This window comes from Halichoerus grypus, chromosome 5 (genome assembly GCF_964656455.1).
Source record: "Halichoerus grypus chromosome 5, mHalGry1.hap1.1, whole genome shotgun sequence".
In the NCBI taxonomy this organism is placed as follows: Eukaryota; Metazoa; Chordata; class Mammalia; order Carnivora; family Phocidae; genus Halichoerus; species Halichoerus grypus.
In genome coordinates this window covers 180,364,394-180,426,880 of record NC_135716.1, presented here as the reverse complement: position 1 = coordinate 180,426,880, position 62,487 = coordinate 180,364,394, and the positions used below count along the sequence as shown (strand labels likewise).

At 54.3% G+C, this 62,487-nt stretch overlaps 1 protein-coding gene and 1 long non-coding RNA gene across 4 annotated transcripts; one reads left to right on the top strand and one right to left on the bottom strand.

Moving 5' to 3' along the window:
* Positions 1-12,379: 12,379 nt before the first annotated feature.
* Positions 12,380-62,025, bottom strand: CTNNBIP1 (catenin beta interacting protein 1). 3 transcript variants are annotated; one of them, XM_036090531.2, is made up of 6 exons: positions 61,887-62,009; positions 54,068-54,121; positions 38,697-38,781; positions 33,925-34,043; positions 33,263-33,353; positions 12,380-14,825 (listed from the first exon to the last, which is right to left on the bottom strand). In XM_036090531.2, exons 4-6 carry the CDS (start codon positions 34,018-34,020, stop codon positions 14,767-14,769), a joined length of 246 nt encoding a protein of 81 aa, XP_035946424.1. In that variant the 5' UTR covers positions 34,021-34,043; positions 38,697-38,781; positions 54,068-54,121; positions 61,887-62,009; the 3' UTR covers positions 12,380-14,766. The 3 variants fall into 3 exon arrangements, with proteins under 3 accessions (XP_035946424.1, XP_035946425.1, XP_035946426.1); XM_036090532.2 differs by lacking the exon at positions 54,068-54,121 and having other exon boundaries at positions 61,887-62,025; XM_036090533.2 differs by lacking the exons at positions 54,068-54,121; positions 61,887-62,009 and adding an exon at positions 38,932-38,991.
* Positions 44,189-48,871, top strand: LOC118534566 (uncharacterized). Its single transcript, XR_004916756.2, has 4 exons — positions 44,189-44,406; positions 47,001-47,146; positions 47,363-47,611; positions 47,712-48,871. It is a non-coding gene; the product is annotated as an uncharacterized LOC118534566 (long non-coding RNA).
* Positions 62,026-62,487: the final 462 nt, after the last annotated feature.

The following is a 62,487-nucleotide window of genomic DNA, read 5'->3' as shown; positions in this document are numbered from 1 at the left end:
ACAGCAAAGTGGGAGAGTCAGGATTTGAACCTACATCTTTCTGTCTCCAAAGCAGAGGCTCTTACCTACGACATTACTATCTCCCAGAAGCTGCCTGATGGCAAAAGTTTCTGCATGGCCCTGGAAAGTCAGAAGACATCAAGATGGGAGAACTGCTTGGCTGATCCCCACCTGGCTCATGGTATGGTGGGTGGTCAGGAGGGAGCCAAGAAGTTCAGTGGGGCATGAGGGGAAGCAGATGTCCTGACCAAGGACCAGGCCTCCTGCTCCATCCCAAAGGGCAGCCAAGACGTCCCCTCTGTGTAAGGACAGTCCCGTCCTGGTCATCCCACGCTGGCTCCCACCCTCACACACCAGCAGACAGGGCCTTCTCCCCTGCCTGTAGCTCTTTTCAGATTACTCAGCCTTTCTTGGACCTTCTCTCATTTAACCCAAAGTCTGCCACTTCCCAGCTCAGTGGCCTCTCCTCTGGTTTGTCATCTATAAAATGGGGAGCAGAATGACACATGCCTTATAGGGATGCTCTGTGGGTTAAATGTGATAATGCCCGGGAGGACTGAGCACTAAGCCAGCACATGGTCAGTGCTCCATCGATGTTGGTGATCATGCCAGCGAGGACGTTTTTGGTCACACATGGGGGGGGATTAACCCTCTCCTCTCTGCCTCCCCAAATCCTGCTGGTTCTTTAAGAACCCTGAGGCCTGAGCCCTGGCATGTCTGACCGGGGAGGATGAGCTAGGTGGCTTCCTCCCAGAGCCTCCCTTTCCTCAGGTCTGACCCAGGGCCCCAGTCATGCTCAGGGCCTGGGACATCACAGCAAGGCTTGCTGACACATGCCTGGCACTGTCCTTCTGTCTGTTCAGCCTGCAGGAAAAGCAGGGGAAGAGAACCTTACCTAGAGAGGGACTTCTGCTCCTGCCCCTTTTTGCACTCCCAAGGGCCTCCTCTTTCCAGTTCCCCTTGGGCTTAAGGGGCAGCAGGAAAGGGGGAGGGGAGTCCTGCCTCTTCTCCCCTCCCAAGCCAACCTCACTGAGATTGTAGTGCTGGGCTTTGATCCGCTGAGGGCATTGATTTAGGGGATGCAAATGAGGAGGCTGTCTGTTGGAGGAAGAGACTCTTCTCGAAGTGGGCAGATAGGTCTCAGAGAATTCTCAATGAGCCTTGCTGTGGCTGGCTTGGCAGGAGCCAGGGAGGAGGCCGGCACAGCCCGGGAAGGGCAGGGAGGCAAATTGCAGGAGAGGGGCGAGCAAGTAGGGCCGTCACCCTCTGCCCAGGTCCAGGGAGGCAGGACCTAGTGGCCTAGAGGGGAGGGGAAGGGACCAGCTGAGGAGTCTGTTAATCCTACTCCCGCTGGGCCACCTGGCTTCACAGGCCCTGCAAGGTACAGTGATTGGTGGACGAGGAAAGGGTGCTTGACCTGCAGGCTGCAGGCTGAGTCCACAGGGGGAGAGGCACATGGGGAGACCAAGGACAAGGAGCCCCAGACAGGCAGTGGGGGGCCGGGGAGGCTCTGCCCGGTACTCGCTGGGCAGGCAATGGGACGAGTTGAGACTAAAGCTCGTGCCAGCCGCCTCCAGCCGAAGGAGACAAGCATGGGCAGGGCAGGCCCCAGACAGCCCGTCGCCGGGGCCACAGAGACACGGGGCAGTCAGGCCTGCGAGCTGACAGGGCGGAAAGAAGAGAGGCCAAGAGCATCTACTGGCCCTTTCTGAGGGGGTCTGCCCCCTGCCTCTGGACTTGACCGCCACCCCAGGAATGGAGGAGGAGAGGTGTGGCACTTAAGCCTCAAGCCTCCAAATTGACTCAAACCTGCCCCAGGGCCCCAAATAATCGCAGTGTTCTGTGAGTCACTCCACACGCCCCAATCGCAAGAATCCCTGCCATCCCAGGGCCGGGCATCAGCCAAGGCCCAGACAGGTTGTCGTGATGTCAGAACTTGAGGAAAGATCTGGATTCCTCACTCCTTCAAAGCCCTCACTTGCCTCTAGTTCCAAAGGTCAGGCCCGGGTGCTTGGCTCTGGACAGGATCTGTCCAGGGTGCCCCACCATCCGTTCCCCATCCCAAGGTTCCCCCCATAGCTCCCCTCTGAGCAGGGTGAAGGGGAAGCGGATGTTAATTTGCTCATCTCTGCTAATTTGAAAAGGAGCATAAACAGCAGAGCTCAGTTGCACTGCTCTGCCGAGGGGGTAGTTTAGGTCTAATTATGTGCTATTAGTGCATTTGCTCTTTGTTCCCATGGCATATTAATTGCAGATCTAGTATTGTGGGCAATTAACACAATTATGGGCTCTCTCTTCTGGCAGGCCAGAATCCACATGCTTTCAGCCAAGGAACTGGGCTGGTGAGATGGAGAGAAGTGCCCACTGGGAAAATGCCCACTGCTATGGGTTGGATGGTGTCCCCCTCCAGGCCCCCCCAGCAAAAACCAGATGCTGAAGTCCTAACCCCCAGTACTTGGGAATGTGATCTTTGGAGGCAGGGTCTTTACAGACATCATCCGAGTTAAAATGAGGTCACTGGGGTGGACCTAATCCAATATGACCTAATCCAATATGACTGGAGTCCTCACAAAAAGGGGAAATTTAGCTACATAGAGGGAGGATAATATGAAGAGACAAGGGAGAAGCCGAGGAGAGAGGCCTAGAGCACGTTCTCCTGCACGGCCCTTGGAAGGACCCAACCTTGCTCACACCTTGATTTTGGATTTCTGGCCTCCAGGACGTGAGACGGTACCTTTCTGTTGGTTAAGCACCTACAGGGTTTCATTGAGGCAGGCCGAACAAACTCATAGACCCACTCTGTTCCAGGCAGCGCATCCCCCACGGCAGGGGCTGCGGGGGCGGGGGGACAAGGAGAGGGAACACCAGCATTGCTGTCTGCTCAGAAGTCTCAGGAAGGGATCAGCAGGGATAGTCAGTACCTCCCTCCCACCAGAGATACCTGTTCCCAGGGCTTGCCACCCATCAGTGTCACCTCTGTTCTGGCCCCTGGGCCTTCATTCTTCACAGTACTGCTGCTAGAGCTCCTCCCCCCCTCAGAGCCCGTCTCTGAACCAGTCACCAGCTTGGCCAGTCTTGGATGAGTCACTTTCTTTCCCTCTGGCGTCCCCTTACCTTGTAAGGTAAACAGCGTACGTTATTTTCCAGGTTAAGCCAGTTATAATGGTCAGGTAGCCACACAGCACTTTGCAGCTTAGGAGATACTTACCAAAGGCCTGTTCTCCTTCCACACTTACGACAACCCTGCGGGGGTTAGAATTCCCCCTTATTTTACAGGTGGGGAAGCTGAGGCTTGGAGAAGTCAGAGATAACCCGTAACAAACTCAAGTCCCGAGTTCTGATTTTACACCTTGTACTCTTCCTCCACAGGAGCAGTTCTTATGGAATATTCTATGGAATACGTAAGGAACTTAAGAGTTCTGTGGTCAAAAAGATAAGGTAGAAGCTAGATGAAATGGATGTCTTCATTGCAGGACTTCTCAGAACCTTCACTACATTGTGACTCTCCAAACGAATGTGTACAGCATGCATTTTCCAGCCTTCTTTTACTTTTGTGGGACACCTGCCGTTTCAGACAGGGCTGGTGACACCACAGCGGCGCTCTAGGCTGGCAAAGCCAGGTCCGAATGGGGAAGAAGAAAGCTCTGATTTCAAGCTCAATGGGAGGGCCCCCTTCCTCCCCCTGCTCTTCCTCTCCCCCGTGGCAGGCTGGCTGAGCACCAGGGTTGGTGTCACCGTGGGGTTTCCTGACGCAGAGGATCAGCCAGCACCAGAGCCCGAGAGTGGACAGCTTGTCCCTGACCACCCAGCATTCTTCCCTTTAGGGACCACTGCTGCCCCCTGCACGGGGCTCTGGTGGCCTGCTCCCACGAGCTTACCTTCTAGTGGAGCAAGAAAGAAACAAGCAGATGTTTCACATAAAGAAAATAGAGCACATCAAAGTAGAAAGCAAAATAGGGCGGGTCAGTTAAGATGCTCTGAGGGCGCGGGGTGCCTGGGTGGCTCCCTCGGTGAAGCGTCTGCCTCCGGCTCAGGTCATGACCCTGGGGTCCTGGGATGGAGCCCCGAGTCGTCGTCGGGCTCCCTGCTCAGCAGGGAGTCTGCGTCTCCCTCTCCCTCTGCTGTGCACTTTTCTCTGTCAAATAAATAAAATCTTAAAAAAAAAAAAAATCCTCTGAGGGAGGGTGTTATGGTCTGAATATTCGTGTCCCCCCTAATTCACGTGTTGAACACCCCCCAATGTGGTGGTGTTAGGAGGTGGGGCTTGGGGAGGGGATCAGGTCATGGGGGTGGAGCCCCATGCGTGGGGGTGGTGCCCTTGTAGAAGAGAGCCCACAGGGCTCTCTCGGCCCTTCCATCATGGGAGGACACGGAGGGAAGACAGAACCTGGAAGGTGGCTCTCACCAGAACCCGACCACACTGGCACCCTAATCTTGGACTTCCAGCCTCCAGAACTGGGAGGAATGAATTTCTGTTGTTTAGAAGCCACCCAGTGTGTGGGATTTTGTTATAGCAGCCCAAGGAGTCTAAGACAGGGGGTGACATTTAAGCTGACAGCTAAAAATTGAGGATTCAGGGCTGTGGGAAGAACAGTACAGGCAGAGGGAGGACGCGCACGAGCTCTGAGGGACGTAAGGCTGCGAGTCAGGAGGAGGGGACAGCGGTGGGAGCGGAGGTCAGAGGTCACCAGGAGCCAGGGCCCTGAGCCCCCAGGGCCGCCCACAATAGGGAAGGGAGATTTGTATCCTGAGTGCAAAGGGCAGCACTGCCTTATAGAGTCCAGGGCGGGGACCGGGGCCGGAGGCGTTCCTGGTGTTTTCTCAGATGCCAGAAAAGCGAGCGGTGGCTCCTGGACACAGCCTTTCAGGGAAGCCGTGGAGCTGGGAGTGGTCCAGAGTATTCTCAGGTACGACAAGAGTCAGATGCCACCCAGCTTCAGAGGCTCGAGATCCCTGAGGCAACGTAGTGGTGAGGAGAGGCCAGCTGATGGTGCAGACACAGGCAGGCCCAAGACCCCCAGGGAACAAAACCACGCATTTCCTTGCTCACTTGTGGACTGCCTGGGGCTTTGCCAGGACCCAGGTGGATGGGCAGCAGCCTCTGGAACATTCCCAAGTGGTTCTTCAAGCTCTACCTGCACTGACCCATCATTTACACCCATACTTCATTAGCTAAAGCCAGTCAAGGTCACACTTACTCAAAGGGGGACAGGGGGACACAACCTTTCCACATGCCTGGGAGGTAGGGGGCCGGGAGGATCCGAGGAGCAGCACTGAGGCGAGCAGCAACCCTGTTTTACAGCGGGGAAACTGAGGCTCAGACGCATGGAATAGAATCAACCAAGGTCAGGGGACTCATGGTGGTCCCGCGCTCTGTCTGCAGGGCCCCACCCCCTCCTCATCCCCCCAGCTTCCTCTGCTGGCAAATGACCTTGAGGAGCTCAATCTCCTAAGCCTCTCTGCCCTCCACACCCGGGCCTGAGCTCGTCCTCCTGGCTTCTCAGAGTGGGGACAGGGTACTTTTGTCTTTCCTTCCCCCAGGGACAAACGCTTGGGGCCCTGAGATCACACAGCCTGGGGAGGGCGGGGGTGAGAAGAGCAAGCCCATCCAGCACCAGGAGGAAGGCTCCAGGCCAGGCGGGTCACGCTGTGCTGCTGGTTTTCCTACAAGCCCCAGGCTCCAGCCTGAGCTCCAGGACCTGCCCTGACACATCACTGCAAAGGTTTTCTCCATCTGAAGCAGCTTCCGGGGCCTCTCCGGCTGCCCTCTCTCGGTCTGGCTACTGGGGAGGAGCCAGGGACCAGCAGGGCACACACAGGCCTCTGCCACCTCCTTGCCCTGACCCCGGCGTGAGCCGCATGGCACGGCCAGGAGAAGGACGGCCCACGGGCGGTGCAGCAGTTCTCAGGGGCCCTCCTGACCCCCTCAGCTCCCTGCGGACAAGCCTCCTCGGTGACCAGGGTTTTCCTTCCCCGCGGGACACTGCTCTGTTACAGCCTGTTTCCGGGTCAGTCAGGCCCAGCGGCCTCGGAGACCACAGGGCAAGGCCGCATCCTCTCATCCCTGCCTCCTCGGCTCACCCACGGCAGGTCCTCGGCCGGCAGGTCCTGACCGGCTCAGTGGTGCAGCTGGGCCGGGTTAACGCTCCGGGAGTCTGGAGAAGTCTGGGGGTCATCCAGATGGCTCAGGGCTCACCCGCCTCTGGAGCAAGCCGCGTCAGCTGGGAGGATCTGTGAGAGCCACGAGGAAGGAAGGTTCCAGATAGAAACCTTGAGGGACCAGAGTCCAGGCTGCCCCTCCCAGGGAATGGCTTGTCTGTCGCCTAGGCAGCTCCGGATGGGGTGTGGGGGGTGATTCAGCCGGAGGAAAGTCCACAGACCACCTTTCCCTGGGATGCTGGCCCATCACGCCCAGACAGATTCCCAAGGAGCAAGCCAGCGGGAGCGGTGGGCTGACCCGGGTGGGTGGGCTGGGCTGTTGCGGAGGGAGCGGCCCCCGGAGGCCAGAGAGGCCCACGAGGCCGTCTGGAGCACTGTGGCGGGTGGGGGCGTGTGTGGGGACAGCCAAGGGGGAGGCTGGCCCCACCGGGGCCCTGTCCCGCTGTCCCCTCCGCCAGGCCCCTTCTCCGCTCACAGTGGAGCCCCCCAGCACGCCTGGGGCCGGGGTGTGCTGCCCGGGCTCCCCAGGGTGGTCGGTGTTTTTCTTTCACACAAACACAGGGACACATGAGGATGTGCAGCCTACGGTAAACAAAGAGCTATTTTTACCGCCTCATTGTTTCCTCGTGCCCTGTCCTAGCTCCCAGGCCAAGGGCCACCTCAGTCCCCTGTCCTCACAGCCCCCCCGGCTCCGGGGCCTGCCTGACCACCACGGACTCTGCCCTGCCAGGCACCCGCAGGGCAGCCACCAGCTCCCCCTCGGGGGCAGCCTCGGGCCCAGTCTGCAGGAGGGGGGCCTGAGGCCGGGAAGGGGCCCGGAGGGGAGCCTACCCCGTGACCGCGGTGGGCCTCGCAGCCTGTCTTCCCCCAACACATGGCTCTTTCCACCCACGGCCTGTTCAGAAGAAACCCCTGGAGCAGCCCAGCCCCTGCCTCGGGGGAGGTTGAAATTGGGGCCACCCCCCCCCCCCCGCCCTGCAGCCCCCAGGGTTTGAGCTGCTGGGTCCTGGAGACAAAAAGGAGGAGCCTGGCCTTCAGTCAGTCTCGTGGTTGTGAAATCCTCCCCAGCCGGTACACCCCCTATTGCCTGTCGGGGTGTGTGTCGGGAGGCAGGGGGGGACAGGCCACTGCGGCTTCTCACACGCTGACTCCCGGCAGCACCCGAGAGCTCGTGCCATTACTACTCCCATGTTCCAGATTGGGAAGCAGGCTTGACAATGTTCAGTGGTGCGTCCCCATCCAACAGCTTGTAACTAGGGGCGCCTGGGTGGCTCTGGGGGTTAAGCGTCCGACTCTCGGTCTCAGCTCGGGTCTTGATCTCGAGGTCGTGAGAGGGAGCCTGGAGTCGGGCTCCACGCGGGAGAGAAACCTTGAGGTTTGTGAAGGGGAAGGGCATTCATTGGAGCAGTCCCTCGAGGGGGTCCCCCAGATGGACCTTGTTGCAAAAAAAAAAAAAAAGCCTGTAACTGTCAGAGGCTGAATCGGATCCCAGGTGTGTGCAGCTGAGCCCAGAGCCCAGGAGGGCCTCCCCTGACAGCAGCCTCCGCCTGAGGCCTAGAGGGGCTTCATCCCACTCCTCGGGGTTCAGTGTGAGAAGGGTAACGTTAGGCCCTGGGGGCTGAGATCTGTGACCTGGGAGGGCCCGAAGGAGGGCAGCCAGGGCGGGCTGCTGGGGGCTCAGGGCTCAGGGCTCAGCAGCCCCCCTGTCCTCCTCCGCCTGTCTGCTCGGAAGCAGAGCCGGCTGCAGGAGGAAGGAGCCGCTGGCTGTGATGAGTTTTTTTTTAACCACTTGATCATGATCAAGGATTTAATTTTATCCCCTTCTCTGGCTGGCTCTGATTCTATTTGGAGTTTAAGCACGAGCTAGTGAGCAGGAGGGTCCCTGGAAGACAGGACTCCCGCCCCAGGCTCGACAAGGCCCCTCCTTGCCTGTCCAGATAAGACAAGGTCCATCTGGGGGACCCCCTCAGCCCCGCAGGTTCGCGCGAAGGCTGACGACTGCTCCAATTAACGCCCTTCCCCCTCACAAAGCTGCTTAGCAGACGGAGAGGTCTGGGGTGGGTAGGGGAGCAGAAGGGAGCTCTTCCGTCAGCCGCTATCAAGGGATCATCTCAGCTCTCTCTTACGCATCAAAAAAGTGTTTAACGGGGGCGCCTGGGTGACTCGGTCGGTTAATCGTCGAACTCTTGATTTCAGCTCAGGTCATGATCTCAGGGTCGTGGGATCGGGCCCTGTGCTCAGCGGGCAGCCTGCTTGGGATCCTCTCTCTCCTTCTCCCTCAGCCCTTTCCCCTGCTCGCCCTCGCACACTCTCTCTCTCTCTCACATAAATAAATCAATCTTAAAAAAAAAAAAAACAAAAAAAAAGGCAGCATTTAACAAGTACCTGACTGGACCTGCGGCCACATTCCTCCCCTCCAGGAACTGCACACAGGCCTTGCTCTGAATGACTTCAAAGTAGAGAGGATGGGGGGGGGGGGGGGAGAGACACCATCACGTGACTTAATGACGCCCATAATTGCCGACCACCCACTGTGGGCAGGTCTCTGCTAAACTGGTCATTTGCATTATATCATAATTCTCAGCAACAGCCTTATGGGATAGATGCTCTCGTTCCCATTTTTCCAATAAGTTGGATAATTTGCCCCAAGTCACACAGCTGCCTAGGGGCAGGGCCAGTTCTCAGTCCCACCAGCCGGCCTCCAGAGGTCTCACTGTCTCCCCAGCCCTCACCTGCGTGGACATAAAGATTTATACTGTGGGACTAAACAGTATAAACCAGGTCAAGAGACAACTGTGTTTATCTAGGGCTTTATTGGATTCAAAGCATTTTTTTGTGTAGAATCTGTCAAAGGTACAATGGACTTTATTATTATTCCCATTGTACAGATGAGAAAATTAAGGCCGAGACCTGCCCAAGAGTACAGAGGTCACAGCAGGGAGGCAGGGCTCCTAGCCTAGCCTGCAGCCCCCCAATTCTGAGCTCTTTCACTGACTCACGTGGGGACAGGTGTGCTTTGAGGCTGGACTGTCAGTTCTGGCCAGGGCTGTGAACAGGAAGAGGCAGGGAGAATGGAAGAGGAAACTATTCTAGAAAAACCAGCTTAGCCTGGAGAACTGCTGGGTCCCCACGTGAGGCATCAGAGTGGGTTTAAGGTGAAGAGCAGGAGTTTCGATGGCCGGCTCCTGGCAGCCGCTGGGGCACCGTGAGGTGGTGGGGGGCCAGCTTCACACCCAGGCTGGAAAGGCAGAGGCTTCACCCCAGAGGTAAGGGCTGGCCTGAGGAGCCAGCACCCGACAAATATTTAACAACCTACCATAGCTGGACACAGTGGGACTTAGAGAACAAGGGCAAACCCCAGATTGGTCCTGGGGTCACAGAGAGGGCACTGGGCAACCCGGGGATTTAGGGTTTGCTCTCCCCCACCCCCACCCCCATCAAAGTAGTGGCTACAAGCATGGAGTCTGGGCTCAGACAACCTGGGTCCAAGTTCTGACTGGAGCACGATGATCGTTAGCAAACTATGTAACCCCCCACTCCCTCATCTGTAAAATGGGGATAATGCCATCCTTACCTCACCCACGACTGAAGATGGCGTATACACAGCGCCCCTGCACACGGGTGGCACCCGACACACACCCCTCGTGCTATTAAGACGGGGACAAGGGGGCGCCTGGGTGGCTCAGAGGGTTAAGCGTCTGCCTTCGGCTCAGGTCATGGTCCCAGGGTCCTGGGATCGAGTCCCACATCCGGCTCCCTGCTCAGCGGGGACCTGCTTCTCCCTCCGCCTCTCTCTCTCTCTCTCTCTCTGTCTCTTATGAATAAATAAATAAAATCTTAAAAAAAAAAAAGACGGGGACAAGGTAGTTACCTGCATAAAAGATGTTTGTGAAAACCCACCTCCTTCAAGGGCCAAGGCCAAAGGCCAAGGAGGTGGAAACTCTCAGAGGTCTTAGGTCTGAAGTCACCTCCCGGGGCCGTGTATGTGGGGCGGGGCCCCCACAGGTGTGCAAACAGGGAGGCCACCTGTTGCACACTCTGCTCCTTCCCTGGGGACTCGGGAAGAGGCCCGGGCGGGGTGTGGCTCGGCTCCCGTCAGCAGCTCCCCTGGCCTGCTTGCCCAGCAGGACTGGCAGGACCCTCTGGGAAACCATCCGTGAGGGAGCAGTTCCAAGGGCAAGGAGGAAAGTGAAGGCAAAGCACTGGCTGATATTCAACAAGCATTTCACCGCCCTTATTCTTTGAGGAGGCCTTTCTTTAAATTAGGACTAGCAGCCATGGTCACCCCCAAGCCCCCTCCCCCTCAAATCTCCTAAATGCCCAGTTATTGCCCAAGAAAAGTCAGTTCCTTCATTGGACAGAGAAGCGTTTTCTACACATGGCCTCAGGTCAGTCTGGGACTATTTCATCTTCTGGGAAAGGGGTGGGTGCCATGGGCAACAGGCAAATTGAGAGAGTGCCCCGGGCAGGCGGGGCAGGTGGGTAGTGGTGGGGTCCCCGGGCCCCCCCACCCCGAGCTCCCGGCCCTGGAAGCCGGTTCCTGCCCCCACCACCGAACCAGGTGCCGTGGAGGGATTGGTTTCCCTGCTACAAAGGGTCCCGTTCAAAGGGTGGAGCAGCCTGGATTCTCCCAGCTGCTAGGCACCTGCGGGGACAGGCAAAGCAGCCCTTCATTCTCAACCACCCTCCCCCAGGGCTGGGAAACACCAACAAAAGGCAGGGTGCCCTGCCCCCCTTCTCAGCCCATCCCTGGCCTCCCCCAGACTCAGCCTGGCCCCCAGCTGGCCTCAGGCCTCAGCAGTCCCAGGGCCACCTGTTGTTGTCAATCCTGGCTGCATGCACCTGTACCCAGGAAGATGAACCCAGAAGGTTGCCTGCTGTGCGGGCTGAGGGACCCTCAAAGACTCAGTGCTGCCCCCAGTGTTTTTCCTTGGCCTGCTGAGGTGTCCCAAGTCCTCTTTCTTGGTGGCCTAATTCCCATTAGTTAGGCAACCCCCCCCACCCCCCCACCCCCCCGCAGGATGCCTGCCTCCCTCCCTCCGGGCTCCAGTTCCAGGCTCGCTGCTGGGAGCTGGGCAGTGGGCGCCAGAGCCAGCCAGCCCCTCCCTCTGCTCCGCGGCTCAGCTCAGAAGAGCAGATTGGCTGCGAGGTTAACTCCCCGACAGTGCAACTCAGAACACAAATAATTTACCTAATGTGAGCCCTTGATGCGTCTCTGTGATGTTTGGCTGACATAACTATCTTTTTTTGTCTGTTTCTCAAGAACCATAAAGTCCTTCCTGGAAAGGGAAGTTACAGAGAAAGGCAGGCCAACTCAATGTAAAGATGAATGTAAGTTACCTGAAGGTCAAATGGGCTGTTTTGTGAGGTAGTGAGTGCCCCATCCTAGAGCGGATTCAAGCAAAGGCTGGATAAGCCTTTTTTAGAGCTATTTCAGAGGTGACGCACACATCTGGCCACTGCGTGGGCTGCTAGGCAACCTCCAACATCTCTCCCCACACTAAGAGTGAATGATGTCGATTGTGCCATCCGTCCTCGTATTCTATGAACCCCACAGTGTTTAGCACCCAGTGAAACTCTTTGAAAAGGAAATAGAAGCAGTGAGTCCATGTAAGCAGCAAAAAAAAAAAAAAAAAAAAAAAGAAGACCTAAAATGGGATGATGAAGGGTAGAAATGAAAGATTCTAGAAAATGCTTCCAAAGCAAAAATTCCTAAAGGAGAAATGATTTCAGCTTCTAAACTTGAATATACAGCTGAACACCAATAAATCTCCCACTTCTGGGATGATGGAAGGACCGGATATTTTATTTGGACTTTTGTTACGAGCAGCCCAAGACCACGGCCATCACACGGGATGCCGGGTGTCTGGGTGGAAGGAAGCATCTCTCAGGGTGCTCGTGTCCACTCAGGAGCATGGAGGGGCGAAGTCACCTCTGAAGACCACTGACCTCAGTCCCATCTAGGATGATATTTAGAACCTCCAGGTCAAAAAGGGGGCTCAGCCTTCTATGGACCTGTCAGCTGCACTAGTAAATCTCGGAATCCTTCCAAAGCCCAAGCTCCACTCCAGGTCGCAGACAATTAAACCAGCAAATGTGGTGTTTCTGACCCTCCTTGTGGTGCCTCCTTGAGGAGAGAGGGCCCCGCAGCAGAGCCCATGAGACACGGGCAATCAGTGAGTGCACCCAACTCTGAGGGAGATAACTCAGCTCACGCACCAAGCTATTAAAAATCTTTATTGTTCATTTTTTTTCTCCAACAGATATATTTTTAGTCGAAATATGGAGCCACAGCAACACCTTCACCTCTCCCGTTCAGACGACAAGACAGTCGGGGTCATTGCTGTTACAACAGGGACACCCGTGACCTTGACAAGGGCAGGCTGGGGCAGAGAACACACCATTGGCCAGGACATGGACCCTTTGTGGGAGCTACAGGTACAAAGAGAGGGCAAATGGCAACATGGCATTGGCACCTGGTGACAGATGTCCTAACCTGGGGGGAGGGGGCTGGGGAAAAGCTCATTTTTCCCCAGGGGCTCAACTGGAGCTGCAGGACTCGGGACTGGGAGTGTGTGTGTGAGCGCACACACGCACCACCTCTCCGGGAAGAAGATGCTCTCAGGCCCCTGCTGGAGCCCCACGGTCCTCGTTCCTGGGGGATCAACAGTCTGCAGGGTAACCTAAGCAGGTCAGCTAAGCAGGGCCAGGGGCCCGTGTGTGGAGGAGGTCAGGGCCATCTACGCTGTGATACACAAGTCCTTCTGGGGCAAAGGCCCAGACGATGCTCAGAGCACAGCATGAACCGCCCACATGGTCCCAGGGCAGCTCCCGTGATCCATGGAGCCCCAGCCCTGAGAAGGGGGAAATTTGGCTCCGAGAGCCTTCCCCTGGCTCTGGATACCTGGGGCAAAAAGAGGGCCTCAGCCATTGACTATCTCAGGAGGAGCGCGGAGGCTCCCCATCCCTGAGGCCTACATTTTTCTCCACCTCCCCACCCCCCGGGTTCCACTCTGGTGAGAGACACAGGGAGAAGGGCAGGGGGAGGACTACCCCCAAGGGAAGGGGGAGGAACAGGTGGAAGAGACCCGGGGTTCTTCCAGCCCTTCACATACGGCTGCTCGGCAATGTGTTTCCAGGGACCTGAGTTGAGGGCCAGCCTGGTGGGACCTGCTCAGCGAAGGCCCAGCCAGCTGTCTCAGATGGCACTTCATAAATAATGACTCCGTCCATTCCAGGCTGACATGGAGAGAGACCCCTCTGAAGGCGGTGCAGTGAGGGGCGCAGGCCTGGGATCCGAGAACCCCGAGTGCTGGCCAGGGCCTACTGCCCAGCGGCAGGCACCTTGGGAGCCTGGCTGGCGGAGGTCGGGGCTGGGGGTTTAGAGCCAAAGGCCTCCCGGGCCTTGTGAGCCAAGCTTTGTGAGGGTTCCAGGCTCCTAGACAGAGAGCTCTGCTCCACTGTGGGGTCTCACAGCCAGGAGCAGCTCCTGCCCTTTGCAGGAGGAGCCCCAGATGAGGCCTCAGGAAGTAGATCTGGAGGGAAGGGCTGAAAAGACAGAGCCGCCCAGTGCGATGCTCCTGTGCTCGGCATGGGCAGGCTGGAGAGGCCCAGCAATTCCATCCTCCCCCCCCACCCCCCCCCGGGGGAGCTGGCTGGTTGCCAATGCATGGAAGTGATGCACATAAATCCTGCCTAATGGTCACCTCTAAGCTGCGGTCTGCGAGTTCTGGACGGCACAAACCTCTTTGGGGGCTCCGCTTTCCATCTGTAGACCCTGCATGAGGTCTTGGGGGTCCCCCCACTGGGGAAGCCAGGTGTGGTCATTAAAGCAAATGCACTCTCCAGGTGGGTCCCCGCCTGGAGAGGGACTGCGCGCGGCAGAGTGGGGGGAAAGCCCATGGCAACGGGAGTCCTGGACGAGCCAATGAGAACCCAAACACACGTATCAAAAACCAATCAAATGCAAACACAAACAAAACATGGAAAAGCAGCAGCAAGCTCTTTGTGTAATAAATATTGCAAAGCGCACTTGATTTCTTTCTTTCTTTTCTTTTTTTTTTTCTTTTCAAGTCAAATATAACAACCAATGTCCCGAACCCTGTTTTCAGCATTCAAAAGAGAGAAGCTGTTGCTATCAGCAGAACACCTGCAGCCAATCAAAGAAAAAAACCGTTTCCCACTAGCCGGCCAATCAAAATCCTCTTCCAGTTTAAGCAGCCAATCGGGCCTCTTCACATTCCTAAAAAGTGACCTAAATAAAGCACCAGATCTCGGAGAGCTTCCTGGGAAGCCATATACCGAGGCGCAAATTAAAAAAAAAAAAAAAAGTCAGAAATAAAAATAAAAGGTTTCTGTTGGTCAAGATTTAAAAATAAAAGGGTTTCTTTCTGCAGCCAATCATGAGTCCGTCCCCTTAAGCCAATTGTAACTGCACCACCGGTGGCTCCCTCCAGGCCAGCGCTGCTGAGTGACGGTGGGGTGGGGCGGGGTGGGGGTGTAGGGGCGGGGGAATCGGGAGGGTGATCTGCTGCCACTCAGCTGGCCGAGGTCCTCACAGATCTCTTGGCCCTTGCCAGCTTCCAGGGTGTTCCAAGGGGTTCACCGCTACTGCCTCCGGTCCTCCGTCTCCGACCTGGAAAATGCCATCACCACATCCTCGGCACCTGCAGACCAGGGGGAAAGAACCGTTGGACGGGACAACGCAAGGCGGCTGGGGCCCGGTGCAGCGTTGGTCCGCCTAGTGCGCTCCTCCCCAGTACCCAGTGCTTCCAGGGCAGCCCACCTCCTCTCTAGGCCTTCTTGACAGCCTGGCCAGGGGACATGCCAGCAACCCTGCCGTAGGGTGGCAGGGGGGCCGTAGGGGTGAGGATCCGAGACTTGCTTAAGGCTAAGGCACTGCAGGGCTGCAGGACAAGAACCCAGGGCTGCTGTCCTAGCGCAGGGCTCTGCTCACATCCCTTGCTCCAAGGTCACCAAAGCCAGGGGCGCTGGGAACCTCCGTCTTTCTTCTCAAGGCTCGTGTCTTGATCCCTTTGGAGGTTCTTGCTCATTAGGACTTTTTTTTTTTAAAGATTTTATTTATTTATTTGACAGAGAGAGACAGTGAGAGAGGGAACACAAGCAGGGGGAGGGGGAGAGGGAGAAGCAGGCTTCCCGCCGAGCAGGGAGCCCGATGCGGGGCTCGATCCCAGGACCCTGAGATCATGACCTGAGCTGAAGGCAGACGCTTAACGACTGAGCCACCCAGGTGCCCCTCATTAGGACTTCTAATAGCCATCCCTCTTTGCCCAAATCCAGCACCTGCTCAGAGGAGCACAGCCGAGCCCATTTCCAGCATGCAGTCGGCCTGCCTCCTACAGAGATAGATAATGGCCAGAATCTTTATTATTGTTATTTTTAATCATGGATTTGAGATTCTGGTCCAGGCGCTCATGAAATCACTTCCTTTGTCTTGTTTTCCATAAGACAGGCTCTGACATGCAGCCAGAAAAGGCAAGAGGGAGGAGGGAAAGAGCTCAAAATACTGACCTGTCGCAGCCACCCGAAGCAGCTCAGCCACCCAAGGCTGCTCGAGCAGGAAGAGGCTGCAGGGCAAGGCGAGCTGACCAGCAGGTCCCGCCCCCCTCCTGGGCCCTGGCCCTCCCTGGGGCCTACTGTTTTCTCCCCTTTTTCTCTTTCTCTCTTTCTTTCTTTCCATAGTATTTGTTTTTTAAGAATTTTTTATTTTCATTTTTAAGTCATCTCTACCCCCAATGTGGGGCTCAAACTCACAACCCTGAGATTAAGAGTCGCACACTCTACCGACTGAGCCAGCCAGGCGCCCCTCCCCCTTTTCTAACGGATGGTTCTTCACCACACCCTGAACAAGAATCAGCGGCCAGGGCCTTTGGGACATACTTCTCTCCCAGACCATTGGAGGGCTTTTCCCCAAGAGGGGAGGATGGGAAGGGCAGACACAGGAAAGGCCACAGAAGAGGGGGCCGGTGTGCGTGGTGCATGGCCGAGTTTCAGGCACGGTGTTGGCCGGCGTCCTCCACACCACAGAGGAGCCCCCCCCCCCTCCTTCCTAACCGTCCCACCACACACCAGGGCCGGCAGAGGCACCCAGCTGTGAGTGCTGCAGGAGGGGGGCTCACCCACAAGGACGCAACGTCACAGAGATGGGCCTTCACTCTGGCCACCAGCGCACCAAGGTCCTGCCAAGGGAACCAGCCCCCCACGGGCACCCCAATCCGCCTTGAGGGGGTTCTGCTGTTACCAGCACAACTTCCATTCCTGAAAAGGGGAATAAGCATCTAGCAAGAAGCTCCAATTATCTGCTTCTTGGGATGGGGGCTCCTTTGCTTGGGAAGTCCTACAAATCCTTCCCCTTGTCTTCTTGGGAACATTCTGTTCTCGCCTCGGTCCTAGGACCATGAAATATCACTGCAGGCAGAATTTTCCTAGCAACCACGGAATCCAAGATGACATCATAGGCTGCAGAGCAGCTGGGCTGGTTACCTACCAGACGCTGGCTCTTCCCGGGCGCGCGCCGCCTGCCCAGCTCGCTACTCCACAGGGGCCGGCGGGGGCTGGGGAAGGGGAGCGGTCAGCCACGAGCGGTGGCAGCCCACCTGCTTCTTTCCTTGCCTGCCTCGTGGGCTCTCTCGCAGGGACCTGAGGCCTCTCTACTGAGCTGCAGGCACAGAAATAGCGTTGGCTACCCTAGGAGGGAATGGTGAGTCTGCAGAGGGAACAGACCAGGGGCTAGGACTCCCGACACCGCGGCCTGCCTGGCATGTGTACCGGGGTGACGCTCTGAGTTGGGGAAGGAAGTGACCTCCTCAAGGTCACACAGGGTAGCAAGACACCTGAAACAGAAGATTTGCCAGAGTCCCACTGGTGCCACGGTGCCGGCTGGTCTCCCGGCCCCGGCTGGGGTGGGGAAATCGGCAGCTTCCATTTTTAGAGCCTCCCACTCTGCTGCGGGAGCCGGGTGCGGAAAGGGCCCACAGAGCTGCTGCCCATCCTGTGCCCTGTTCCGTTCCCAAAGGACTTGCTGTTTTTCCCAGGCCTCACCAAGAGGGGACAGGCCCTGCAAGAGCATTGTCTGACCTGTCCTTATCATCGGCTGGCCTGCACTCGTCATTCCACAAGGGCCTGACCGGGAATGTACAGGTCTCTAGGCAAGGATGTTGCTTTTCTCTCTCCTCTTCTCCATGAAATTTGGGCCAGCAGCCTAACAGGGAGGGTGCGCTGCTCAGTTAGCTGTTGTAAATTGAGCTCTTAGAGCTTTAGAGCTGGGGGCCTCAGGTTGGTCCCCCCGGTCCCTCCTGCTCCCTTAAAGTCCAGTATGTGGCAGATCCCTTGGGTGCTCTCCCTGCTGGCAATCACAAAGCTCAGAACAGGAAGGCCCAGCCCACGCCTCCAGGCTGTCGGCTAGTTTCCTACCATTTTACACATGAGGCTGTGTCCATCCCATTGTCAGCTCTGCTGGCACTGTCTGGACTCGGGCTCAGAGCTTCCGGCCATCCCTCCCCACCTGACGCAGGTGAGCACGGGAGGGGAGAAGCTGAGCAGCCTCTCCTGTTCAACACTCTCTGACATACCGAAAGATAAAGATGGCCAAAACCAGGCGAAGGCATCGTGAGAAAAGAGAACACACACCCGTCTCTCTTACGAATACAGATATTCACAATACCTGTGATATGCAAAAATACTCAACAAAGTACTAGCAAACAATACAGCAATATACAAATAGGATTCCATACTCTGAACAAGTGAGATTTATCCCAGAAATGCAAGGGTGTTTTAACACCTGAAAAAAGAGACAAAAACCATACAATTGTCGGAACAGGCACAGAATACACATCTGACAAAATTCAACACCCCTTCATGGAAACACGCTCAACACACTAGTAATGGAAGGGAGCTTCCTCAATCTGATAAAGAGCATTTACTAAAAACCCACAGCTGTTATCATACTTAATGGTGAAAGACTGGAAGCTCTCCCCATTCAAGATTAGGAAGAAGAAAAGGATGTCCACTCCTGCCATTTCTATTCAACGTTGTGTTGAAAGTTCAATTCAGGGCAATTGGGCAAGAAAAAGAAATAAAAGGCATCCAAATTAGAAAGGGGAAGAAGTAAAACTCTATTTGCAGATGACATGGACCTTGTATACAGAAAATCCTAAGGAATCCACTAAAAAACTATTAGAACAAATAAAGTTGCAGGATACCAGATCAATAAACAAACACCATTGGTATTTCTATACATTAGCGATGAATATCTGCAAATGAAATGAAGGAAACAATTTCATTTGCAATAGCATAAAAAATAATAAAACACTTAGGAATAAATTTAACAAATGAAGTATGGAATTTGTACTCGGAAAAGTACAAAACATCACTGTTCAAAAACATCATAGGAAGAAATTCGACACAACTCCTATCAAAATCCCTGCTGCCTTTTTCGCAGAAATTGACAAGCCGCTCCTAAAATTCGTAGGGAAATGCAAAGGATCCAGAACAGCCAAAATCATCTTGAGAAAGAAGAACAAAGTTGGACCCACACTTTGGGGATTTTACATCTACTACAAAGCTACAGCAAACAAGATGTGGTGGGACTGGCGTAAGGAGTGACATGTAGGATGATGGAACAGAACAAAGAGTTCAGAAATAAACCCTCCCACTTAGGGTCAGTTAAGTTTTGAGAAGGGTATCAAGACAATTGGGCGGGAAAGAAGTGAACAGATGGTTCTGGGACAACTGGATATTCACATGTCAAGGACGAAGTTGGACCCTTACCTTGCACCGTATACAGAAATTAACTCAAAATGCACCAACGACCTACATATAAGTGCTAAGATTATAAAACTCTTACAAGAAAACACAGGAGTAAATCTTCATGACCTTGGGTTAGGAAATGATTTCTCAGATATGACACCCTAAGCATAAGTGATAAAGGAAAAAATCAAGAAACTGGGCTTTCTCGAACCTAAAAACATTTATGCTTCAAAGGATACTACCAAAAAAGTGAAAAGGTGGGGGGCACCTGGCTGGCTCAGTCGGAAGAGCATGTGACTCTTGATCTCAGGGTGGTGAGTTCGAGCCCCACGTTGGGTTTAGAGATTACTTAAATAAATAAACTTAAAAAAAAAAAAAAAGAAAAGCTTTAAAAAAACAAAATTAAAATAAATTACAATATATCTGTATATAAGATGTATAAGTCATATATCTGGTAAGGGAGCAGTACCTAGAATATATAAACAACACAACTCGGTAATAATAAAAAGTCAACTCAATTTTTAAAATGGGCAAAGAACTTAAATAGAGATTTCTCCAAAGATATAAGAATGGTCAACAAACACACAAAAAGATGCTCAACATCATTAGTCACTATGGAAATGCAAATCAAAGCTACAATGAGACACCACTTCACACCCACTAGGATGGCTGGAATCAGAAAGTGACAATGACAGGAGTTGGGGAGGAGGTGGAGAAGTTGGAACCCTCATATGGTGCTGGTGGAATGCCAAATGGTGCGGCTCCCAAGCCCACTCCACCCTCAGCCATCCTCTAGTTGCTCAAAACCCCTGCGTGGGGGGTACTTCCTGATTCCCCACCCCCACCCCCGTCCTGCGTGCGCACGCGTGCGTCAGAGCGCACGCGCACACACACACTCCGCATATAGCACACCAGCGGATCTTATTGGCTCTACTTTTATTGTTATTTTTTAAAGATTTTATTTTGAGAGAGAGAGACAGAGAGAGAGAGAGAGAGCGGGGAGGGGGAGAAGGAGAGAGAGAATCTCAAGCAGGCTCCACACCTAGTGCGGAGCCTACGCAGGGCTCGATCTCACAACCCCGAGACCACAACTCCAGCCAAAATCAAGAGTCAGACGCCCAATTGACTGAGCCACCCAGGTGCCCCTCTTATTTTTTTTTTTAAAGTGTTTTTGTTTTTATTTTGTTTTAGTAATCTCTACACCCAACGTGGGGCTCACACTCACAACCCTGAGATTAAGAGTTGCATGCTCTTCCAACTGAGCCAGCCAGGTGCCTCATGTTGGTTCTACTTTGTATGTATGTATGTATGTATGGGAAAGAGAGAGCACGAATGAGAGCACAAGCAGGGGGTGGGGGAGGCGGGAGGGGCAAAGGGAGAGAGAGAGAATCTTAAGCAGACTCTGTGCTCAGCAGAGCCCAACACGGAGCTTAATCCCACAACCCCAAGATCACGACTTGAGCCGAAATCAAGAGTCAGATGCTCAACTACCGGTGACTGAGCCACCCAGGGGCCCCGGGCTCTACTTTTAAACTATATCCTGAATACATCACTATTTCCCCTATCACCACCCAGTCCAGGCTACCACTGTCCCTCGCTAGCTTCCTGTACCCCATTTCCTGGATCTCTCCACTCTGGCTCCGACTGTCCATTCTCCACACAGGAGTCAGAAAGTTCTTAAAAACATAAGTCAGACCCTGCCACTGCTTTGCTCAAAACTCTCCAAAGGCTTCTTAATGCAAGATTTCTCATTGCACTCAAAGCAAACTCCGAACTCCATACCTGGCCTGCAAGACCCAACATGCTCTGGTCTCTGGCGGCCTCTTCACCTTTTATACACACCCCTCTCCTCACTCCACTCCAGCCCCATGGGTCTCCTGGGCTCTCTGTCCTTTAGGCACAAGTAACTTGTACCTCAGGACCTTTGCACTTGCTGTTTCCTTTGCCTCAGTGCTCTTCCCCAAGTTCATGTCATAGCTCTTGCTCTTCATGCCAGAGTCTGGGCAAAATGAGCTCTTCAGGCCCTCCCTGAACACAGCTTCTAAAACAGTGCCCTGCGTCAGTCCCTCAGGGGGCTGTAGCCTGCTTCAGCATGACCTGCAGTTATATATTGATGTGATCTGATTCCCCATTGGAAAGCACATTCCATGGAATCAGGGACTTTATCTTGTTCACTCACATGTTCGAAGCACCTAGAGAGTTCCTGGGACACAGGATGAACCCTCATTTTATAGATGAGGAGCCTGAAGCTCAGAGACTCGGAGCAACTCGGTGAGTCAGACGCACAGGGAGGGCCCTGACCTAGACCCTGAAGTCCGCGCCTTCACCACTACCACACACCGTCATTTCTCCTCAGGAGAAGGCAATAGCTGACCTGCTCCAGTCACCCAGGGCACTGTGGCGTCTCAGGCTTCCCGGCAGAGACTGGACCCATCCCTTGGCCCCCATCGGAATGGAACCAAGACCCAGGATTTAAAGACCACCACCAAAACAGCTCTGGGATAGTTGGAGAGAACTCAACATGGAGCCCAAAGCACCATCCCGGGAGGACCCCCGAGCCCAGACCCCTGCCTCCAGCCCCCAACTCCCCGCCCTGGCCTAGGGCTCTGCCAGATGTCTCCCTAGTCCCATGGTTCACCTGCCATGGAAACAGGGCCAAGGCGCTGGTGAGAACATAGCTCTCTGAACCAGGGCACGGCACCCGTCCCACGCCCGATGCCAGCTTTGCCCCTTTAACAGAGTCCAGTCAAGTGACTGGGCAGAGAAAAATGACAACTATGCAGGAGCTTAGAAAAGAGAAGCTGACCCCCCGCCGGGGGTGGGAGACAGACAATGGGCTCACTGGTCTGTTTGCAAGCTCAGGATGAATTCACAGCAGCAGCATCCAAAGCCCAGAACAGGCTCCTCACAGCAGCACCGGCACCGCCCTCAGCTGTGTCCCCGGCTCCCGGAGGCACCTGCACGTGGCCCTCAAGGAGCGTGGCTCCCTACAGGGTGCAGGGGGCTGGGGGCACGGGGCTGGGGGCAGGGGGCAGCATGGAATGGAGAACGCCCCAGGGGCACACACACAACCCCCAGCGTCTGGAGAATCCCTCTTGCTCTTTGAGGCTCTAACATAAAGTCTTTCAAAGGTCTTTTCATTAATACACAAGCACCTCAACATGTTTCCTGAATTGCCAGAACACTCTCCTATCAGCTGTCTGTTTCTAGCCAGCTCGGTGATCATGGATGACAAAGAACAGGAAAGAGGAGCAAGGAGATAGCTGCAGCCCCGAGGCCGATGTGCACAGGGTGCTCATGGCCTGTGGCACAAACCCGTCTGGAGAAATCCTAGTGGAGCCCCTCACGATTTTCCAGGAAAGGCAGAGCTTGGTCTCAGAAATGCACAGACCCTGGAGCGCAAGCTTCGGGGCAGATGAGGTCGGCTCCGGATCCCACCCTCCCTCTCCAGGAGGGACCCTGCCCAGCGAGAGGCAGGCACGGGAGGATGGGGGGGGAAGGCCTCCTAGGCAGCTTTGATGAGCCGACCACACAGTTCCTGCCTGCATTCCACCAAAGCGCCTGGCTGCAGGGGGACAAACAGACCCCGAGAGCTCTTCCAGCTCTGGATGCTGCAAAGGCCACCTTAGAACCAGCACTCAAAGGTGGATGGGGAGGGAAGACAGCTCTTAGGGCAGACCCTGCCTAGAAATCGGTCCCATGGTATGGAAAGCCTGGTCCAGCTCCCACAGGCGGCTGGCCCCTGGGCCCCACGGTCCAGGATACAGCCCTGCATAGATGTCACTGAAATAAAGGGGGACTCCCAGGAGTATCAGTCACTGGTGGGGGTGTCCCCATCACCCAACTTGGAGCCATGAGCTCGTGCAGACCCCGCCTCCCACAACCGTGGGGCGGGCTCTGAAACCCCTGCACCCCTCGCTGGCCAGAGCTTCCTAGGACTGCTCCAGAGTCCCATGTTCTAGGGCCAGGGAGCTCCTGACCTCTGGCCTCACACCTTCCTCGTGAGAGTGAACAACTAGGGCCTGGAAAACTCAGAAATGGAACCCCGAAACCTCAGAGGTTTCAAATTCCCATGGCTGCTGGAAGCCGGAGATGACCAAGGAAGCTTGCTTCGGCTAAGGGCTTCCAAACAGTCCCGGGCATCTGGCCTGCCAAGCCCCGGCCATCCTCCACACACACGGCTGACGGGCTAGAGAGGAAACATGGCCACATGCTCCAAAGTGTCCAGGGCAACTCCCAGCTCCCAGGTCTGCCCCTTCTCTGACCGAGGATTGTCGGTTGCGGTCCTTCCTCCTGAGCCCCAGGAGCTTGCTGTCGATATGAGCTAGGGTCTGCTACCTAGCTACCCAAGACTGCGGTGGCTCAGCTACCAGCTCCAGGGAGATGAGCAAGGCAGCAAGGCTTCTGGAAGAACAGGTCCCAGGCCCTCCTCCAAGGGGGAAAGTTTCCATGGGGATGAGGTTCCAGTACCACCCTGGGCTAGGCCTCCTCCCAGACAAACCCGCTGGGTGGCACGTGCTGTTTTTAGCAGCCACGGCCTAGGAGCCCTGGGGGTTCTATACATCTCAACGCTGATGCCTCAAGTTCCCAGGGGATGGCTTTTACCTAGAGACAGCACGATGCTGGTTGCCATGGGGACAGCGGCCACAGATCACCAAGGTCTCAGCAGCCAAACCAGGCTCCAGGCTGTGTGGCACCTACTGGGCTCCAGACTGACAACCACATCACCAGGCGCTCAGGCTGCCCGAAGGTGAGCACACAGCACCAGACGTGGGATGGGCTCCTAGCAGAGGCGCTGGGCCTCCTGACCAGCCACTGAGGGCCTCCCTGGGCTTAGTGAATTTTTGAGAATATACCAGGGCTTTAGATGAAGACCTGGTCATTCCTGACCCCTCCCACCCACTCCTCCTAGGTGGACCCTGGCACCCCAGCACCTGGGCCTGGGTCTGACCCTGCCCACCTGGGCAACGTGCCCGCACACCTACCTCCATTTTCTCATCTGTGAAATGTGACGGATCCCACCTAGCCCACCCATCTGACCAGCCAGGGTGACATCTGCAGCAGAAAGCATCATACAGCTTCTGGGGGGCCGGGGGGGGTGTCACAACTTGGGAGTTCTAATACACCTGCTCTGCTCTAATCCCAGGCAAGCTCCCTCAAACCCACCTCACGCCCGCCCACCCTCACACCCTCCCACACCCCCGCTGAGCCCAACACATACACACACCCCCTACCTCTGGGCTTGTTTTCCCAGGTGAGGTACTTGTTTTCCTCAAATTCTTCGGTCCCCCCAAAAATGTAAGCTCTCCTAAACCAGAGAGCTTGGCTGTATGCAGAAGGGACAGGACCTAGGAGGAGTGGGTGGGACAGGGTCAGGAATGACCAGGTCTTCATCTAAAGCCCTGGTATATTCTCAATTCTAGTGGGCATCAGAATCACCCTGGGGGGGGCTTATTTCAAATGCAGATTCCCAGGCTCACCTGGCAGGCACTCTGCTTCAGCAGAGCTGGGGTGGGGCCCAGGAGTCTGCATTTTTAACAAATACCCTCAGTGATTCAGGGGTGGTGGTCTGTGGCCCGTACACCGAGAACTCAATGCCGCAGACTGTCCCTTGGCCCCCACCCCCACCCCTGAGCTGATGTCCCTTGTCCACCAGCATTCTGAAAGAGACTTCTGTCCTCCCACTTCCATTTCCTCACTGATCCCAGGCCCACGGCAATCTGGCTCCCAGCCCGGGCTCCACAGAAACTGTTTTAGGAAAGTCGCCACTGACCCTTTCGTGACAAGCCTGGGGGACCCTGACAATGACCCTGCTGCCCCTCCCCTCCTTCCAGAGCTGCACTGTGTCCCCCGCTGCCCTCAGTGCTGTGCTCACCAGGCTCCGTCCTCCTCTCACTCTGCCTGCTCTCCCTGTACGACCTCCCTTGATTCCCCGCCTCCCCCTGGCCCACACTCCTGCACCCGCTCCCACCTTGCACCTGAGCTCTGACCTGGCTCCCGCCCCTACCAGACAGCCCCAGGCACCTCCCACTCAGAGCTCCCCTTCCTGCCTCCCGCAGCAGCTCCCACTGGGCCCTGGGTCTCGAACCTCACCCCCACCTGTTCACGCTGCCTGCAGGTCCTTGGTCCTGAATGTCCCGCCTCTGAAAAATATCTGCATCACCTCACACGTGGGTGTCACTGTGACCTTCCAGCTATCTCCCTGCCTTACCCTTTGTTCTGTGACCTCTCCCCAGCGCTCGCCCTAAATGGATGACAATCTGACCTAGCCATCCCTCCCCTTCGGATCCGTGGAGACCCCTTGCAGTCCTCAAGATGAACTCTGTCCAGAGCCCATGTGCCTTTCCGGCCACTCACCACCCACCTGGCCACTACCCCACCAGTCTCTTAAGGGGACACAAAGACACCCAACACTCACGCTGGGCAGGCTCCTGAGGCTTCCTCCAATTTCCCCCTACACACATTCCCACACATCCATCAGGGCTCAGGCAATTCTGGGTGGGCTTCCCTCCCCTCAGGATGAGTCATATTTCAATCTGTGCATTTGTTCGTGTATCCGTCTGCCCCGCTGGACTGGCAGCTCGAGGGCGGGGGCTGTCACCTGGCACCACGCCCAGCACATGGATTGATGGGCCAAAAGGAGCGACACTGTCCCATGGATGCTGGACTGAGCGGCCCCCCGACGCTCCGCTCCAGGACAGGGGTCTGCCTTTGGTGGGGTGTTGAGAGGTCAACGCCGTGTTGCGGGAGGGGCTTTGAGACCTCTGAGGCCCCTGTTCTAGTTCTATGCACTAGAACCCACTAGGCTGGGTAAAGAAAGGTCAAAGCAGCCCTTCCCAGGCCAGGACCAGAGGCTGGACGGGGCAACTGGCCCTACATTTCAGCATATCCCTAACCCGGTCTTGGGATGCTTTTTTCTTTGTGACCTGGGTTATCACATACCCAATTCTTCTGATTGGCTTTTCAGTCTGATTCAATGTATATGTGATCTTTTTGGTTCAATTTTATTATTAGTAGGTTACAGGTAATTCTCATCTAAATGTTGATTAAAGTTAAAAAAAAAAAATCATCTTCCGTCCCCTAGACTGGAATTCTCCCGAGGCCTGACTGCCATTTCAGTCCAGAGTTTGTCATCGCCGGGAGCCTCTGGGAGAAGCCTTGCAGCCCCACCTGGGGGAAGAGAGGACGCAGAAGCCCCAGCAGATGGTCCCCATTCCTACAGGACTCGCCTGCTGGAGGCCTGGCCTGCACAAGGATTCAGGAAACTCCGGCTCTGTGCCAGAATCTGGACTAGGGGCTGCATGTGTCACTGGGAACACAGCACAGACCTGGGTCCCAAAGGGCTCCCGACAACATGACAGCAGCAACACTGCAGGAAAGGTCACAGGGAGCTCCGGAGCAAGAGGGGGGCCCAGGCTGACCCCGGAAGGAGTCAGAGAGGGCTCCGTGGAGGAAGTGAAAGAGAAGCTGGAGGGCGTGGGAGAGGACTCCAGGAAGAAGGCTGGCTGTGGAATAGGGCCCACGGTGCCAGGACCTCGCCGGGGGCGCTGAGAGGGCCACGAAGGGGGGATGAGCAGGGGAGGGCACTCCCTTGGTCAACCGTGAAGCCCGCGTGGTGGTGGGCCCTCCCCCGGGGTCGCTGGCTTCCTGCGGGTTTGCCTGTGACCACAACTATTTTAACAAGGTTCCCAGGGTAACCCTGAGACCAAAGGACCTATTTTAGGCTCTCTGGCAGCATACCCTGAGCAGCAGCTTTGGCTTCCAGGGGGGAAAGCCAGAAGAGCCCTGGGACAGCCCAGCTGGCTCCAGCCTGGGGACCTTCCCTGGAAAGTCTCTTGGAGAAGGAGTGTGATCAGACAGAGGCTGGAAGAGGCCTGAGCAGCCAGCGTGCCAGCACTGTGGCTCCCAGGGCCAAGAAGGGGGGGCGGCGGCAGACCAAGGATGTCCTGGAGGCCCCTGGGCGGGGAAGGGACAGAAGCTTCCTTCACAAAATGGGCCACGTCTAGACCAGTGCCCCGGGACACCTGGACAAGAGCCTATCCATGGCACTGCACGAGGACGAGAGTTCTGCGGGCACCTTGTCCTGGGGGGGCCGGGAGAGAGCGCTCGAAGAACCAGCACATTCAAAGGCACCTCGGGTGAAGGGCCCAGTATTAAAAGGCAGCGAAAAACTCCAAATGTTTTCTGCACCTTCCTGATATACATTAATTGCCTAAATCACCCCTGTTCCTCAGATAAAACGCAGTCCTGCTTAAAAGCACACATGACCTTAAAGCCACTCCGAGAATTCACCTTAAAATAAATGATGACGAGGAAGAGCTACGTGCAAGGATGGGCGCTCGGTGCTGGGCACACCGGTGCCCGCCCTGACAGTCTGCGGCCCAGTGCCGGCCTAACCCTCTCCCGGCCCGTCCTGTCCTCTCCGAGGCGGGGCCGCGACGGCACCTGCTTCACAGGACGGTCTCGGGGACTCACGGGTCACACTGTGTGCTACGGGACAAGGAAGCCAGGCAACACAGGAGGAGCTCAACAGGTGTTTGCTGTTACTGTAATTAACAGAGGCGAGAACGAAATGTCCAATGGGGGGACGCTTGGGTGGCTCAGTCGTTAAGCGTCTGCCTTCGGCTCAGGTCATGATCCCGGGGTCCTGGGATCGAGCCCCACATCGGGCTACCTGCTCAGTGAGGAGCCTGCTTCTCCCTCTCCCTCTGCTGCTCCCCCTGCTTGCGCTCTGTCTCTCTCTCTCTCTGACAAATAAATAAATAAATAAATCTTAAAAAAAAAAGAAAAAGAAATGTCCAACGGGAAAGGACTGGTCAACGAATTACGGCACAGCCAGGTGGCCACATGTTATGTGATCACTAAAATGTTTTCTTGAAAATTGTTTTAAGGGGTGCCTAGGTGGCTCAGTTGGTTGAGCGTCTGCCTTTGGCTCAGGTCATGATCCCAGCGTCCTGGGATCGAGCCCCGCATCGGGCTCCTTGCTCCGCGGGAAGCCTGCTTCTCCCTCTCCCTCCACTGCTCCCCCTGCTTGTGCTCTATCTCTCTCTGTCAAATAAATAAAATCTTAAAAAAAAAGAAAAAAAAAGAAAATTGTATTAAAATACTATAAAATTATTGGGGGGCCTGGGTGGCTCAGTCGGTGAAGCGTCTGCCTTTGGCTCAGGTCATGATCCCGGGGTCTTGGGTTCAAGTCCTGCATTGGGCTCCCTGCTCAGTGGGGAGTCTGCTTCTCCTTCTCCTTCTGCCCCTCTCCCCCTTTCATGCTCACTATCTCAAATAAATAAATAAAATCTTTAAGAAAATACTATAAAATTACCATAAGTAAAACGTGGATGTTAAAATGGATATTAAAATGTTTATACTGTATTGTCCCAAATTTATGATGTAAATACAAGCCTATTTCTTTTTTTAAAGATTTTATTTATTTATTTGACAGAGAGACACAGAGAGAGAGGGAACACAAGCAGGGGGAGTGGAGGAGGGAGAAGCAGGCTTCCCGCTGAGCAGGGAGCCCGATGCGGGGCTCGATCCCAGGACCCTGGGACCATAACCTGAGCTGAAGGCAGATGCTTAATGACTGAGCCACTCAGGCGCCCCCAACCCTATTATTTTAAACATTTTATTTATTTATTTGCTAGAGAGAAAGAGAGAGAGCACGAGCAAGCACACAAGCACGGGGAGAAGCAGGCTCCGCACTGAGCAAAGAGCCCGATGTGGGACTCGATCCCAGGACTCCAGGATCATGACCTGAGCCCAAGGCAGACGCTTAACCAACTGAGCCACCCAGGCGCCCCAATACAAGCCTATTTTTTTTTTTTAAAGATTTTGTTTATTTATTTGACAGAGAGAGATACACAGCAAGAGAGAGAACACAAGCAGGGGGAGTGGGAGAGGGAGAAGCAGGCTTCCCGCAGAGCAGGGAGCCCAATGCGGGGCTCGATCCCAGGACTCTGGGATCATGACCTGAGCCGAAGGCAGACGCTTAACGACTGAGCCACCCAGGCGCCACTACAAGCCTATTTTTAAAAGGCTGATGGGAACATGAGCAGGAGGTAATAGTGCTTGCAGCCGTGTGGTCGGATTCAATCCATCCAGCTTTTCTGCTACTTCTCCCTTTCCCCGCTTTCAACAATGACTGTACATTATTTTATAACCAGGAAAAAAGATCAATATGTGTTATGGAGAGAGTAGCACCAGCAATAAGAAAAGAATGAACTCAGCATTCTGTCGAGCCTGCTTTTTGGAAGCTACAGCTCTCGACCCCCATGTTTCCAGCTGGCTTTCTCACCGAGGCGACCTTCCCAGAGAGGTATTGATCTCCTCTGGCTCAGAGTCAGTCCTGCCTGGCTGGCAGCTCTGCTTGGCCACCTTGGGGGAGCAGGAGACAGTGCTCAGAGAATTGGCTCCACGTTCTTGCCTTTCTGGGGGACGGTGGGCCCTCAGACCCACAGCCTGGTCCATTCATTTGTACAAGCATGCCCTGGGCCTCATGGGGGGCCAGCCCCAGAAATACAAAACGGGGGAAGCCACAGTCCCAAGCTGAAGGGGCTCAGAGTTGCTCAAGAGACGGGCCAGGAGACGGTGTGGGGAGAAGCACAGCTGGGGTACATGTGCGTGATGGTAACCACAGGAGGCCTCGCCCAGCCTACGAGAGGCAGGTGAAGGCTGGGGGTCAGGGCTGAGCTCCCAGCAGCCCAGAGGAAAATGCAGAGGCACAAAGACCAGCCCGAGACAGGAGCTGAAGGCCATTCGCTATGGCTGTTTATGGTGCATGAGGCCACCGTGTCAGGGGATTTTGCTGATCACGTGAGGGGCTGGATTTCAGCCGCAAGGCAGTGGGGAGCCACTGAAAGATTTTAAGTTGGGCAAAGACCTGCTGAGGTAAGGGTAGGAAGTGCACGGGAGGGGCAAGGTGAGAAGGCAAGATGCCAGGAACTGCTTGCAGGGATCAAGACAAAAATGAGCTCTGAACAAAATGAGGGTTCAAACCAAGGTGGAGAAGACAGAGCAGATTTGAGGAGCATTAAGGGAGAAGAATTACAAGGACTTGGTACCTCACTGGACACTCGGGTCTTCAAAGAGGAGTCCCCGGCACACTGGTTATTTGGTGATACGTCCGTCACTGAGAATACAGGCGGAAGAATAGATTCGTGGGGGTAGAGCATGAATCCGGATCTGAGTGTGGGTTGTCTGGGGCAAGATGATCAGGAGGGAGTTGCACGTAAAGTTCTGGGGGGTCAGGAGAGGGTCTGGGCTGAGGGTGTATATTTGGAGGGTGTTGGCCAGAGCCTGTGAGACCCCCAGGGGGGAGGTGTGACAGAAGGGAGGGCAGAATGTGGAAAGCACCAGTGGGGTGCGGGAAAAGGAGCACTTACGGACAGTGAGCGGAGGGGGCAGAAGATGAGCTGGGGGAGATGGAGAGACAGAGAGAGGTGTATCACAGAAGACGAGGGAGGGGAAGGAGGGCTTCCAGAAGGAGGCTATCATGGGAGGTCTCAGACCAGCAGAGGCCAGCACTGGTTAGGGAGTCCCTATGGTGCAGGCCCACGCAGCACGGTCTCCAGCACCTGCCCGGACCCGGCAGACACTGTACACACTTTCACAGTTCACCAAGGGAAGACCAGGAGGGTGGGAGGCCTGGGCATGGGGCGAGGGATGCCCAGCCCACTCTCCTCCCTGGGGCTAGGGAGGGCCAGCAGGGCTCCCAGTACCAGACCCCTCCAGCCCCAGAGGGGAAGCGTGTGTGAGTCTAACGATGGTAGACCAATGCCAAGCTCTGTCCCGTTGGTGGGTGGCCTCAGACCCCCACTGAGGGGAACTCAAGGAGTCTGTTGTGTCTCTTGCGGAGGATAGCGCTGGGCATTTGCTGAGACACAGTGCCACCTCGTGGCAGGAGGTGCTCACACCAGATTTCTGCCAGACTGTCCAAGCCCAGACTGTCACCCTGACTGCTCCTAGGCCTTTACTGGGGGGGTCTCTTATGCTGGGAGCAATTATCCGGGACTTTTACCACTTGGACAGCACCTGAGCCCCTGCCAGCAGCATCCCTGTGGCATCAGCTAAGGTCGGCCCTGCCAACAGAGAAGTGGGCAGGCTAGAATGTTAGCCAAGACCCATTTGGCCCCCCGGTGTGGGCAGAGACGCAGGGTCCTGCTCCCGGGGTTGCGCCCCCATGACGGGAGAGACTGTACCAACTGCTGTTTTGTTGTGCATCTGTCTACAGTGTCCTTAGGCACACAAAAATAATGCTACGCTCCTAAAGCTCTTCCAGGCACAGCTGCCCATTCGCCCCCAACTCAGTCCACAGGAATCCTCAGGACTTCCTGCAGCAGCGTGTCTTCCTGTGCAGTTCAGCTCAGGGGAGTCCGTGGGGACCCAGGGCAGGAGGCAGGGGGCCCCAACAGCAGAGAATCACCCCAGCCATCAGCTGGGCCCTGGTGCAGCTCCAGAAGCCTGCTCCCTGGGGAGACAGCTCTGAGGCCTGCCTGGCTGTCCCTCGGACACCCCACAACTAGGAGGGCCCAGATTCTGGGGTCACACCCACATGCCCATGGCTCACTCCTGACTGCTCAGCAGTTTCAGGCCAGGTGAGGCCATCATGACCTTAACTCTCCACACAGTTCATTTTTATTCTCAACTGCTGGGTTAGCTAGGTGAGACAGAGTTCTCTCAATGCTTTTTTAAACTTCCCCTTATTACAGGAGAAATGCATGTGCAATGTTAAAAAATTAGTTTTCAAAAAAACGTGTGACTTGGAAAGTTAAAGTCCCTTACATAGTTCTATTCTCTATTAAAATTTCCTATTAACAGCCTGGTCTATATTCTTCCAGCTTTTCCTCCATACACATACATGAGTGAGTGTGTGTGTGTTGGGGGGTGCTTTCTACAATGACATACGGTTCTACAACTTATTATGGTTTTTTTCCTTTAAGAGCATCCTACTCGAGGCATCCTTATCACCCAGTCCCAATTCTGGTTGATTCAGTGACTTAAAATGGGGGTGGGAGAAAAGGCAATGTCCTAAGGACCCAGGAGCTTGAGGGTTTCAGGGAGATACGGTTCAGGAGCCTGGGGGCCTTGGGGGGGCCGTGCTGGAAACCCAGATCAGCCGTGGGTGAGAAAGAAACAAACCCCAGGAGGGGCAGACTCCACCCCTGGCCGTTGGTACTGAACCGGCTGCGGCATGAGTGTGACCCAGGCAGGCTGTGCTTGGCGAGTGGCTGTCCCAGGAGCTGCCCGAGCCACGGGGACGCCCTGTACGTTTCTGCTGAGTTGGGTGCACAGGCCAGGTGACAGCCGGCGTCAGAGCCGGGGAGCCGGGCCCTGCGCCAGAGCTGAGGCCTGTGATCTCCAGGAGAGCAAGGACAGCTTCAAGACAAGCGGCCTCTCGTGCTACACCTGCTCTCCTCCTGGGCCCCATGGATCAGCCACATGCCCCTCGGCGCTCCGCTGCTTGGAGCCAGCTCACATCTGACGCCCCACAGGCCGCACTATTTCATGGCCTGTAATGCCAATGAGGCGAAAAAAATAAAAGGAAAGGACTAGATGGAAGGGCCAGTGAGGACACTGTGGGCTCCAGGGTGAGAGTAAGCCTTCCAGAACGGGAGAGCCCGTAAGTGCCCACCTCCCGCTACCCCAGGACAGACAGTGACAAGCCCTGCCCTGAGCCGGGCAGCACGTTGTGCATCCTGAGCCCTCTGCTAATGGGCTGTAAGACCAGGGCGATCCAACCCGTTTCCTTGCCTGTGAAGTGCAAGTAATACCACCGGTACCTCTATGAGTAAATGAAATGATGTGTGCCCGGCACTCAGCAGGTGCCTGCTAGACGATAAATACCTGAGTGTTACCTGCCACCATTATTATGATCAGGTGAGGGGACCCAAAACGGAAACGACTGCCCCGGGCAGACGGAGACCTAAGGCACACAGAGCCCTTGGGGCCTCTCGCCTGGGTACAGCCAGGAACACACAAGCCCCTCACAGCCGTGCCCAGGACAGGTCCTAGCCCTGAGGGTGGTTTCACGCTCGCCCTGCACCAGGTGCTGGGTGGGCGGGGGTCAAGCCAAAGACTGAGGAAATGCAAAAACCCAGAGCCTCTGCAGTCACAGGGGCTCCCAGATGCCTCGATTTCTCGGCTCCTCCGGGCCTACAAAGGGGGGATCCCACCATTACCTGAGGGGGTCCTCGGCTCCCATCTGGTGAAAGAGATGGGCCCAGGCTTGGGGCTCAGCTCTGTGGATGGGAGGCGGCTACAGCCCCTCCTCATGGGCCCCAGGAGCCACGACTTAGCGCCTCTGGGAAGGGCGTGGCTGGGCCCCCTGGCCGGGACTCACCCTGGTCGATGGAGTGCTGGGGGAGCTGGCTGAGCTGGCTGTTGACTACCCCCGCGTAGGTGCGCAGGAACTCCTCCTCACTGGCCGTCAGCTGCAAGGGGGAAACAGCCACGGGTGAGGGGCGGCACGCACGGGCTCCCCGAACGTACCTCCTCCTCTCATCCCAGGGTCCCTGTTCCTGAGTCCTGACCCTTCAGTTCCGGAGCGAGCACCCCCTGCCCCCACCCTGAAGTCTGGCCCATGGTCCCCCAGGCCTTGCCGCTCGGATCAGATCTGAGACTGGGTTCCGTGCAGCACGGGACCTGCCCAGGGAGCCCATCCCTTTCTGAATCATGCTGTCCTCTTAGGGACCATCCTGCCCAGCGCCCCTTGGACAGCTCCTGGGGAGACAGGAGGAGAGTAAGGTCAGGGCCTGTAGGGGCTCACACACCCCGCCCCCGGCTCACACTCGGCACAGGGATGGGAAGGCCGCCCCAGCAGTCCCCCCGGAACTGGACGGGCAGGGCTCTGGGTGACAAGAATTGGCCACGGAGGCAAACCACAAGCCCCACGTCCCCCTTCCCAGAGCAGGGCTGTCACAGGAGGTGGCTACGGGTCTCTGTTCCGCCCACATCAGGCACCCGCCCTGGGGGACCTGTTGCTTGGCACCCCGAAGCACTCACATTTGATCCCATCTTCCTCAGCATGAGCAGCACTCGGACCTTCTGCTGAATGTACATCTCCTCCGGACTCTTCCCGGGAGCCCCCTCGCGGTTCATTCCCTGGCCAGCCCTGGGGACTCCTGCGGGGCAAGGAGAGGCACTGAAGCGGGGGTCAGGACGAGACACACCAGACACAGACCGGGTGCTCGGCGGGAGTTGTCAGGCAGCCCACGGGGCTTCAGGGTCCCGCTTCTGAGAGCCCAGAGCAGGTGGCAAGTTGCCTGTTCCTGCCTCACTCCTGCAGGCCCCAGCCCGCCAGACTGAGCGGCTCGGGCCTGGAGCAGGCGCTGGGGGCCAGCACCCTCTGTGAGGAGCTGCTGGGCCCACGGCACTGAGCTGACCCAGAACTTCTGGCCACCCTAACCTCCCAGCCACCCCCTCAGGAACAACCCTGCGGTGAGACCCCGGAGATGTGCTGAATGAAGCCCGAAGTGTCCCAGGTTTTCAAAGCATGCAACTTCCACAAGGAGCAGAAGTGACGTGACCAGAGGCAGCCGGCCGGCGCCCCTGGCTGGAGAAACCGAGAGATCGGGGCCCAGCCCCGAACACGAGGGCGGCCCCCCTCCGCAAAAGCCCCTGACGAATTCAAGAGGCCGGCGCCTGGGCTGGGTTCCAAGGAGTCCCTCGATGCGGACAGGCAGGCCGGGGCTGTGGGGCACAGATACCCACCTGAGCTCACTGCCGTCACCCTCACGCACCCACCCCCCCGTCAGAGGGGAGCGCCTGCAGGCAGCAGCTGCGTCCAGGGACAGCAGGGACCCAACCTGCAGAAAGGTCCCAGGAGAAAAGTCCCAGGGCTTCCCCCCTCCAGGAGGAGCCGGCGGAGAGGAAGCCGGGCGTGGAGGGGTTTGGGTTACACACTTGTAACCCCTGGATGAGTCAGAAATAACGCAGCAGCTGGTGGGGGTGGAGCCGCGGCAGCCCTGGTGCCAAGGAGCTGTGCTGGGAGGACCAAGGGAACCTGGCTTGCAAGCCAAGGACACTCCTCATGCCGTCCATCCCTCAGGGGCCAGCAAGCCCTGGACCAGCAGGCTCTCCCAGGCCGGCCTGCTCTCTGTGCAGAGGGCAGACTCAGAAATGTGCCACAGCCCTGGGCAGTGCCTCCCTGGAGGTCCCCGTCAACTGCTCAGTCCCCATAAGCTCACAGGGGCTCTGGCCCTAAAAGTCCCCACGAGGGGCTAAAAGCTGGCAAGCTGGGGCTTACTTAGAGCTGTATACTTGATGTAGCATGTCTCCTTCTGGGGCCTTCCTTCCCCCCACATCCTTCCCCCCCCCCCCCCAGGCTCCCTGTGGTACTGTCTTCTCACCTGTCACCTCCTTTGGGCTCAGAAAAAAGCCTAATGAACACTGATAACCAGGAAAAGGGGTAAGCCACCTCCAGAGGGGCACTGATGGAAGGCAGCCCCGCCATCCCCAGTGTAGTGGACAACCCTAACTCCCTAGCCAGCTGAGTGGGAAAGCCCAGTTGTGGGACATCACTTCTCACATGGACCCCTCCTCACTTCCTTCCACTCCACTGTCCCACACAAGGACCCACGAGGCCTGCATGGGCGGCCCTGCCTCCTTCTCACACCTCCCCTTGTACCCTGCCCTCCTAACCCGAGTCTATTTCTAGAACATACCAAGAAGCTCTTTCCCCCGGCAGCCTTTGCACTGGGTGTCCCCCTGAGCCCGGGCTGGCTTCTTTTCATCCTTCAGTGTGCTTAAAGACACCTTCCCAGGGAACCTCTCCTGTTCTGTGTCCACCCCCCCCAACCCCTACACCCTCTGGGTCACATAGCCCAGTCCCAATTTTCTGAGAGGGTCTTGCTGGAGTACTTGCTTATCGTCTCTCCCCTGCCCGACTAGAGGGCCAGGGCCCACTTAGCTCACCCCATCCTCCATAGCCCAGCACCCTGCCTGGTACTTAACACATACCACCCGGCTGGCTGACTGGAAAATCAGGACGGCCTGTGATGTCTAAGCTTCTCCCTCTCTACAATATCCATGTTGATTTAGGGCCAAATGTCACCATGTTGACACTGACCAGAGTACCTAGTCTCCATAACCCAACTGAGCCTTGACAAAGGGCTCCCATTCGAGCAATTGGAGTGCCTTGGGCTATCCTGTTCTCCAGAGGACTTCTGAAACACTCCACAAAGCCTTCAAACTGGGAGTCAGGGCTTCGGGGAGTAAAAATCTTCCACCCCCGTCCTGTGTCCAAGGGCTAATGGTCAGTTTGCTCTCTCTTTGTGAAAGGCAGCACTGAAGACCGCTGACCGGCCACTAGGTGTCACCACACACAAAAGAACCAGAGTTCCAGCAAGCTTCGCCGCCTGCCCCCCACCCCAACTCCCCAACAGGCCCGTCTGGTTCAAGCCCTTACTCTGATCCTATGTCACAAACCACACCCCAGTCCCACAGCAAGATCTATTCGTCATTCAGGGGCCGGCCCTACTCAGGCAAGAATACATATCTGGTTTTGCTGCGCATCCCAGGACCTAGGGGTCCTGGCTTCCCCGTGGTTGGGGACACCTTCCTCACTGTCCTTTCCTGACCAGCCAAGCTTCCTCCAATAGAGAGGTAGGCTCGGAACCTGCAGAAGTGTGTGAGTGTGACCATGAGCCTGAGTGCGTGTGAATCATTTTACATGGTCCATTTTTACAGAATTTTGCTCTGTCCAACAATCCTGGCATCCTGTACAAATGGATGTCATTCCATTGTCTTCTACTCAAGCCTTACCGTCCGGGGGGAACCCCCACACTCAAACTGTGATTACTGTGGGGGGAGGGGTTTGCCACCCAGCCATGGGCCTCGGGTGTCATGGGGCCTGAATGGATCTTTGGGGCCAGGTTACTCCCACCTCAGCTTCCTCGGCAGACACAGTCTTCCTTTGAGGCAGACTCATCATTTCTAAAACTTCTGGTTCTCTAGTATTCTTTGGGCTCTACTTCAAGCTGCTTCTGCCCTGCTGCCCGACAAGGGGAAACACCCAGGGCTGGATCTGGGGCAGAATGTAGGGGCCACGAGTGCACGTGCCTGCCCAAGAGAGGAGGACATCATGGCTGGTTTACATGGCTCTGTCCTAAACAGAATCTGCATCAGGGGGGTCGATGTGAAGAAAATTAATAACTGAAGAGAGTAAACCATGGTCAACCCAAACAACACAGACATTGCAGTCGCTGATATGCTACCAGTCTATTAAAGCATGTTTGGGTTTGGTGCCTATCCCAGCAAACATGCTATTAAATTTTCATCACCATTCTGACAAGTATCAGATTAACTTCATTTGAAAATCCGTATTCTCTCCTGTAGGGATGAAGAACTGGGCTCCAGTGAGATGTGTCTGAATCACCTAAGTCCAAACTGCAAGTAATTCGGACACAGTAGTTGTGTAGTCTTGAGCCGTGAGAGGCAAAGATAACAGTGCTTCTCAGTTATGGTCTCCCAGCTGCTCTGGAAACATCCCATCATCTACAGTGGCGGCACTTCCATTCTAAGCCCTGAGAAAATGTCTCGGTGTTAACGGCCCAAGTCAGAGACAGACCTGCTCCCTCTCCTTGCTACCACTGTGGGAGCTAACTAGGGAAAAATGCAGATGAGCCAGAAAATGAAAACAGAGAGAAACAGGAAACCATCAACTACCCAAATGAATGGTGAGGGCAGGGGCCCACGGCTACAGATGCTGCTGAAGATAGCCACGTGTTATGCAAAAAGTGGGGAGGAGTCCAGAAACTTACATCTGCAAATGGGACAAATGCAATTAAGGGAAACCAAGGAACATACATTCAGTGCACACACAGAGACATACTCCCTACCACACCCCCTATGTTCCTGTTGGTTCTGAGCCCGCATCTCTGTGGGAGGAAGGTTGACTGGGATGGGGATCCCAACCACTAGGAGGGATCCAAAGTGACAAAGTGGCCCATGGCCTAAGAGGCCACACTGCGTTCCGTGGGAGATACCAGGCCACAGGTGAGACAGCATGCTCCTGCCCTGCCCTGCAGGGACCTAGCCTCTCCCAGAACTCGGTCTCCAGCTTTGAAGCAGTGGCTGTCACTTAAGAACCGTGGCGCAGGAGGAACCCCAGAGCTGGACCGCCGAGTGTCCCCTGCGGCAATCAGGCCCATTCTGATAAACAGCTTTGAAAGCTGGCCTCCTCTGGACAGGCATAAGTGGCCCCGAATACAAACACAGCCACCTGCACGCATTCTTATTTATAAACTTGAAGCTCATGCTGTTTGAATACCCACATTTATAAAACTGGAATTTACATTTATACCCGGGGTGGTCTTACACCTGCTTGGAAAACAGTGAGTCACCTCAGGCTGGGGCCAGACAGCCGGAGCGTCCTTGACGCACACAATCCACCTCCTGCTCCAGGGGTCCCAGCACTTGGCTTTTGTTCTATCCATTTTTTTAAAAAGTTGTGATATATTTTAAATGCTCACATTAAAAAAGGTACATTTACACGTATGCAATGTAAAACAACATCATATAATTGTGATTCACAGAACTGACACAAAATATTAATCCAGAGACTGCACACATCTCAGCCTAAAAGAAATGAGCCGCGCCACGGCATTGACGAGAGGGGCCCACAGCGGCAGAAGAAATGAGCAGGAGCGGGCTTGGTGGAAGAAGGAAGCGAGAGGAGCTCCCTTCCACTCGAGCCCCGCAGCCCAGACCCAAGAGCCGCTCCCCAGCACTGCCCTGTGGCCTGCCACCAGAAGTCCTTCCCCTGGGGTCCTTACCTGCCTCTGGAAATTAACTTCAGGCAAACAGCTGCTCAACTGTGATGGACGGGCTGTGGCCGGGGAGAAATAGGAAGGTGGGGCCCTGCGGAAACACAGAACATGGGTCACGGGAGGAGCCGGGAGGGCCCGCGGGGCTGCCGGAGTCGAAGGTGGGGCTCCCGCCCCACGCCCATGGACCCACCACACTGGCGGGAAGCCCCTGGCAGCAGGCTCTGCCACGATCCGGAAATACCTGTGTGTCTGGCCAGCCCGGGGAACCTGCACCAACACCTCTGGGATCAGGCGCGGACTGCAGCTATGCTCGCCTGCCACTTCCAGCTGAAGCAGGTCACCACACACCCTCCTGCCTCGGCTTAGTCACCAAGTCCAACTGAGAGCTGCGCTCGGAGACGCAGCCCCAGAGGTGAGTCACTCCAGGCAGCTGACGGGCAGGTCCTGCACCTGCACAAGAAGGCGTCCCAGCCACCACACAGAACCTGAGCCGGGCACGGGCACGGGCACCGCGGTCCTCCACCTGCTCTGCGCTCAGACGTGCGTTTCTGACTGTCCTGTGCCTAGTGAACATCTGTGGCTGGACGTGTAAGCATAAACTAACCGCCCCCCATGCACATAAAACACAGCTGCAGGTCACTTACAACCTACCGGCCTGCCCGCATGTCTCCCGGCCCCTAACACAACTCTTGCCGGGATCAAAGAACACCGTCTTCTCTTTCACCCCTGCCGCCCAGCCTCATCATTGAGGTCCCGTGCAGGTTACTCTGGCAGGAGCACAGGCGGAGGCAGGTGGGGGGCACCAGGGAGCGGTGCCCACCGCACCAGCCCGGCCACCTCCTCCGCTGTGTGCACTGATCTCGGAGCCCCTGGTTCCAACAGGGGGACTCCCAACTCTCAGCCCTGCTGTGAGGACAGAGGTCTGAGGATGACACTTTGAGAAACCTGTTCTGCGGGAGATGCGGGACCAAGGACAGCTGGGAAACCCCTCTTCCACTGTCTTTCGGCAACGAAAGATGCTCACTTGCGGTGGGGGGGGGGGGGGCTAAAGAAAATGGGTTTCCCGGAGAAAGTGAGATTTCAAAAGCTCGAACCCTCCGGGGCTCTGGTCTGCGTATCTCTTCAAGCAGCAAGGGCCCTCGGATGGAGGAACTGTCACCCACCCCTGCCACTCCCTCTGCCCTCCGACTGCCCCTATGGGGACACTCCCTCCACCTTCAGACTGCGGGAACAGCCACCCCTACGGGAACAAGCATCTTTAGCGATTAATTGCTCTTTTATTCCTCTAGATATCAAAGCACCAAAATACCAAGGCTCCCTGGGGAACCTTCCACCCAAATCCCCACATTCCTTCAAAAAGAGATGAGAAGAGGGGCGCCTGGGTGGCTCAGTCGTTAAGCGTCTGCCTTCGGCTCAGGTCATGATCCCAGGGTCCTGGGATCGAGCCCTGCATCAGGCTCCCTGCTCAGCGGGGAGCCTGCTTCTCCCTCTCCCACTCCCCCTGCTTGTGTTCCCTCTTTCGCTGTGTCTCTCTCTGTCAAATAAATAAATAAAAATCTTAAAAAAAAAAAAAAAAAAAAAAAGAAAAAGAGATGAGAAGAGACAGCCTTCTCCCACCTCTGAGGGCTTTAATTTCTTCAACTACCACAACAGCCAATTAGCCTCCTACTGTCGACAGGACTCAGGTCCTTCCAAGAAGCAGAGAGTACCTTTGCATTAGTGACTTTAAGGGGAAGGCATCCAAAGGCTGCAGTGCTGTTCCTGATGGGACTGTCCGGGGATTTGCGACCAGCTGTTCTAGTTGCCATTTTATGACCAGGTCAATGTCCCCATTTTACAGAGAAAACTGAGGCTCAAAAGTCCTGGGGGCCCCTGAGCCAGTGGAAGGCAGTAAGCATGCTCCAGGAGCTGGCATGTTTTCAGTTCTGCTTTGTTGCCGATCAGCTGTGGTGCACCCTGAGGTTGGTCACTGCCCTTTGGGCCCTTCATTTTGCCCTCTGTAAAAAGGAAATCACGACCTCTACCATGTCTTCCCTCATTGGATACAATGAGATCAGGGCAGGCTTCATGAGCTGAGGCCTAAATAAGGCCCCATCCTTGGTTTAGAGCTCTACTATCACAGTCTTGAAACGCTTCATCATTTTTGAACAAGGGGCCCTGCGCGGGGCCCCGCAAATTATAAATCTGGTCCAGAATGAGAAAAAGAGTGTCAAGGTGCCTCTCAAGCTGCCACGGGCTCTGGAACCTGAAGTAGACGTGACACAGACTCAAGAAGGATTCACTAAAACCTTTCTTGGGGTACCCAGCCCTGTGTCAGGCTCAGGGAGCAGGAGATACAAAGGTGGGGCTGGGACACCTCCTTCCAGGAAGCGACCATGATGCTGAGGAAATCACACTACACAAAGCAAACGGGAAACAACACAAACAGCAACGACGAGCCAAGGACGTAGGTCGGGCTGAGACACAAACACCACCAGAGTGTCAGATGCGCGCACCGCGCCGGCCCCCGCCCCCGAGCAGCTCCGCAGCAGCAGGGAAAGGCCGGGGCCTGCGCCCAGGGGAGTAAGTGGCAGAGGAAGGAATGTGCGAAGCTCTGCGAGAACGCAGAGGAGCTCCGGGGAGAGGAAACTGGAGCTAGGTCTCAAAGGATGAATAGGAGTTTGCTGGCAGAGAGGAAGGAGAAGGGCACTGGAGGCACTGGGATGTTGTCTGAACGATTACTGAGCGTCTGTTACATGCCAGGCCCTGTGCTAGGCCTCGAAGATAGACAGCTGAGCAAAACAGCCGTGGTCTGCCTGTGATGAGGGGCTCCTGGCGAGTCACACCCAGGTATGCGCACCCACAGACACTGGGATAAGTGCAGACGCAAAGGGTAAGTGCACGGTGCCCCGAGGACACGCAGCTGGGAGCCTGACCCAGCCCTGCGGGAAGGCATCCAGAGAAGATTTAGTCTTTGGAAAACCTAGAGGAAGAAGAAGGTGTCGGGTGAGAGGTGTCAAGGTGAGCTGGTACTGGACCCCAGGGGTCTCAGAGAGGGGTGAGGAGAGGCGCTGAAGCAGGGGGTCCTCAGGTAAGGTCTGAGCTTCACAAGACCACTGTGGCGGCAGTGGGAAGAAGACTCTGGGGCAGACCAGGAGGGAGCCAGGGCCTGGGCTGGGGGGTGACAGGGAAGGGACGGTGAGGGGAAGGGTGGGGGCATGCTGGCAGGTGGGAGGGCAGGATGGGAGCTGGGTAAGAGCGTGGACTGGCACAGTGGCTGCAGGCAGGGCACAGGAGGCCTGCTGGTAAGGGCCCTGAGGACAGGCTGAAGAGCTAGGGCTGGACTCCACAGGCCACGGAGAAGCCCACGGGGGCTGGCAAGTAGGGCAGAACCCCTTCAGATAAAGTTGTTCCTACAGGGGACATCTGCAAAGTGTTCTGGAGACAGAGTCAAAACGTGGTGAGCAGCCAGATCTGGGAGATGCTGCCCTGGACGGGGTGGGGAGGACGGAGCAACACGCATGAAGGTGAAGATGTGGCATCCTGGTGACCCCATTACCAGCCAGGTGGCCATGGGGAAGTCATTCAATCAACAAATGTATTCAGCACCTACTACGTATTGGGATATATCAGCAAAAAAACAGTCAAAAGTCCCTACATACTCTGGTGAGAGGGGAGAGCAGACAAAACAAAATAAAAATCAACCAATGGGAAATAATACAGTGTGGATGGAAGAAGGTGACCAAGAAGTGCTAGGATAAAAACCGAGCTGGGTGAGGGGATCAGGAATGTGGGGTGGCCGGGTGGGCCTTCCTGAGCAAAGACTGGAACGGGGTGACGGAGTGAGCCGTGGGAGCCCAGAGCAGAGCTGGACGGAGGCCCCAGGGTGGGGTGCGCTGGAGGAAGAGCAAGAAAGGCCACAGGAAGGGAACGCGCACGGGGACAAGGGGCCCAGGGCACTGAGGCCTCTGGGAAACCTGACCTGGACCTGTAAGAAGGGGCAGCAAGCAGAGGTGTAGCCTGGCCTGACTTGGGTGTTGGCAGGTCCACCCTGACTCAGACACAGAGAGGAGGTGGGGGGCTGAGAGCAGAAACAGGGGGAGGCCGTGGTGGGAATCCAGGCAAAAGGAGTGGACGGGACATCAGGAGGGCCAGTGGGTGCCGCACGCAGTGGGGGCAGGTACATGGGATGGGGACTCCCAGTCCTGGGGGCTGAGCAACTGAAGGCAGCACTCCTATCAACCAAGATGGGAGAGATGCAGGTGGAACAGTTTTGGAAAAGGACCAGGGGTTGAATTTCAGACAGCTTGGAGCCTTCCCATCAATAAGCCTCAGTTTCCTTATCTGTAGAATGGGGATGATAATGGCACCTGCCTATCAGGGCTGTGAAAATGAGATAACAGAGAGCACTAGGCATAGTACATGGCACACAGCAAACGCTCAATAAACACTAGTTACTCTAATGATAAGATCACAAGATGATAATAGACAACGCGAGTAAGGGGTATTTTTGTTATAGAATGGGGGGTGGTGGGAATAAGACTAAACAGTAAGAATTCGAAGGCTTAACATACCCAGCTTCCTTTCCTCCCTTTTCCCTCCCAGTTCACCCATCGGCCCCCAACTGGCTCAAATGAATGATCAGGGGTGAAGAGTTATGGGGTCGGGGGGGAGGGCAGGACCCCACCTCCATGTTCCACACGCCGCCCTGAATCACTGGGGGTGCTTTAAAGCAGAGTTTCCCAACCTTGGCACGATGGAGAATTTAGGATTCTTTGTTGTGAGGACTGTCCTGGGCATTGTAGGATATTTAGCAGCAGCCCTGGGCTCTATCCGCTAGACGCCAGGAGCAGCCCCTCCCTGGTTGTGACAACCAAAAATGTCTCCAGACGTTGCCATTGTATCCCCTGGGACGCAAAATCACCCCAGGTTGAGAACTCCTCTAAAGAAATAGTTGACACACATTCTAACTATTGGCCAAGTACTGTGCTCACCCCTTCAGGTACATGAATCATTCGGGCTTCAGAGCAAACATCCTTGTAAGGTTCAACAAGTGAGGACACGGAGATGCAGAGATCACCCAGTGATCACTCAGCCAGTCCGTCCTACTCTGCACTGAGGCAGGATTCAAACCCAGATCGTCCAAGTTCTGAATCACTCTGTGACACTGTTATCCAGGATACGTGTAAATGGGTAGAAAGCACTCAGGGCCAAGGACAGGGAGGCAGGCCCGAGCCCGGTCTGCAGCTCCGTACCAGGCGGCAGTTCAGACCCTCAGCGACATCAAAACTAGGGCACTGGAGAGAATTTCCACAAGCTCTGCTCTCGGTAATTAAGCTGCAACCTCCTGGACTCTGGGGCCTCATGAGCAACTGCCTTAATTAATAAATTCCACATTGAAGCCTCCTCAATCCAGAGCCAGGCTCAGCATTCTCGAACCATGTTCCACCAGCATGAGCAAAACAGGTCTAATGGCAGCTCTGGCGAGTCAGGGAGTCTGCAGGACGTGGCATCATTCTTCCGGAGATGAGCTGGGGATAAGGAGTTCCTCCTGAGGTCGCCAACCCAAGTTCAAACCTGATCCAAAGCTCCTTCCTGCTCCATGAAGCCAGGCGACGTGGCAGAACAATGATAATTACTGCTGTTGCTGGAGCGTTCTCCAAGGGACAGGCACACCGTCAGTCACATTCATCACATTTGTCTCGTTTAATTTTAGTCCTTGCAACAAGCCTGCAAGGTAAGAATTACTCCCATTTGATAGATAAGACAACTGCTACTCAGGGATGCTAAGTAACCTGCCCAAGGCCAAGGAGCTAAGAAGTGACAGGGCCCGGATTTGAATGCTCCCTCCATCCTATCAAGCGCCTCCTGGCTCAGGAGTTGAGAGAAGCGTCAGCCATTTTAACTGAAATTAAAATGAAAATCCACTTCAGAGAAAAAAAAAAAAGGCCAGAGCCCCCAAACTCCTGCCAGTCAGAAAAGAAGATAATACAGCATAACAACTGAACACAGTGAATGGTCCTTGATGGGATCCGGGGAGAGAGAGGGGGAAGGAGTCATAAAGGCCGTTATTGGGCAATTAGGCAAGGTTTACTAGAGAGTATTGATTAGATAATGGTATTGTATCAATGTTGTGTGTGTTGAATGTGATTTTATCCTGGGTGCTCTGGAAAATACCCTGGTCCTTAAGCGACGCGGGCTGGAGTACGTAAGGGTGAAACATCTCAATGCTTGCAGCTTACTCCTAAATGGTTCAGGGGGAAAAAAAAGTGTGTGTGCCTAAGTGTGTGTGAGCGTGCACAGAAGGTGCGTGAGCAACTATGGCAAAAGGTGAACACTGGTGACACTAGGTAAAGGTCATAGTTCACTACTATTTCGACTTTTCTGCAGATTTGAAATCAAAATGAAAAGTCGGGAAAACACTGAAAAGCCACTGGGAAATGGTCAAGCAAGGCAGTAGGAGAGGCCTGCCCTTGCTCTGGGGTTGGGGGGGTGTGTGTGCGAGGAGCTACGTGTAGTCCACCTGAAGGCCCTGCTGTAGTGGGGAGCAGCTCTGAGGCCCGAACACAGATGAGCCCTGCTCCTCTCTGGCTGCAGGTTCGTGGGCACAGGAGTGAGTCCAAACTCTTGGGCTTTTCACCCCCCCAAACACCTCCCACCTCAGAGCTGTAACCTGCCCTTCACGGCAATGCGGCAGGTGCATCCTGTTCCAGGAGTGAACCGCTCTGATGAAGGCCCTTGGGTGAAGGTTCTTGCAGCATTAAAATCAAATCCATGGGACCCGATTCAAAACAACCCAACAGCAAGCAGAGCGCGGCCGCCCTGCCCAGCTGTCCTGACAACCGTGGGGAAGGCAGCCACACAGAAGACCGTGGTTAGGCTGGGAAGGGGGTGCCTGGAAGCATCGGCGGGCGGGGGTGGGGGGTGCTCAGTCAGTTAAGAGGCTGACTTGATTTTGGCTCAGGGTCCAGGGATGGAGCCCCGTGTCGGGCTCCTCGCTCAGTGAGGAGTCTGCTGGAGATTCTCTCTCCCTTTCCCTCTGCTCCTCCCCTACTCTCTCCCCAAAATAAATAATAAATCTTTAAACGATAACAACAAAGGGCTGCAGGACAGGCACAGACCTGCCCAGAGAGGGCTCCCCAGGACCTGCACGCTGGACAGGAGGCAAGAAGAAAGGGCCTCCCCCCACACCCCGCCTTGGGCAGGGGCAGGTAGTAGGACCAGCTGTCCACCACGTCCCTGAGAAGCGGGGGTGCTCAGTCGGGGGCATCTGGTGATGTCTGAGACATTTCTGGTCATCGTAATGGGGAGGATGCTAGTGGGCAGGGGCCAGGGATGGTGCCGAAGGCCCTGGGATGCCCGTGGTTTCCCTCAGTTACCTCAGTTACCTCTGGTAACCTCAGAGTTACCAGCTGCATGGGGTTCCTTCCACACCTCTGGGCCTTAGCAGCTGCAGGTCCCTCAGCCCAGAATGCCCTTTCCTACTTACTGTTCTCTGCTCGGTAGCACCTTCCCTGGGCTGCCCTGAGCCCTGGGTTCACACCTGCCCAAATTTCCCGCTCGAGACGCCTGACATCCCCCCCTGCCCCTGCCCTGGGGTGTCTCACATCTCCTCCCACCTCAAGCTGCAAGCTATCTGCGGGCAGGCCCCAGGCAGCCTTATTCTCAGAGACATCAAAATGAACCCACACATCTCATTAAATATAATTCTTCTCTCACTCATAGAGGGAGCTGATACACTGGACGGGGGGTAGGGAACAGTGCCGCCAGTCACATCTGGGGCTCTGTTATGTGCATGAACAGATTCGGGGAGCCTGAGAGAGTCACCTGGGAACCACAAAGGAGCCCCCAGCCCCAACGCTGTCCCCACAGGGAATCTGAGACATCGAGGACTAGAAGGGGCCTGTATGTATAGACTATATAATGTTGATGTGGTTGCACTGATATAAGGCATCTCTTTAGAACTTCTGGCTTAAAAATTTTTTTTCCCTATGATTTTGGCCTGACTGATAAAAATAAGTTACTCGGATATTGCTGTCTCTTCAAGTCCTGATTGGGGTGAAGCCCCTCTTTTTACAGCTAAGAAAGAGTACCTGGCAGGCCTGCTGTTCAGCTGAGAACAATGCAAACAGGAAGGGAATGCGGAGGGGCCGGAGGAAGTTTCCCCAGCTGCACGGGGACACTCCTGATCCCGGGCTAAGTTTCGAGGCTGTGGTTCCGACCGAGGGACACACAGGTGGTGGTGGTGTTCTCTTGGCACAACAGGGGAATGAGGACAGAAGGAAAAAAGCATCTTTGACCTAATTTTAAAATATTCTTTTTTCTTCCCAGAGAACGGCTGGAGCCCTGAAACCCGGCCAAGCCAGAGCCGGAGACCTGAAGTCAGGAACCAGTGTGCCTACAAAACCCGGCTCCGGATCTTCCTCTGATTCAGTCTGATTCGTGACCCTCGGCCTCTGGCAGGTTCCAGGGAGTGGGTAATGCAGACTCCAGAGCCCTTGTCTATTTATAAGTGAATGGAGGAGTTGGAAGCTTCTGCTCTCGAATGGGTGCAAGCACACTCTGTCCCCCGTCCTGGGCAGGAGGTCTCCCAGGCTGGAGGACCCTCACCACGGGCTGAGCACCTGGCAGCGTCCGAAGCCACCCTGTGCAAGTTGATGACAGAAGGACCCTTTTTCTCTCCTGTAACCTAGATTGACATCTGAGAGGCCCCCCAGCTTGCTGACGCCCATGCTCCCCTCCACCAAGGGAAAACTCACTTTGCATCCCTGGTCAGTGTTCTGAGGGAGAGAGCTGAAGTCCACTGCAGGCCTGGTGGGAAGGAGCCTGGCCAGGAGGTTTCACAGACCTGTGTCACCTCCAGAGAAGGAGGCGAGAATGGTAATCTCAACCCATGGAAGTCCTGTCAACCCCACAGCCCACAGCTATGTCAATTCTTGCAGGTCACCATTTAACACTTTTAATTAAATTGAGAAATTTAAAAGATTATATTTTTAAAGAGGAAGGGGAAAGACTATTTATTCAGTGCTATTTATTTCTCAGGAGCTGCATGAGGTCCCTTGACTCAGAAGCCTATGGACGCGTTCATGCCACCCTCGTAATGGCAGGCCAAAAAGCATGGCACCGGCCCGGCCCTCCCCGCCCCTCCCCGCGCTGGCCTCTCCAGCTCTTCTTCCTTTGCCTCAGCTCTCCCTCCATCCCTTCCTTCCATTAAAGTTCTCTTATAATTGGTTCAAGTAAATAAGCTTCCTGAATGGGTTCACTGCATCCCCTCAGAATCCCAGGGCCAGGAAGGCCTCCAACTTCCTGTTGTGAGAATTAGGTCATTAAATCAATGGGGTCGCCTGCTGGGGCGAGGGCTCAGTTCCCCCAGAGGCAGCAGGCTGGCCGCCTCCTGGCCTCCAGAGCCTGCAGGTCCTTACCGCCCAGCTCTGGGGATGACTATCCTTGGGATCCGGCTGGGAGGCTCGAAGCGTGGCCTCCTGGGTGAAAATTCTTCCTATAGACCCTTAAGAAAATAAGTTTTAGGGGGCACCTGGGTGGCTCAGTCGGTGAAGCATCTGCCTTCATATCAGGTCATGATCCCGGGGTCTTGGGATCGAGCCCTGCATGGGGCTCCCTGCTCAGCGGGGAGCCTATTTCCCCCTCCCCTCCCTCTGTGTGCTTGCTCTCTCTTTCGCTCTCTCTCTCAAATAAATAAAATTTAAAAATCTTAAAAAAAAAAAAAAAGAAGCTACAGCATTACTTCCTCCTCTCTCCTGTAAGCTTTCAACATATAGGTGTGCGTTAATTTGCATAAAACATAGGCATGTTTGTTTACCTCAAAACCATACGCATACCATTGCTACAAATTGCAAGGATCCATTCTACCCGCACGTGCCATTAGCCACACTGTTTGTTTGGATAACTGCTTCTGCTCTCTATGACACAAGCATAGTGTCCTCACCCTCCAGCTACCTCTGAACAAAAAAATAATCCGAGGAAGGAGGAAACCTCCCCCTAAGAGGCTGTGAAGACTCAGTTTCCTCCCTCTCTAAATGTTTAACAAGCTGATAATCAAAAACAAAAATGTTTCAAACAAAGACAACTCCAGAATCCATATGCGTTTATTCCATTAGCTCGAGGTGGGTGGGGGAAGGGGGGTAACATGAAGACGAGAACTCCCCAATGGGGGCCACAAAGCTCCAGCCTGAGGACAAATGTGGTGGCGGCTGGAGAGGTGAGGGACGGTCAGGGAAAACACAGCACCTAACACAGCAGGAATCCAGCCACGGTCACCTAGAGGGTCTGCTCAGGGCCAGGGCCACCAGAGAAGCTCAGAACAGTGGACCGAAATGGACTGGAGGCTGCTGGGGCCCGGGCAGGGGCTGAGAAAGAAACTGTCCCCATTCCCAATGGGTGTAGGCATAAACACCCAGACCAGGCACACCCAGATAATCCAGTTCAGCAGCCAAATCCCCATCATCCGCTTGTAACGACATCCCTCATTCCCAAAGCCACGAAACCATTAGTCACCAAGCCACGGACAGGGAGCAGAAGCTCCCAGCAAAACTGACTTGTTACCACTCCCCTGGCAAAAAGGCTCCTGGTTTTACAGGCCAGCTACCCACCCAAGACCATCACATTTCTTTTTTTTTCTTTTTTTAAAGATTTTATTTATTTATTTGACAGAGAGAGACATAGAGAGAGAGGGAACACAAGCAGGGGGAGTGGGAGAGGGAGAAGCAGGCTTCCCGCGGAGCAGGGAGCCCTACGCGGGGCTTGATCCCAGGAACCTGGGATCATGACCTGAGCCGAAGGCAGATGCTTAACGACTGAGCCACCCAGGCGCCCCAAGACCATCACATTTCATAAAATGAGACGCAGGAGTCTTTTACCATATCCACATAATGCAAGTGGAGCCTGACCTCTTGCAAAAACTCTCAGTTGAGAAGAAAAAGCTTCTATCAAGGTTCGCAGAGAGAGAGGTTAATGACACTACATACTAGTTTGAGGGTATTCTCACGGACTGCGGCTTTTGGTCTCAGAGAACTAAACTTCCTTGCAAATTTACTTGGAGCACATAATGCAATGTAGGAACAAAACAAGAATACCAGCACCAACGCGCACCGGTTCTTACCTGCTTCTAGAAAAGCCACGTAAGTCTGCCAGAAAGATACGAGGTCATAAAAATTTCCAACTCCAAAAAAAGAATAACCCACCCAAAAAAGAGGTTCCTAAGAGAAAGGGAAATAGACCACTGTGCACGCTGGAAGAGAAGGGGAAAGAAGCCAGAAATCCAGGACGGTAACCCAGGAGCGCCAGGCAAAGCCAGGAGAACCAGACCAAAATAGATCCCAGATGGAACAAAGTTGGGGTTTTTTTTCTCCTCACCTTTTTATTGTGACAAATGTCAAAGCCATGGAAAAGCTGAAAGATTGGTACAGGGAACATCCCAATACCTGCCCCTAGAGTCACCGCTCGCTAACATTTTGCCACATTCGTCTCAGTCATGTCGCTCCATGTTGTGGGCACACCAGGGTGTGTACCCTGCTTTTCTTCCTGAGCCATTTGAAAGTAAGCTGTAGACATCACGATACTTTGCTAAATGTCTCACTGCTATCTCCTAAGGCCATCCTCCCACATATAACCAGGACACTATTTGCGCCCCCAAGGAATTTCATATTGACCCAGTAGTGTTCTGTGATGTACACCCATGTCCCAGTTTCCAAGCCGCCCTGTGTGGCCATCACTGGTTTTATTTAATTTTTTTAAAGATTTTAGTTATTTATTTTTAAATAAAGATTTTATTTATTTATTTGACAGAGAGAGAGACAGCGAGAGAGGGAACACAAGCAGGGGCAGAGGGAGAAGGAGAAGCAGGCTTCCCGCTCCAGCCATCACTGGTTTTCAATCCAGGATCCAACGGAGGATCTCAAGTGCATTCAATCCCCATGCTCTTTCACCTCCTTTAGCCTGGAATGGTTCACCAGCTTTTCTTTGTCTATCACGACATGAACATTTTTTAGAGTCCAGGAACGTAGTGTTTAGGACATCCCACAATCTAGATTTGCCTAAGAATCCCTAGAATTAAGAATAAGACTAACTGTTTGGCAAGAAGCTCTCACAGCTGTTGCCAACACCCCACTGGTGGCACCCAATCCTGGTTCGCCCCATCTCTGGTGATGCCGGGTTTGATCCCTTGGTTGTGGAACAAAGTTTTAAATATCTAAAATAGAGGGGTGCCTGGGTGGCTCAGTCGTTGAGCGTCTGCCTTCGGCTCAGGTCATGATCCCAGGGTCCTGGGATTGAGCCCCGTATCGGGCTCCCTGCTCTGCAGGAAGCCTGCTTCTCCCTCTCCCACTCCCCCTGCTAGTGTTCCCTCTCTCGCTGTGTCTCTCTCTGTCAAATAAATAAATAAAATCTTATAAAAAAATAATAATAAATAAATAAATAATAAATATCTAAAATAGAGAGTAGGTATATTGCATGAAAATGCAGGAAAACAGTGGGACAAGAAAATAGTATGAAGTGAAACCTAAACATTATAAAAGATTTTAAAATCTGATCATATAAAATCAAAACTCTATGCATGGAAAGAAATATATAATCAAAAGAATAATGACAAATTGTTGAGCTATGTGTAATGTATATCACAGCCATAGGACAAACTTTTTTTTTTTTAGATTTTATTTATTTATTTGACAGAGAGAGAGCACACAAGCAGGGGAGCGGGAGAGGGAGAAGCAGGCTCCCCACTGAGCAGCGAGCCCGATGCGGGGCTCGATCCCAGGACCCCAGGATCATGACCTGAGCCGAAGGCAATTGCTGAACAACTGAGCCACCCAGGCGCCCCAGGACAAACTTCCTTAATATATAAAGAACACCTGTTGATCAATAAGAAAAGACTGCCAGCTCAAGAAAGAAATGAGCTAACAGTGTAACACATTGCTCATAAATGGCTCTTGAAGCTATGAACTGAAAAATTCCTCTATTTCTCCATAAGGAAAATGCAAATTAAAATGATAATGAAATACCATTTCTAACCTATCAGATTATCAACAATTAAACAGTTTGACAGCTGGGGCGCCTGGGTGGCTCAGTCGTTTAAGCATCTGCCTTTGGCTCAGGTCATGATCCCGGAGTCCTGGGATAGAGCCCCTCTTCGGGCTCCCTGCGAGAGCCTGCTTCTCTCTCTCCCTGCTGCTCCCCCTGCCTGTACTCTCTCTCTCTGTCAAATAAATAAATAAAATCTTTAAAAAAAAAAAAAAGTTTGACAACTTCTGCCAAGGGATGGGGGAAATAGGTATTCGTGTACAGTTTTAATGGGCATATACAGTTTTAATGGGCATATAAAATGTTACCATCTCCATGAGAATGAGTTGATAATACTGCAAATCTAAATTTTTTTTTTAAATATTTTTTATTTATTTATTTGACAGAGAGAGACACAGCGAGAGAGGGAACACAAGCAGGGGGAGTGGGAGAAGGAGAAGCAGGCCTCCCGCCAAGCAAGGAGCCCGATGCGGGGCTCGATCCCAGGACCCCGGGACCATGACCCGAGCCGAAGGCAGACGCTTAACGACTGAGCCACCCAGGCGCCCCGACAATACTGCAAATCTAAATAGATGCACCCTTTGCTCTAGCAATTCAGCTAGAATTTATCCTATAGATACCCTTAAGTGCACAAAAATGTGTATATAAGAATATTCCTTGTTCATAGTAATAAAAGACAGAAAACTTAAAAGCTCACCAACAGGGGACTGGTTTTAAGAAATTAAAATACAACCAATCAGGGCGCCTGGGTGGCTCAGTCGGTTAAGTGTCTGCCTTCGACTCAGGTCATGATCCCAGAGTCCTGGGATTGAGCCCCGCATCGGGCTCCCTGCTCAGTGGGGAGCCTGCTTCTCCCTCTCCTGCCCCCCCCCCACCGCTTGTGCTCTCTCTTTGTCAAATAAATAAAATAAAAAACCTTTAAAAAAATAAAATAAAATACAACCAATCAAAAGAATGCCATGGAACCATTAAAATGAGTAAGACAGTTCTAAATGACCTTAGATATAACTTAACTTCTCCATGCCTCAGTTTACTCATCTGCAAACTGCAGACAATAACAGTACTTAGTTCACAGGACTTTTGTGAGTAAATGAGTAATATAAGTAAAGCACTTTTAACAATACCCAGCACACATGGGGCATCTGATCTCAGGGTCACGAGTTCAAGCCCCACACAGGGCGTGGAGTCTATTTAAAAAAAGAAAAGAAAAGAAAGCAATACCCAGCACACAAGAAGTGCTCGAGAGGTATTAGCTGAATGATGACAATGATGACGGTGTTGGTACAGAATGAGTTCCAGTACTTATTGTGAGGTGAAAAAAACAAGATGCAGAACACTGTGTATGACAGGTGTGCAAACAAACAGGGCACGTCAGGCATGCGTGTGATCACGCTTGTGCACGAAGCATGCGCACACATGTGGAATGTCTCTGGTTAAGACACACAGGACACTGGCTGACAGCGGTCTCTTTTGGGGCTGGGAAGCCAGGAAGGAAGACTATATGGCCTTTTGAATTCTATACTATGTCTCGATGACCCAGGCCAAAAGAAATGAATGCTATTTTTTAAAGGAAGGGGAAGGGGGTCAGAAGACAAGAATAAGAGAGAGCTCTTCCTCTGGGTGGTCCCGCCGGCCCAGGAAGTGCTTAGTGGGGGGCATTCAAGCTCCTCGGTCGTGGCTCTCAGGCCTAACAAACCTCTTCTCTCCCTACGAGACAGAACGTGGGCAGCCAACAGCTGCGACAAAAATGAGGTGACGGGGCACACAGCCTCTCGGGCAGAGCGGCCGCTTCACCCTGGGGGGTGCAGAAGGACTCTGTACTTGTCCTGGCCGACTCCGCTCTCCCGTGAGCTCCAGAAGGCTGCTCTGTGCAGGAAAGCAGAGCCAGGGCCCTGGAGAGACACCCCCAGAGCCGACCTGCGGGCTTGTAGGCCCCACCACGTCCTCCTAAAAATCACCGGCACCCCATCTTCCTCCAACTCCAGCGATCGGCTGGAGGAACGCCGTGTGCCTTGAGAGGCCCCCGGGCAGCGGCAACAGCGGGGACAGACACGGGTGGGGGGCGAGGGGGAGGGGGAGACGACACAGTCTCTGTCTCAGTTGGGAAGCTGAGCACACGGTCTGAGGTCATGGCTTACCCGAGCTGACCTTGCAGTTGCCCTACCACCTTTTGCTCCCACCTTTGTAAATACGATTGGATCATTCCAGGGCTCAGAACTACCACTTTTACCTGATTAAAACCCCCAAATCATCTTGGTAGTTTTCACATCTTCAAGGCTATAAATCAGCCTTCTTCCACCCACCCCCCCATCCCCACAGGAGAAACAAAATCACAAAGAGAAAATCATTCAAATGTTCTCTACCTGAAGAGAATAGAAGAAACCTGGAAGGTCCGAAACACGTTTCAGTTCATATTCCTGCAGCAGAAGAACATTCTGTGAGAGGCGAGGGTCAGGAGGGGTCTGTGGGAAGCCAGGGCTGCCTGGAGCAGGGGGCTGTGAGCCTTGGTCTGGGTAGGGGGGCTGTCAAGGCGAACCCATGTCCTTGGAAACCGGGCCTCTGGTTTGCCTGGTGATTTAGCAGGAAGAACAAGGGTGGGGCCCACATCAGGAAAGGTGTTTGAACCCACAGGGATCCTGACTCCCACAGGAAGCCTCGCTTGCAGAATCCAGGACTGCGGGATGATGAGGCAGTAACTTCATCTGTCTTGGAGCTGTTATTCAGCTCAGGGGCACGGACCACAGGATTCCAGCAGCAGGAAACATGTGGGTGGGATACTCAGGAGATACTCGGGCCTGAAAAAAACCTTAATTGGAGCTGGTCTCCAAAAGCCTCCCACCCAGCTCTCCATGTGGGAGAGGACATGGAAGTGGGTCACATTCTCCCGGCTGAACCAGCGTCACTGTGGGCTCCAGCCACACTTAAAGAAGTCCGGGGGGGGCGCCTGGGTGGCTCAGTCGTTCAGCGTCTGCCTTCAGCTCGGGTCATGATCCCAGGGTCCTGGGATCGAGCCCAGCATCGGGCTCCCTGCTCATCGGGAAGCCTGCTTCTCTCTCTCCCACTTACCCTGCTTGTATTCTCTCTCTGGCTGTCTCTCTGTCAAATAGATAAATAAAATCTTTAAAAAAAAAAAAAAAGTCCAGGGACACTGAGTGACCTGGTCTTCTTGCCAGGCCGGCCATTTCCTCCTGATCCGGCAGCAAATGGTGATGAGCCCCCAGGCGGAAGGGGCAGTTGATTAGCCCCAGGAAGGCAGTGACATGTTAGGGGCCGGGTGAAAGTAACATCACCCAGGAGTATGCTGTCCTGGGTCTTCCTCTCACTCTGAATATGGGCAGATGCCTCTGCCAGCCCTTTGCCCTCTCCACCCCAACCCTGCTGGAGGGACAGAGGAAGAACGCTGTGTGCTTTCCCATGACCTGCTGGGCCTCCCTGACCTCACTCTTTGAAGGGATCCTGAGGCCTGATGCTGAGAAGACTTGGGGAAGAAATAACCCTCCCACCCCACTGTGTATAAATTGACCCCACACAGGTGTTTACAGGCACCAGTTCCCTCGGGAACCCCGTGGGCCTGCCGGAGGGCACCAAGCACTAGCGCCATAGCCCACCCGCTGCCATATACCTGCTTTCCAGAGTTGGCAGAGGGAGACCTGACAGGCAGGAGAGACAAGGCATAAAGAAAGGCACCAGATTGGTGGCATAAATTAAAAAAAAAAAAAATTGGGGAAGAGCCTATGATCATTGCTTCCTGACTTGAACTCAAGTAACAAAGGGTTGAGGCTTTCAGTAGAAATGAGTTCTTACTGCCCACACCAAGTGCAGCTTTTGTTAAGCATGACATAGAAGGGCTCTAATCTATTAACTCTCCCCTTGCTCTTCTGGGAAGCCAAACACAGTCCTCCACCTTAAGGCCCACCTAGGGCAGGTACCCAGGGGAGCCAACGTGTACACCTGGAAATTATATCCTCACTCTTCCCTGAGAGTTCAAAACATTCACCAACACATTCTTTCTTTATTCACATGACTCCATCTAGATAATAAGCCTCTTGGCCCTAGACTATAAGCTTTGCATGGGGAAGAACTATTTTTACTCTGCTCATCACAATATTCCCAGTGCCTACCATGGAGCCCAGATCGTAATAAAAGTTCTGTAAATATTTATTAATTGAATCAGTGAATCATTAGAAGGAAGGAGAGTAGGAAGAAGGACAAATGGAAGAAGGCCATCACTTCTTGGTATCTCTGTGTTTTTGGCTTATCTTATAAAGACATCATAGCCAGGATTAGAAACCAAGCCCTTTATCCCCCTTCTCTGCCTTGCCATCAGTAGTCCTCAATCATGTTATGAGGCATGCAGACCTGCTTACAGAAGCTTATACACTACGACACAACCAGGAAAAACGGAGAAACAGTCATGACCCTCAATCCTTACGAAACTTCGGAAGGAGGAAAACAATGCTTTGGTCCAGTTGTGTCCACCACACAAGGACACCTCTCCCTCTGGGGACTGTTGTCTTTCCCTTTTAACAAGGCTTCATGGAGGATCAGGGCATAATGGGTCTTTAATAACCGAGTTATAACAGCAATTGGTGCTCAGCGCCCTTTCATAAAAGAAGTTCAAAAGCACTTTGGCTCAAACATCACAATGCCCCTGGGAGCTCTGAAGGTACAAGTATCATTATCCCCATTTACAGTTGGGGAAAGTAAGGTAAAGGGAGGTTAATTAGCTTGCCCAAGGTCAGATGAGACAGGGAAAGGGTATAGGATTCAAACCCTTCGCAGCAGGCAGTCAGCTAACTCGCTACCCGAACAGTGTCACCCACGCCGGGCTTGAGAGACTTTTCTCTTCTCTACCGTTTCTGCTGAGAAGCAGTATCTGACATGGGGCTCTGAGCTCGTGACCAGGAGACACACTGCCTGGGTTTGAATCCTGACTCTGTTCCTGACTAGCTTGATCTCTAACAAATTACTTAACCTTTGCGGGCCTCAGCGCCTGAATATGTAAAATGGAACTAATGGTGCGATCTCCAAAACCAGGGTGAGGATTAAATGAGATAATGTACGTAAAATGCCATTTTCGTTCATTTTCTCAATGAGCACACATCACTCTCATTGAAAAAAAAATTACTTGAAAAAAGGGCTGCACCCACCCTGGGCTTAGTTTTTACAAGGCTGCAGATGACATACGACTAACAGGCATTTTGGATTCTGCCAATGAAATGTCCCAGGAGCCTGAAAGTGACTTGCAACACCAAGTTTAGATCCCCGCTGACGTGTGTTGGCCCCTCAAGGTTAGCAGAGCAAGTGGCATCGTGAACACCAACTGACAAGGGGGATGCCTGAATGAGAAGCCAGCCAACAGCACCCCGTCTAACGAGGCCAACTCTGGATTCCTGGCCAACCGAACCCCTGGGTTCTAAATGCCATTTCTCTGAGTGCTCTGCTGAGCTTCCCAGCTGCACTCAGCCCAGACCAAAGACAGCCAACGCCTTCTAGGTAGCACCGTGTTCCTGCTCAAACAGGTGTTCATGGGTGACAGGTGTGGCCAGACCCTCTATAGAGGGCCAGGTGATACTGAGCAGGGGCCTGGAAGAGAAGTGGTGGTGGGCTGGGGGGAGACAGCTACCCAGTCAATCTCAACAAAGATGCTGTGACATACATGTGTGTGGACATCCCTGATGCACACATGGAGACCAACAGCAAAACTCCGTTATTTCAGCGTCACTGCCAAGATAAGAAGCTTTAACTCAGGGCACCTGGGTGGCTCAGTTGGTTAGGCATCTGCCTTTGGCTCAGGTCACAACCTTGGGGTCCTGGGATCAAGCCCTGTATCGGGCTCCCTGCTCATCGGAGAGCCTGCTTCTCCCTCTCCCTCTGCCTGCCGCTCCCCCTGCTTGTGCTCTCTCTCTAAATAAATAAATAAATAAAACCTTTAAAAAAATAAAAAGGTGGGAGAGGTATTTAATTAAAAAAAAAAAGAAGCTTTAACTCCTACAGAGAAGAGCAGAGAACATACGACACGCCACGGTATAAGGCAAGATGCTATGAGCTGGCAATGCTCATTCATTCAACTCAAGAAACTGATTATCCTCACTCTTGGCGGTGCGGGGGGGGGGAGGTGTGGGTGTGGGGAAGAAGGCTCAAAGGAATCTGCAGGACATACACATACGCGTGCACGCGCGCACACACACACACAGACACACACACACACAGAAATGAGAGAAATGAGGAACCTGATGGGAATAAAGTCAACACTGCTAGCCTGCTGGCCTCCAAAAGCCTTCCCAGGACAAGGAGAACCCACTCACTGCTCTTGCTAGCATCCTGCTCTTTCTCCTAGCATGAACCCTCAAGGAAGAGTTCTCATGCAGTGACTTCCCACTGTTCAGAATTGATGAGTAAGATCCAAATTCCTCACCATGGCCACAGATCCAGCCTCTGTCAACTCCTCGGTCACCACACTCCAGCCCCACTGGACTTATGGCTCCTGCTGTCCTCTGTGCCCATCAGCCGGGTCCCCGTTCAAAGTCACCTCCTGAGAGCGAGCTAGAGTTCTGATCCCAACCCCTATCCCAGTCATCTCCATCTTAGTGACCTGTTTTATTCTCCCCATATCTCTTTTCACCATCCTGTATTATTTTGTTTACCTATTTACTATTTGTCTCCCCCACCAGAATATAATCTACATTAGACCACGGATCCTGGTGATCTTGTTCTTGGCTATATCCCCAGCACCTACCACAGGGCCTGGCATAAAGTAGATGTTCAATACGTCATTCAATTTAACAAATATTTACTGAGTGCCTACAAAGTTTAGACACTGGACTACAACAGTAGACCAAAAAAAAAGACAAAATCTCTGCCCTCAAAGAGCTTCTGGTGGCAAATAAGAAACAGATAAATAACAGTGAAATGATAACTACTACTTCAACCAACCACATACTAAGTGTTTGGTGCTGTTCTAAGCATCTGACAGGTATGACCTAATTTAATCCTCCCAACAACTCCCTGAAGGATTAGTATTTTACAGATGGGGAAACTGAGGCACAGGGAGGTTAAGTTACTTGCTGAAGGTCACATAGCTTATAATGGCAGAAACCAAGATCCAAACCCAGATAGTCATGGCACAAAGTCCATGCTCTGATTAAGAGCTACACTTCAGGGCGCCTGGGTGGCTCAGTTGGTTAAGCGACTGCCTTCGGCTCAGGTCATGATCCTGGAGTCCCTGGATCGAGTCCCACATCGGGCTCCCTGCTTGGAGGGGAGTCTGCTTCACCCTCTGACCCTCCCCCCTCTCATGTGCTCTCTCTCTCTCATTCTCTCCCTCTCAAATAAATAAATAAAATCTTAAAAAAAAAAAAAAAAAAGAGCTACACTTCAGCTTTGCTGAGTGTTGAATAAGGACTCGGCCAGCGGCCCCCACAGCTGTTCTCTATAGGCAGGGCTGGAGAGAGAGCAGATCCATCGAGGAGGGGCTGCCCTGTTCTGTGAGCTCAGTGAGGTGGAGACGGCTGGCTTTACCACCGTACTGCACCCTGGATGAGAAGGGATCTGCAGGGAAGTGTGGTCTGATGACAAGACAGGGACGGGGCCAGGATTCCTGGCTTCTAGTTCTAGGTGCTGAGACACCCAGACAAGTCAACTAATATTTGATGAGTTTACTTTTTGTGCAGGACACTGATCTTGACGTTGGGAGCGACACAAAGATGAATCCACCAGAGATCCTAGCCTCAGAAAGCTGAGAGTCATGCAGGTACATTTGGAGCTAAAACAGAAGTCGAAATTGGCAGGTGCCACTAAAAAATGTACAAACTGCTATGGGATTTCAGGAGTCACATAGCCTCTAGGGGCCACAGGTCCCCAGCCAGAAAAGAGGGGGCTGGCCTACACAACCCCCAAGGTCCTCTGCCTCTCACATGTTCTGACAGCACAGTTTGTGAGCAGCACAGAGATCAAGTTTTATTCTGGTTAATAGTTCAAGTACATGGCCACTGACTGGTCGTCTCATCTACCATGAGAACAGTCCCAATTTCTTTGAGCAACATCTTACAGCATCGGCAGGGCAATAAAAATACTCTCATTTCAATAATGCAGCCAGATATGGGAACGAAGCCCAGTGTGTTCTGCGCTCCTCCACCTCTAACTGGTTTTTAAACCCACAAACCCTCTTCCATCAAGGAGGGGATGACCCTTTCGTGAGCACATTGTTATAACGTGGAGCCCACTCCCTATTCACCTTGTTCTTGTCTATATCCCTAGAGTCTAGCACAGTACGTGGCTCACAATATGGGGCTGAGCAAGGTTAGCTGAACTAAACCTGAGTATGATCTAGAAATTATCTGCTAGACGTATAAATCTGAGTCAGTGTTTCCTGAAGTTTTGCTTTTCACTTCACTTTTACTACCCCCAGCCTGGTCCCCCAGGCCACCACCGTCTCTTGCCCAGAAGGTGCACTCGTCTATCTCCCAACTGGTATCCCTGCCTCTACCTTTGTGCCTTACAATCCAGTCCCTATACAACAGCCAGAACAGATCTTTGAAAGCTTAGATCTTATCACCTCTCTGCTTAAAATCCTCTAACAGCTTCTAACTGCACTTGGAATAAGATCCAAACTGGTTCTTCATAGCACTTAACGCCACTAAAATTATTTTGTCTGCTTATTTGTTTACTCCCTCCTCTTTAGAGTGTCCGCTTCGGGCGGGCAGGGGCTGGGTCTGTTTTCACCACTGGAGCCCCAGGGTTCAGCATGGTGCACGTCACATAGCACTCACCACTGATGGGTAAGTCTCCACCTTATAGAGGCAACTTGTATTTACAAGGCCCACTAACTCCACCAGAAAACCATGAATGACGCACTGACCTTTAACAGCCAGCACCTTTTTTATGATTCAAAGTCCTGCTTTAAATCAGAGGAAACTGGTATCTTTGGACACTTTAATGGCCCAAAAGATGAATACCACTTAGGGTCTAAAGCCAGGAACAAGAGCCCAGTAGTTGCAGCAGGGAGCTAAGATCCAAAGCACTTGGGAACAAAACCTGAGGACAAACTCTGACTTGCCTCCAGGTCCCATACTGACATACCCCGTGCCTCAATTTACCCAAAACCAGAAACAAGAACCCAGTGGTTGCAGCAGGGAGCTAAGATCCAAGGCACTTGGGAAGAAAATCTCAGGACAAACTCTGACTTGCCTCCAGGTCCAATACTGACACAGCCCATGCCTCAATTTACCCAGCAGCCGGCCAGGCACACTTCCCTACGTTCTTTGAGTGACAGGAGACAAAATAATTAACAGCTACAGCATACTTAGATTCTCAGATAGGAGGTGCTGCAAGCCACACATCTCATTATTCATAAAACTCTTGATTTGCTGCCCAGGCAAGCCTCCCCCGCCTTCCCAGGGGCTAACCTGACCGCAGGTACTGCTCAGACAAGTTCAGCACACAAGAGAGAGGGAGGCATGGGGGCCTAACACAGGTTGGGTGTCCAGACCAATCTATGTGCCTCGGTTACCAGGCTCAAGAATAAGGAAGGTGGTTGGGTGGGGGTGGCGAAAAGGAGGTGACAAGTGCAGTTTGGGGCTCCCAGTGGTTCATTTTGCAGGCTCACATATGCACACCCACCACACAGGTGAAACATGTGCCCGCAATGTGCACCTTCCAGGAACACTCACCGGGAGAGGTGGAATGGGGAAGCGACAGTTCAGGCACACGAGAGAGAGGAAGGGCGGCCCAGCGGCCAGACCTTGGCAGCATTTACTTTGGGGAAATATGCAGGGGCTCTATACGGAGGGTCGGGATGCTGAGCGTGGGGAGCAAGTGAGGGGACGGTCAGGAGGGCACGGGACCTGGAGTGCTGACAGACGGTGACAACCGCGCCGACGCGGTGGGGTGAACCACAGAGTGGGTGGCTCGGACACCTGTGGAGGCGCCCCCGGGGCGAAGGTGAGGACGGCTGGAGGGTGGTCTGCGGCGGGGTCGGGGGCGGCGAGCGGCGGGAGGCGGCGGCGACCAGCCGGGGCGAGGAGGCCGGGCCCAGACCAGGGCGCCGCGCCGGGGGCCAGCCCGTGGGTCCGAGAGGGGTCAGGGGCGCCCTCCGCGGCCCCTCCCCGGGAGACAAAGGGCCGGCGGCTCCCCCGAGCCCCGGCGCGGCGCTGTGGGCGCGGGGCCGGCCTCGGCGCTTACCTGGGCCGCCCGACCCGGCCGGGCCGGCGGGGGCTGCGGGTCCGCGCACGGCGCGCGGCGGCCTGTTCCGGGGCGCGCTCAGCCCGAGCAGCCGCGGCGGCGGCAGCAGCAGCAGAGGCGGCGGCGGCGGCGGCGGTGGCGGCGGCGGCAGCAGCAGCAGCAGCGGGAGCGGCCGCCAGAGCCTCCGCCTCCCGCTCCGTGAGTCACCGCGGCGGGGAGGGAGGGAGGCGCCAGGCCGCCGGGGGAGGGACCGGCGGAGGGGGCGGCACCTGGCTCCGCGCGGGCGGCGGAGGCGCGGCCACCGCAAGGCCCCGGGGTTGGGGGGGAGGGATTTGGGGGGGGAAGGAGGGCCGGGCGCCAGGGGAGGGACCTGAGGGTGGGGCGGGGCCGCGGGGCCGTGGGGCGCCCATTGGTTAAATCGGCCCATGGGGCGGGGCCTCCCGCCTACGGGGAGGGTGCTCGGGGGAGCGCGGGGACGCTCATTGGGCTCCTCGGGAGAAGGTGGGGCCAGGGATCCAGGGGCGGGGCCACGAGATGGGCGGGTGGAAACAGGGTCGTGGGTAGTGGCCGAGCCTTGCTCAGAACGAAGGGGTGGAGCGGA

Coding starts and splice junctions, on each gene's coding strand:
- CTNNBIP1 (XM_036090532.2), bottom strand. CDS start 34,020: ATGAACCGCGAGGGGGCTCCCGGGAAGAGTCCGGAGGAGATGTACATT. Junction 33,354..33,924: donor TGAGGAAGATGGGATCAAAT/GTGAGTGCTTCG, acceptor TCCCCCTTGCAG/CTGACGGCCAGTGAGGAGGA. Junction 14,826..33,262: donor CCAGCACTCCATCGACCAGG/GTGAGTCCCGGC, acceptor CCTGGTCTGCAG/GTGCCGAGGATGTGGTGATG.